Source organism: Salmo salar, chromosome 27 (assembly GCF_965601325.2).
Source record: "Salmo salar chromosome 27, fSalSal1, whole genome shotgun sequence".
NCBI lineage: Eukaryota > Metazoa > Chordata > Actinopteri > Salmoniformes > Salmonidae > Salmo > Salmo salar.
The window spans coordinates 25,719,804-25,791,892 of NC_138317.1; the positions used below are offsets into that span (position 1 = coordinate 25,719,804).

The 72,089-nt window shown below is 37.8% G+C and overlaps 1 protein-coding gene across 1 annotated transcript; it reads right to left on the reverse strand.

Annotated features, from left to right (window-relative positions):
• Nucleotides 1–1,465: 1,465 nt before the first annotated feature.
• trak1b (trafficking protein, kinesin binding 1b) lies at nt 1,466–33,772 on the reverse strand. Its single transcript, XM_045709615.2, has 16 exons — nt 33,622–33,772; nt 33,245–33,439; nt 17,170–17,363; nt 16,734–16,837; nt 10,775–10,956; nt 9,220–9,350; nt 9,045–9,119; nt 8,810–8,947; nt 8,590–8,666; nt 8,194–8,442; nt 7,725–7,999; nt 6,412–6,530; nt 6,142–6,337; nt 5,701–5,806; nt 4,352–4,483; nt 1,466–4,144 (listed from the first exon to the last, which is right to left on the reverse strand). Exons 3-16 carry the CDS (start codon nt 17,335–17,337, stop codon nt 3,445–3,447), a joined length of 2,652 nt encoding a protein of 883 aa, XP_045565571.1. The 5' UTR covers nt 17,338–17,363; nt 33,245–33,439; nt 33,622–33,772; the 3' UTR covers nt 1,466–3,444.
• Nucleotides 33,773–72,089: the final 38,317 nt, after the last annotated feature.

The following is a 72,089-nucleotide window of genomic DNA, read 5'->3' on the forward strand; positions in this document are numbered from 1 at the left end:
GTTATGCACGCTCAAGTTTTCAGTTTTTTAGTATTATTTCTTGTTTGTATCACAATAAAAAATATTTTGCATCTTCATAGTGGTAGGCATGTTGTGTAAATCAAATGATACAACCCCCCCCAAAATCTATTTTAATTCCAGGTTGTAAGGCAACAAAATTGGAAAAATGCCAAGGGGCGTGAATACTTTCGCAAGCCACTGTAACTGTAGAAACACAACTGTTTAAATATACACTGAATTAAAATATAAACACAACATGCAACAATTTCAAAGATTTTACTGAGTTTCATATAAGGAAATCAGTCAATTGAAATACATTCATTAGGCCCTAATCTATGGATTTCACATGATTGGGAATACAGATACGCATCTGTTGGTCACATATACGTAAAAAACAATGTAGAAGCGTGGATCAGAAAAATCAGTCAGTATCTGGTGTGACCACACATTTCCTTCCCATGGAGTTGATCAGGCTGTTGTGGCCTGTGGAATGTTGTCCCATTCCTCTTCAAAGGCTGTGCAGAAGTTTCTGGATATTGGTGGGAACTGGAACACGCTGTCATACGCATCCCAAACATGCTCAATGGGTGACATGTCGGGTGAGTATGCAGGCCATGGAAGAACTCTGACATGTTCAGCTTCCAGGATTTGTGTACAGATCCGTGCATTATTATGCTGATACATAAGGTGATGGCGGCGAATGAATGTCACAGCAATGGGCCTCAGGATCTCATCACAGTATCTCTGTGCATTGAAATTGCCATCGATACAACTTTGACATCAGCAAACCGCTCACCCACACAACGCCATACACTCTGTCTGCCATCTGCTTCCTACAGTTGAAACCGGGATGCATTCGTGAAGAGCACACTTCTCCAGTGTGCCAATGGCCATCGAAGGTGAACATTTTCCCACTGAAGTCAGTTACGACACCGAACTGCAGTCAGGTCAAGACCCCGGTGAGGACGACGAGCACACAGATCAGGTTCCCTGAGACAGTTTCTGAAATTCTTTGGTTGTGCAAAACCAGTTTCATCAGCTGTCCGAGTGGCTGGTCTCAGACGATCCCGCAGGTGAAGAAGCCGGATGTGGAGGTCCAGGACTGGCGTGGTCTGCGGTTGTGAGGCCGGTTGGACGTACTGCAAGATTCTCTAAACGATGTTGGAGGTGGCTTATGGTAGAGAAATTAACATTAAATGATCCCTGCAGTCAGCATGCAAATTGCATGCTCCCTCAAAACTTGAGACATGTCTGGCATTGTGTTGTGTGACAAAACTGCACATTTTAGAGTGGTCTAATATTGTCCCCAGCACAAGGTGCACCTGTGTAATGATCATGCTGTTTAATCAGCTTCTTGATATGCCACACTTGTTAGGTGGGTGGATTATCTTGGCAAAGGAGAAATGCTCAATAACAGGGAGGAAAACAAATTTGTGCACAAAATTTGAGAGAAATACAAAAAAAATGTGTGGACAATTTCTGGTATATTTTATTTCAGCTCATGAAACCAACACTTTACATGTTGCGTTTATATTTTTGTTTAGTATAGAACACCACCACTCTATTTCACCGGGATTGTTGTAAATGAGTGTTCCAGTACTAATGACAATGAATGAATATAGTGTTATATACCGTATATACCGCAAATGTGTTTTATGTGTTAAATCTTAACATGTAAAAAGCTTGTGAATAATAATAGTTTTGCATATTCAATCAAAAGACTGTTTAGTCAATAAATTACATAATTACACATATCAATGTAAGAGCTAACGAGCTAACGAGTGTGACTCAGTGGACAACTCTTTTGTTAGAATAAGAACATAAACATCCAGTATGAGCATAGTGATGTAGAAACCATATTGAGGCCTAATGCTTTTTTATTCATTTAAGCAATTGAAATTGTCTGAAGTAAGAAGCAGGAAAAGCTTCTGACCACAAAGACGGTTTAACCGCTATCCCTTCCCTCTGTTCCTCCTTCCCTGTCTCCATTCCAGCAGTGGGTATATTGATCCTTTCAGAATTCCCTCACTCACTGACCACTCTGAAACCACTATCCTTTTCCCTTTGTCTATAGTCATTTAGAAAAATAACACTAATGAAACTTTAACACACAGACAAAACATTAACAAGACTCTTAAAAGTGAACTATGACTTATTCTTCTCATTGAGAACAGGGTTGGGGGGGAGAGAAAGAGAGAGTGGAAGAGAAAAAGGAAGAAGGAGAAAGAGTTGAGCAAAAAAGTTGATCATCTATTTCATGAATTTGGTGGAAAATCTTTACCATTAGCAATGGTACATATTCAACATTATCTGACAATCCATTATTACTTAGGAAGAAAGGTTTAGACTATAGTTAATGGTGCTACATGATACTAGTCATCTAAATGCATGGTGATGAAGAAGCTCCAAATCCAGCTGACATGACAATCACATGACGTGTAAGTTTGATCTAACTTACTCAGCAAATTGTCAAAGACTCCAGCTACCCAAGTCATAGACTGTTCTCTCTGCTACCAAATGGTAAGGGGTCTGAAACAAAGTCTGAAACCAACAGGATCCTGAACAGATTCCACCCCAAAGCCATAAGACTGGTAAATAATTAGTTAAATAGTTAACCAATAGCTGCCCAGACTATCTGCATTGATTCTTTTTGCACTAACTTTAACTCATCACATACTCTGCTGCTACTGTTTACTATCTGTTACTTTATTCCTAGTTATATGTACATATCTACCTCAGTTACCTCGTACCCCTGCACATCGACTCGGTACTGGTAGCCCGTGTATAGAGCCAAATTATCGTTATTCATTGTGGATTTATTCCTTGTGTAATTATTACTTTTTTTTCTCTCTGCATTGTTGGGAAGGGCCCTTTAGTAAGCATTTCACTGTTAGTCTACACCTGTTGTTTACAAAGCATGTGACAAATACAATTTGGTTTGAACTACATACAGTACGCTTAGTCTACATGTGAGGAGCTTACCCCCCCACTGGGCGCAGACATCAATTCAATGTCTATTCCACATTGGTTCAATGTCATTTCATTGACTACAGCAGGGAGAAGTAGTTGTGTTCAAGGGCTAGAGAGGAACATTTTGAGCTATTATGGAAGATCATTGTTTATTGTTAGTACTAGTTTGGTAGCTGGTTAAACAGTAGCAGACAGCAGGGTAGCCATTTGGTTTTGGAGCTGGAAGGATAAGCATCGGATAGAACTAGAAGACCAATTCATTGTCAGTAGCTGATGACTGGTTGTCAGGTGACTGGTTGTCATTTGTCAATAGCTAGACCAGGAGTACCAATAGTTTGTAGGATTTTGAAAAACTAGCTATAGTACCAGAGGTCTAACAGGTAAGTAACAAGTAAGAAGTTCAGTCTCCTGGGGAAACTAGTTGGTTAGCGTTAATATTAGGGGTCAGGGGTTAGAGGCCAGAGGTCCCAGACTCTACTTGAGGCTCTTCTCTTTAGGCATTTTGTTAGGAGGCAGGAGTAGTTCTGAGTCCTCCTGGGGCCCCGGGCCCTTCATCGCCATACTGGCCCCTACCATAGCTGGATAACTCCTGTTCCTCCTCATCCCCTCTGGTCCAAAGGGCGACCCGGGCCTCCGTAGCCCACCCAGAGGCCCCAGGAGGGGGCTTGGTCCCCCGGTTACACCCCCTGATCCTGGAGGACACCCAGCCACACCCAGGCGCCTCACCTTGTCCACCAGGTTGAGGTTATGAACTGTGACGCTAACATCTGTCTGGCTCTCACAGTCTCTCCCCCTCTGCTGCCTCCTGCTCCGGCTGCTCCCCATCCCCCCCGCTACTTCCTTCAGAATGGACCGTGCCGGCTTGGAGGCCAGGAAGTTGTCATAGGAAGGAGACTTGAAGTCGAAGCCCGCGGGGGTGTTGGTCCCCGAGGATGGGGGATCGTGTCCTGTGGGGGAGTTGGGGGGAGTGGAGGGGCGGAGGGAGTTGGGGTGGGGGGCTGGGTGGAGGTTAGGGGTGATAGATGTACTGAATAGCACCCCTCCGCTCCCCACCCCGGGCCCGCCAGCCCTGTCCCAGCCCTGGGTCTGGTGGTGGTACATGGCTGCAGAGATGCCTCTCTCCTGCAGAAGGCGCACTAATCCCAGAGAGGTACTGGTGGTACGTGTGGCTTCCCTGATGAAGGGGAAATCATATACACACACGGGCAGGTGCACACACACACACACACACACAAAGTCCTGGGAATGAGACGTAGTAGCTAGAGTCAATCTATCAAGTTTTATATATTGGGTGTGTGTGTGTGTGTGTGTGTGTGTGTGTGTGTGTGTGTGTGTGTGTGTGTGTGTGTGTGTGTGTGTGTGTGTGTGTGTGTGTGTGTACCTGAGGTTGGTAGAGGACTCAGAGGGTCGTAGTAGACTCATCCTGCGGGGTGTGTGACAGGGCGTGGCAGCGGGAGTGGCCAGGATAGATGATGTCATCACACAGGATGACGAGGACATGCCGGGGTTAACACTGGAGAGGAGGGAAGGGAGAACAACACAATTTGAAAAAGACGGGCAGAGAAAGAACAGAGAACATTGAGACTGCACACTGCAACAATTTTGATCTATTAGATAACGTGTGGACAGTGAACAAGTGTACACTTTAGAGAGAAGAGGAGTATGGTGGTAGAGAATGAGGAGAGGTAGGTGTATGGTGGTAGAGAAGGAGGAGAGGTAGGTGTATGGTGGTAGAGAAGGAGGAGAGGTAGGTGTATGGTTGTAGAGAAGGAGGAGAGGTAGGTGTATGGTGGTGGAGAAGGAGGAGAGGTAGTTGTATGGTGGTACAGAAGGAGGAGAGGTAGGTGTATGGTGGTAGAGAAGGAGGAGAGGTAGGTGTATGGTGGTAGAGAAGGAGGAGAGGTAGGTGTATGGTTGTAGAGAAGGAGGAGAGGTAGGTGTATGGTGGTGGAGAAGGAGGAGAGGTAGGCGTATGGTGGTGGAGAAGGAGGAGAGGTAGTTGTATGGTGGTACAGAAGGAGGAGAGGTAGGTGTATGGTGGTAGAGAAGGAGGAGAGGGAGGAGTATGGTGGTAGAGAAGGAGGAGAGGTAGGTGTATGGTGGTAGAGAAGGAGGAGATGTAGGTGTATGGTGGTAGAGAAGGAGGAGAGGTAGGTGTATGGTGGTAGAGAAGGAGGAGAGGTAGGTGTATGGTGGTAGAGAAGGAGGAGAGGTAGGTGTATGGTGGTAGAGAAGGAGGAGAGGTAGGTGTATGGTGGTAGAGAAGGAGGAGAGGTAGGTGTATGGTGGTAGAGAAGGAGGAGAGGTAGGTGTATGGTGGTAGAGAAGGAGGAGAGGTAGGTGTATGGTGGTAGAGAAGGAGGAGAGGTAGGTGTATGGTGGTAGAGAAGGAGGAGAGAGGGGTGTATGGTGGTAGAGAAGGAGGAGAGGTAGGTGTATGGTGGTAGAGAAGGAGGAGAGGTAGGTGTATGGTGGTAGAGAAGGAGGAGAGGTAGGTGTATGGTGGTAGAGAAGGGGGAGAGGTAGGTGTATGATGGTAGAGGAGGAGAGGTAGGTGTATGGTGGTAGAGAAGGAGGAGAGGTAGGTGTATGGTGGTAGAGAAGGAGGAGAGGTAGGTGTATGGTTGTAGAGAAGGAGGAGAGGTAGGCGTATGGTGGTAGAGAAGGAGGAGAGGTAGGTGTATGGTGGTAGAGAAGGAGGAGAGGTAGGTGTATGGTGTGTCTCTGTACCTGGGTGTGACGCGGGTCAGCTCGTCAGTTGGGTGTAGGATACGACAGGTAGTGAAGGTGTAGGTAGAGCTGGTATGGGCCATGCATTTACCTGGGTAGTACACCGCTGAAAATACAAAGACACAAACACACAGAATAGTCTATCTGTTCTCCTCTACATTTCCTGGCTGGAAAAGTGGCAGTGAACCACTGAACCACTCAGTGAACCACTCAACCATTCAGTGAACCACTGAACCAGTGTGTATATGACTGAACCAGTCAACCACTCAGTTAACCACTAAACCACTTTCTCTTTCTGTTTCTCTATTTCTATCGCTCTCTCTGTCTTTTGAATCGCTCTCTCTCTATATCACTTTGAATATAAATGGTTAAGTATTCTTAGTATCTAACATGTTCTTGTAGCATCTATCATAGTATCTGTATGTACATATAGAAACATACCTGCAGGATCAGTGTTGCTTAGGTGAGGGGAGGGAGAGGGGGTTGAGGGTGAGGCGAGGTGGCTGGGGGGCGTAGAGGGGTGAGGAGGGTGAGGCTGAGGGGGGAGGGCGGGGGAGGCGGAGGCTGAGGAGGTGGGGAGACTCTGGAAGTACTGCTCTCCTGGTTCATCCTCCTCGAAACCACCCCATGGATACACCTGCAACACCCAAACGCACAGGTTATTCCATATACACACACACCCATGGGAGACACACACACACACACACGTACCTGTTCCAGCTCTAGTTCCAGAGGCCTAAAGCCTTTAGGTACAACCCCAGGTCTAGCATCCAGGATCACTCCTAAGTGGGGCTGAGCCAACTGCTGCCAGTGGTGAAGGGTCGCAGAGCCTGGAGAAGTCAGGACCAAGAGGGAAATGCAAAGGGTGAGAGAAAAATATTACACACACACACACACACACACACACACACACACACACACACACACACACACACACACACACACACACACACACACACACACACACACACACACACACACACACACACATACATTTTCACAATTTGCTCTACATGGTTAAACATTTGAGAGACGTGAGGAAAGTGGGTGTGTTTTATAGTACTGCATGAAAACATCTCAACTATAGACTATGGTTAAAGCCATAACAGTAAAGCCCAACACAAAGCTAGGGACGCTGCAGAGAAAATGAAAAAACACACAGCTAAAAACAGGCAACAGAAGTGAAAGAATAAAGAGAGCAAAAGAAGAGAATGAGGTCAGGTTTTTATTGAAGATGCAGAGTAAAAGTTGAGTTAAACAGAAGATGAAAAATGAACAAAGGATTTCATTAAAATGAGTAAATGAGATGACAGAAATGAAAGTATTATAACAAGATAGAAAGTAGCAGAGGAAAAAAAAGCACACCAAAACAGATGGAATGGTAAACTAAAGAGAAAATAAAGAGTTAGACTCAGATATCTAACATATTTAGGGGGTGGTAAAGTTGACTAAAACATTAACGTTACATCAAAATGTTATCATGTTGTATGTTTCTCCCCTCACCAGCAGAGGGTAGAAGCAGCACGACCAAACACCACACTGCTCATGATTAAACGTATATTTTTAGGTTATCCCCAGCCAGCCTCTAGGCTGAGGGTCTCTATAGTAGGAGTGTTGTGAGGTGGAGAGGCCTGACTTACGATGGTGATGCATCAGAGACCAGAAGGAGTTAAACAACATTAAAGATACAGGACGCTCTCCTCTTTCTATTCCTTCTTCTGTCTCTCTCCCCTGTTCTACCTCTCTAGCCCATCTCCTCCCTCGCTCCCTCTCTCTATCCAACCCCCTCTTCCTGCTCCAACTTCTTCTCCCTCTCTCCCTCTCTCCTCCACTCTTTTCCCCATCCCTTCCCTCTCCCTCTCCTTCTCTCTCTACCTCGCTCCCTCCTTCCACATCTCGCTGCCATTCCCTACCTCTCTCCCACGGCTTGGCCAGCCCCTCCCTCTCTTCCCTCTCCCTCTCTCTCCTCCACCCCACCTTTCTCTTCTCCTCTCCCCTCATCCCCCTCTCCTTCTCTCCCTCACCTTCCAGGGGTTTAACGATCTGTAGTTTGTCGGGGAGGTATGGTCGGGAGGCCCACAGGTGTAATGACCCCAGAGACATGATGCTATCTGAGGGGGTCATCCCACCCCCCTGCCCCCCCCCATCCTGCGCAACTCCTCCTCCACCTCTCCTCCTTCCTCTCTCCTCCTCGAAGAAGCGTCTCTCGCTCAGATTGTTCTGGCGACGCAGGGACAGGCGGCGTAACGCCAGCCTCAGGTCCTCAACACCAGCTGCTTTCTTAGCACGGGCGTCCACACTAAAGCCCAAACAGAAATACATAAATATTACTAGACTGATGCACAGAAATAGACAATTTAAAAAAATGTACCTGGTGAATATGAAAAGATTGCTCTAATTTCATTTTAATATGGGGAGATCTGGTAAACTGTACAACTATACTGTGTCAAAGACAGGCTGGAACAATCACAGCTTCAGGTATGCACGACTTACCTGTCCTGATTGTCTGCTGCTGACTCCATGAGCATGCTCTGTTGTCGGTTGTCAAGGGCGACGCCGTCACCTCTGGCATCCCAGCTAATGCTACCAGCCATGGGCGTGGTCCTGCCACTTGAGTGAGCGGAGCTAAGAGACGACGCCTGATTGGATCCCGGGATGTTGGCGTTGGACGGGATTGGAGAACGCTGTCGGACCATCTGGTTGATGTTCTTCACTGTCTCAAACACACGCTTGTGGTGCACCCTGTTCACACACATGAAATGAAATAGGCATGAGTGTAGGCATGTATGGTACCTATGAGTATATATTATGAGTATAGGTGAGTTTATGTTACTAGACAGTATTGAGAAAGATTAGAAGAGTGTTATAAACTAATAGAAGCGTGTGTACTTCTGTTCCTCGCACTCGGGGTCGTCCAGACTCATCTCCTTCCTCATCGTCCCCTCTATCTCTGCTGCCAGGGAGTCCTGCCGTACACACACAGCATACACACACACACACACACAGCATAGACACACACACCATCAGCTCTGTGATACGCACCTACACTCTCAAAAGGAGATCACTCTTTTGAGAGTGTATGTTGTGATAACCCCTACCACACACATACCATAGGGTAGAGACCCAGAGGGTGGAATCTACGTGGTGTTCCAGCAGGATGGTTTCTGTTCCTCAAGTACTTCAGCTCTTCCTGAGCCTCATGGAGCATCTCTATACACTCTGAATACTTATCATCCAATTCTGTTAGCTAGAGAGAAGGAACAAAAGAGAGCAGGCTTGATTACTTTTTCTCATTGGTAAAGTATTCATGAGGTGTAGGTTGGCAAAGGGGTAGGGTGTCTAACCTCGACTGTGAGTTGTCTCTGGGCATCTTTAGCTGCCCCTAGGTGCTGAGAGAGCTCCTCATTCTCCACTGCGTACTGAAGAAACACACACACACAAAGAGAGTATTGTACTGAGCATATACCACATTGCGTGCAGTGTAGTACTGAGGGTAAAGCATGCGTATGTGTCTCTCACCGACTTGGCTTTCTTCTGTAGGTCAACTATCTGAGAGAGCAGGTGTGTGATCTCCTCCTGCTGTCGCATGGCGTCCTCGGTCTTCCGAGCCAACTCCTCCGCTATGGTGTTTATCTGCAGACTGGACTGTCCTGGAGACAGGAGAGGGGAGAGGGGAGATTCATTAGGGGTTCATCTGCAGACTGGACTGTCCTGGAGACAGGAGAGGGGAGAGGGGGGATTCATTAGGGGTTCATCTGCAGACTGGACTGTCCTGGAGACAGGAGAGGGGAGAGGGGGGATTCATTAGGGGTTCATCTGCAGACTGGACTGTCCTGGAGACAGGAGAGGGGAGAGGGGGGATTCATTAGGGGTTCATCTGCAGACTGGACTGTCCTGGAGATAGGAGAGGGGAGAGGGGGGATTCATTAGGGGTTCATCTGCAGACTGGACTGTCCTGGAGACAGGAGAGGGGAGAGGGGGGATTCATTAGGGGTTCATCTGCAGACTGGACTGTCCTGGAGACGGGAGAGGGGGGATTCATTAGGGGTTCATCTGCAGACTGGACTGTCCTGGAGACGGGAGAGGGGAGATTCATTAGGGGTTCATCTGCAGACTGGACTGTCCTGGAGACAGGAGAGGGGAGAGGGGGGATTCATTAGGGGTTCATCTGCAGACTGGACTGTCCTGGAGACAGGAGAGGGGAGAGGGGGGATTCATTAGGGGTTCATCTGCAGACTGGACTGTCCTGGAGACAGGAGAGGGGAGATTCATTAGGGGTTCATCTGCAGACTGGACTGTCCTGGAGACGGGAGAGGGGAGATTCATTAGGGGTTCATCTGCAGACTGGACTGTCCTGGAGACAGGAGAGGGGAGAGGGGGGATTCATTAGGGGTTCATCTGCAGACTGGACTGTCCTGGAGACAGGAGAGGGGAGATTCATTAGGGGTTCATCTGCAGACTGGACTGTCCTGGAGACAGGAGAGGGGAGATTCATTAGGGGTTCATCTGCAAACTGGACTGTCCTGGAGACGGGAGAGGGGAGATTCATTAGGGGTTCATCTGCAGACTGGACTGTCCTGGAGACAGGAGAGGGGAGAGGGAGGATTCATTAGGGGTTCATCTGCAAACTGGACTGTCCTGGAGACAGGAGAGGGGAGAGGGAGGATTCATTAGGGGTTCATCTGCAAACTGGACTGTCCTGGAGACAGGAGAGGGGAGAGGGGGGATTCATTAGCTGCTCTGGCAACATTATTTTAAATCCATGCCAATAGAGGCATTCAATGCCAGTGAAGTATATTTTAATTGATAGAAAAGGAAGGAGAGCATAGAGAGAGTGAGAGGAAGAGAGAGAGAGGGAGAAAGAGAGAGAGGAAGAGAGCGAGAGGAAGAGAGAGAGAGAGGAAGAGAGAGAGAGGAAGAGAGAGAGAGAGAGAGAGAGAGAGAGAGAGAGAGAGAGAGGAAAGAGAGAGGAAAGAGAGAGGAGAGAGAGAGAGAGAGAGAGAGAGAGAGAAGCTCAGGAGGTATGGATCATGAGGAAAGAAAGAGTATAAGAGAATAATACTCCTCCACTCACTGAGTTCTTTAACACAGTCATTGACCAGCTGTTGTTCCTTCTCCTCGTAGGTCTCAGTCTCAGTCTTCAGATTACAGGCCTCTGAGCGAAGAGATAGGTTCTCTTCCTCCAGATCTCTGAGTTTCCTCTGCATAGAGTCAGCTCCAAACCCTGATACACCCAGCAGCTTACTCCGCTTACTCCTAGATGTAGAGAGAGCGGGAGAGAGGGAGAGAGAGAGAGAGAGAGAGAGAGAGACAGAGAGAGAAAGCGAGAGAGTGACAAAGAGAGAGAGCGAGAGAAAGAGGGAGAAAGAGAAGCTCAGGTGGTATGGATCATGAGCTCAAGGGCTCCTGAGTTCTTCTGAAAAAAATAGAATTATAGTTGGATAAATGTGGATAAACTTCAATTTTTTTGCAAGGACTTATACAGGATACTACCCTCTACATCAAAACCTTAAAATAAAAATTCCTTGATGTTGGACAAAATTACCTGAATGGATTCTTACTACCAAGGACTATCAACAACAAAAACGTCTAACAAACCAAAACCTGCAGAAGAAACACAGCAGAAACCTGGAAACACCATCCAACACAAAACTGAGTGAGTAATGTTCAGTCTGAACCTACTTCTAAAGTCAAAAAGTAAAAGACAATAATCTCTAGGTAATTGTGTTATATAAAGCTTAATAAATAAGGCTACTAAGCTACCAAGCTGCTAGGACAGAACTGACCTGGCTGCAACTTCAATTAGCACTGAAGTGTGAAATGAGAGGTGTGAAAACTCTTGGGCCTAACAATGGCAGCAGAGTTTCACAGCCTCCCCCACCCAAATGCAGAGGCCTTTGAAGTCCCTCTCTTAACAGACCCCGTCAGCTCTCCCGATAGCTCTCCTGACAACCCCCACGCATCCACTGAGGACACCCAAAAGCAAGAAATTGTGCTCCTCATTGACTCAAATGGCAAATACATTAAAGAGTATAAATGTTTTCAAAACACCAAGTGGCTAAACGCTGGTGTCCAAACACTAGGCATGCCCTGGAGTGTTGTCAGAGGACAGACTAGGGTCCCCCAGCCACGTCATAATTCACACTGGCACAAATGACCTGAAGGCCCAGCAGGAAAGGATGGCCACAGCACTCAAGGGAGTGATTGAAAAAACTTCTTCCACTTTGCCCAACGCACAAGTGGTCATCTCCACCCTGCTACAGGAAAAGACATTCACCTTGTCACCATACAGTGGGTGAATGCAAGCATTTCCAGGAACTGTGCCTCAAAACCTAACGTTTACCTGGCCCACCACTCCACCCTTGACTTGAACAGCCTTTATGACCAGGTCCACCTCTACAAGGCAGCAATCCCAACGTTTGCCAGGACCCTGGAGGACGTCACCCTCAACCGTAGCCCCAGCACCTCACACAGGAGCAACAGAGCAATGGACACCCTGCAACAGAGCAACGGACACCCTGCTCAGACCAGCGAGACACCCTCCCAGACCTGCAAGACCCTCTCCCAAAGGACCTGCATCGAGAGAACCCACGCCAAGAGAACCTACACCCAGACCACAGCTTCACCAGCTAAGACCACCCCAAACTAACCAAATTAGCTTAATTTGGTATAGAGCAGACCTAACTCACTCTATTAAATTAGTCAAAACAGGAACAGTTTACATCTGGCTCGAAATTAATAAGGAAATGATCTCAACAGAGAAAAATGTCCTCATGTGTGCTACCTACAGTATCTCTCCCCATACTTTAACGATGACAGCTTCTCCATCCTAGATGGGGAGATGAACCATTTCCAGGCCCAGGGACATGTACTAGTCTGTGGCGACCTAAATGCCAGAACTGGACAAAAACCTGACACTCTCAGCACATAGGGGGACAAACACCTACCCGGAGGTGACAATATTCCCCCCCAAACTATGACAAAACAAACAACAAAAACGGTTCACAACTCCTGCAGCTCTGTCGCACACTGGGTCTGTACATAATCAATGGTAGGCTTTGAGGAGACTCCTATGGTTGGTACACCTATAGCTCATCTTTTGGCAGGAGTACTGTAAGACTACTGTATCACTGACCTCAACCCAGAGTCTCTCAGAGCGTTCACAGTCAACCCACTGACACCCCATCAGATCACAGCAAAATCACAGTCTACCTGAACAGACCAATACTCAATCATGAGGCATCAAAGCCAACGGAACTGCACAATATTAAGAAATGCTATAGATGGAAGGAAAGCAGTATAGAAACCTATCAAAAAACAATTAGGCAACAACAAATTCAATCCCTTTTAGACAACTTTCTGGACAAAACACTTCACTGTAATAGTGAAGGTGTAAACTTGGCAGTAGAAAGCCTAAACAGTACATTTGACCTCTCAGCTTCCCTATAAAATCTAAACATTTTAAGCAGACTACCTAAGAAAATGAACAACAATGACAAATGGTTTGATGAAGAATGCAAAAACCTAAGAAATAAAATGAGAAACCCACCCATCCAACCAAAAACATAGAGACCCAGAAAACCTGAGCCTACGCCTTCACTATGGGGAATCACACAAACAATACAGAAATACCCTACGGAAAAAGAAGGAACAGCACGTCAGAAATGAGCTCAATGTCATTGAAGAATCCATAGAATCTAACCACTTGTCACGATTCCCACCGAAGGTGGCGCCCCCTCCTGCTCGGGTGGCGCTCGGCGGTCGTCGTCACCGGCCTACTAGCTGCCACTGATTCCCTTTTTGTTTTCCCCCCTTTTGTGATTGTTTGCACCTGTTCGTAGTGGGGGTGATTAGCGGGGCTATAATTATTAGCTGGCCCGCCTTCTCTTTGTGCGGGATTGTTTATTCTGTTGTTGCTTGTGTTTGCGCTTGTACGTTGGTTTTGCGCCGACTGTGTTTTCCCCTGTGTTTGGGGCACTTTGTTTTGTGTGCGCGCTTATCGCTGTTTGGGGTGGCTTGTGTTTGTTCGCCTCCTGGCCCATTAAAAGCCACTACCCTGTACTCGCTGCTTCCTGCGTTTGATTCCTCACCCACGACGCCCGAGCATTACACCACTTCTGAAAAAAATTGAAAACACTAAACAAACAACAACATGAAGAGTTATCTGTCCAAAACAGAGATGTATGGATAAACTACTTCTACAATATTTTTGGCTCTATAACAAAGTACAAACAGCAAAAACATCTATATATGATCAATTACAAATCTTAGAATCAGCTATTAATGACTACCAGAACTCACTATATTCTCAAATTACATTGAATGAGCTACAGTACAAAATACAAACCCTCCAACCCAAAAAGGCATGTGGTGTTGATGGTATCCTACATGAAATGATAAAATATACAGACCACAAATTCCAATTGGCTATACTTAAACTCTTTAACATCATCATCAGCATTTGGAACCAAGGACTGATAACCCTAATCCACAAAAGTGGAGACAAATTTGACCCCAATAACTACCGTGGGATATGCGTCAACAGCAACCTTGGGAAAATCCTCTGTATTATCAATAACAGCATACTTGTACATTTCCTAAGTGAAAACAATGTACTGAGCAAATGTCAAATTGGCTTATTACCAAATTACTGTACGACAGACCACGTATTCACCCTGCATACCCTAATTGACAAACAAACCAAAACAAAGGCAAAGTCTTCTCATGCTTTGTTGACTTCAAAAAAGCTTTTGACTCAATTTGGCATGAGGGCCTGCTATACAATTGATGGAAAGCGGTGTTGGAGGAAAAACATATAAAATCCATGTAGACAAACAACAAGTGTGTGGATAAAATTGGCAAAAAACACACACATTTCTTTCCACAGGGCCGTGGGGTGAGACAGGGATGCAGCTTAAGCCCCTCCCTCTTTAACATACATATCAACGAATTGGCGAGGACACTAGAACAGTCTGCAGCACCCGACCTCATCCTACTAGAATCTGAAGTAAAATGTTTACTGTTTGCTGATGATCTGGTGCTTCTGTCCCCATCCAAGGAGAGCATAGAGCAGCACCTAGATCTTCTGCACAGATTCTGTCAGACCTGGTCGCTGACAGTAAATCTCAGTAAGACAAAATGGTGTTCCAAAACAGGTCCAGTTGCCAGGACCACAAATATAAATTCCATCTAGACACCGTTGCTCAAAAGCACACAAAAAACTATACATACCTTGGCCTAAACATCAGCACCACAGGTAAGAGACAAGGCAAGAAGGGCCTTCTATGCCATCAAAAGGAACATAAAATTTGACATACCAATTAGGATCTGGCTAAAAATATTTTAATCACTTATAGAACCCTTTGCCCTTTATGGTTGTGAGGTCTGGGGTCCACTCACCAACCAAGAATTCACAAAATGGGAAAAACACCAAATTGAGACTCTGCATGCAGAATCCTGCAAAAATATCCTCTGTGTACAACGCAAAACACCAAAGAATGCATTCAGAGCAGAATTAGGCCGATACCCACTAATTATCAAAATCCAGAAAAGAGCCATTAAATTATACAACCATCTAAAAGGAATCGATTCCTGTCACGTCTGCTTCTGCTCCTCCTGCCGGCGTACGATGGACTCCATTACCTTCAAATTTCCTCCCCTTTATATGTCACTCTCCCATGTTCACTCACCAGTTGGTATTGTTCTTGTGTATCAGTGTACTGCCTTATGTTAGTGTCGTGTTCTTGGTTTTGTTGTTTTATTAAAACGTTTCACCTGCACCTACTTCTGACTCCCTGCCCATCATTACAATTCCCAAACCTTCCATAACAAAGCCATCACCTACAGAGAGATGAACCTGGAGAAGAGGCCCTAAGGAACACAATTAGACCCAACCAAATCATGAGAAAACAAAAAGATTATTACTCGACACATTGGACAGAGCAAATTGAAAACAGAGCAAACTAGAATGCTATTTGGCCCTAAACAGAGAGTACACAGTGGCAGAATACTTGACCATTGTGACTGACCCAAAATTAAGGAAAGCTTTGACTATTGTTAGATTATATTATTAGAGTAAGAACTCGACGGATACTCTGAAAGCTTAAACCAAGTTTATTCTTCCCAGAGGGTCAATATATTTAAGCTTTCAGTGTCCGTTGAGTTCTTCCTCCTACAGATAACAATTAACTTCTGGTGTAGACCCTCTAAACCTCAGCACCAAATATTTTAATAGGATACCTGATAATGAACCCTCTCCCAAGTTTAGGAGTTAGTACCCAGAATCCATCACTATGTACAGACTCAGTGAGCATAGCCTTGCTATTGAGAAAGGTCGGCATTGGCAGACCTGGCTCTCAAGGGAAGACAAAATGAGGTAGAAACTGAGCTGCACTTCCTAACCTCCTGCCAAATGTATGACCATATCAGAGACACATATATCCCTCAGATTAAACAGACCCACAAAGAATTTGAAAATAAATCCAATTTTGATAAACTCCCTTATCTATTGGGTGAAATACTACAGCGTGCAATCACAGCAGCAATATTTGTGACCTGTTGCCACAAGAAAAGGGCAACCAGTGAAGAACAAACACCATTGTAAATACAACCTATATCTATTTATTTTCCCTTTTGTACTTTAACTAATTGCATATCGCTAAAACACTATATAGACATAATATGACATTTGCAATGTCTTTATTCTTTTGGAACTTGTGTGAATGTAATATTTACTGTTAACTTTTTTGTGTTTATTTCACTTTTGTTTATCCATTTCACTTGCTTTGGCAATGTAAACATATGTTTCCCATGCCAATAAAGCCCATTGAATTGAATTGAAAGGGAGAAAGAGATAAAGCGAGAGAGAGGGAGAGAGAGAAAGAAAGAGGAGGGGTGAGAGCGAGAGAGGGGGGGGGAAGGGGGAGAGAGAGAAGGGGGTGAGAGAGTGAGACAGAGAGAGAGAGGAGGGGGTGAGAGAGTGAGACAGAGAGAGAAAGACAGTCAGGAATAGTAAGCACACAGACAATACTAACGTGGGTGAGCCAGTAGTAGAGTCCTCTTCACTCTCCTCTGATGCATTGGTGTAGAACTGCAGCAACTCATCCTTCAGGTTCAACTCATGATGCAGCTGGGCCACCTGAGAACACAGAGATCACTGAGCTGCTGATGCAGCACTAGCACTGTGTTGTTTACTGATATCAACAACTAAATACCTACAACAGTGGACCTTTAAAAAGTCACGTTTATACTACTGAAAAAAAATCTGTTTACTCTTTCATATACCCAAAATGTATTGAAAGAAAAAATGACCAATGACACCTAACTTTGCAACATTGGCAAAAACCAGAGCTGGGTGTATGCATGAGGAACTAGTGCCCTTGTAACTCAGTTATTATAAATGCATGTGTGTGTAAATGCATGTGTGTGTAAATGCACGTGTGCTCTTCTGTGACCCAATGTCTCTCTCACCTCCTCTGTGATGTGTCCCACTTGTACCTCCAGGTAGTCATTCTGCTCTGTGAGCGTTCTGTTCTTCTTGAGCAGGGATTGGCCGATCCGAGCAGCCAACTCCAGGTCCCTCTCTTTCTCCTCCAGCAGACGTGTGACAGCATCGATGTCATTGTAGGTCTTCGTCATCTGGCCCACTCTGTCTGCACATAGCACTGTGGATGGAGAGAGGAGCTAGAATACACACACCTGACTTGACACACACTGTTTATAGAGAAGAGTAAGAACACATTGAAATCTGATTTTAACCAATAGCCATAACCTCAACATATCCTTAACCATACCCCTAACCCAAACACTAAATTACACTAACTTACTTGCTAATCAATTCGAATGATATTGTCCATTTCATCATTTACAGCATGGCCATCTAGTGAGAACCGGGGAATAGTGGTGCGCGGGTCAGCTGTTTGTTTACCCGCACCCACCCGCAATTGTTAATAACCAATCCGCAAGCACCCAACTATCAGAGACTATATGTGATAAAGTGAAAATCTGATGCCCGATCTTGACACTAACCCGCTAATACAGAACAGTCAGACACGTAAGAATTTGTTTTTTAACAAGAGTGCAGGATATTTGTTTGCCTAATTTAGATATAGTGCCTTCAGAAAATATTCACACCCCTTGACTTTTTCCTCTTTTTGTTGTGTTACAGCCTGAATTTAAAATGGATTATATTGAGTTTTTGTGTCACGGATCTACACACAATACCACATAATGTAATAGTGGCATAATGTTTTTAGAAACGTTTACAAATTTATAAAAAATGAAAAGCTGAAATGTCTTTAGTCAATAAGTATTCAACCCCTTTGTTATGGCGTGCCTATTTAAGTTTAAGCATAAAGATTTGCTTTAAAAGTTACATAATAAGTTGCATGGGCTTACTCTGTGTGCAATAACAGTGTTTAACATGATTTTTTTAATGACTACCTCATCTCTGTACCCCACACATACAATTATCTTTAAGGTCCGTCAGACGAGCAGTGAATTTCAAACACAGATTCAACCACAAAGACCAGGGAGGTTTTACAATGCCTTGCAAAGAAGGGAATACTATTGGGGAACTGTGGGGGGGATCTTGGGGGGCTGGTGGCCTGGCGGTTGGGAGGTTGAGCCGGTGGCTGGTGGGTCGCTGGTTCGGGAGTCTGTTAGACTAATGACTAATGTGATGTAGACGTTGAGCGGCTTCATTGCAAGTAGATTGTATGTTTTAAATATTAAATAAAAATCTATTTTTTAAAAGGACAGGCAACGTCCTCCATGAAAACCTGGTTCAGTCTGCTTTCCACCAGACACTGGGAGATGAATTCACCCTTCAGCAGGACAATAACCTAAAAGACAAGGCCAAATCTACACAGGAGTTGCTTACCAAGTAGACAGTAAATGTTCCTGAGTGGTTGAGTAACAGTTTTGACTTAAATCTACTTGAAAATCTATGGCAAGACCTGAAAATGGTGATCAATGATCAACAACCAATTTGACAGAGCTTAAAGAATTTAGAAGATAATACTGGGGAAATGTTGCACAATCCAGGTGTGGAAAGCTCTTAGAGACTTACCCAGAAACACTCACAGCTGTAATCACTGCCAATGGTGATTCTAACATGTAATGACTCAATAGTGTGAATACTTCATTTTTAATAAATATGAAAACATTTCTACAAACATGTTTTCACTTTGTCATTATGGGGTATTGTGTGTAGATTGGTGAGAAAAAAACAACAATGTAATCCATCTTGAATTCAGGCTGTAACACAACCAAATGTGGAAAAGGTCAAGGGATATGAATACTTTCTGAAGGCTGTACATGTATGTTTCTGCTCATAATTTCCACCATTTTGGTAGACTATTTGATAGTCAACTTGTCTATAATTAGATACATACAGCTTCTCTTCTGTCATTATATGTTGCCCTAGAACACTAATAAACCCTTGCTCACCAGAATAATGTCAGAAATCAATAGAATGAATGCTTTAATCTAGTTGCCATGGGTAAAATGTTCTGTGTCATCTCTGCTTCTTTCGCAGAGCAAAGACGATTAGGGACCTGGGAGAAAAATTCAATAACAAAACAAAAAATTGAAAGATTTTCTGTGCAAAACTTCGAAATGACATCAGTTTGACCAGTTGTAAGGAAATAGAAAGCTGTGAAAACGACCCAACATGTTTCTGATAAGATTTCAGTTTGGATGTATATTTCATGTGGTTGAAATACTATCATCTTTTATGATGCTGATAAATATAGTACCTCTACAGATGGTATCTAATTGCATTCACATTCTCTTAAGATGCTGAATGAAATCATATTTCTCCACTCATGTTCCCAGTCTAAATGTTGCATATATTTGGTGTATAATTTTACTGAAAGAAATGCTTAATTCTGCAGGAATTAATATTTAGGCTATGTGAGAAGTTATAGACCTACAGTCAGTGTCCAGATTTCAGTTTCCATTTAACCCATCTGAACAAGTCCCCGTCTTGTGACTGTCAAATTTGTATTGCGCCTCACATTCATCACACATAACATAAACACCAAATCTTCCTCAAACATTACTTTTCTAGCCCTCCCTTGTCTTTATTTTCAACTCTCCATTGTGCAGCTTTTCTCTTATTGAATTAAACTTAACACCTCAGACACATTGTCCTTTTTGCCTTCATGGCTCGACGTTAACTTTTTTTGCCCATTACCAAAAATATTTTCCTATTTTGCGCGTGTAAGTTTAGGCTTACGCACTAATGCCAGATAGCCTAAAATAATAAGAACAAAAACTCAATGTGTAGCCTATAGATATATTATTGCGCAACAATGATTCTTTTATGGATTTAAGGTATTGTTTTCTCTTTATTCAGACCGCCTGCAAGCCACCCGCCCTTCATCCACACAATATTTCATTACCCTAAACCTGCCTCAGATTATGAGTCAACCCGTGCATCACTACTGGGGAATGCTTTTCCTGGAACACACTGAGGGTTCAGATATGGGGACTATTTTCCATGTCGCACACGGCTGATGCGCTCAATAGGCCTGAAACTGATATTGATCAGAACTGTAATAATCAATTTAATTAGTTTTGACCTAGAAACTCACTAAACCATAGCCTCTTCTAAATCAACCAGCTTTACAATAAACTTCTAACTAAATTACAGTTAGAGAGAGTTAGAGCATCCATAAAATACAATGCTTCTTTAGCTTCCTCAACCTCCAATAGACAGACACTTCCTAAAACCTGACATTCTGTCATTAAACCAAGTACCAAAACAAAAACAAACATGAATGGAGACGCTGAGAAACTGAGACATATGATGTACGGGAGTGTTTGTGAGCCTGAGGGTAGACAGGTCACACTGAACCAGCTCAACTTCACACAGCTCCATCAGTTCCTCTTTAAACCTATTATAACACATTATTAAACATTATTTTAAACTGGGTGGTTCGAGCCCTGAATGCTGATTGGCTGAAAGCCGTGGTATATCAGTCCGTATTCCACGGGTATGACAAAACATTTATTTTTACTGTTCTCATTATGTTGGTAACCAGTTTATAATAGCAATAAGGCACCTCAGGGGTTTGTGGTATACGGCCAATATATCACGGCTAAGGGCTGTATCCAGGCACTTAGCGTTGCGTCCTGCGTAAGAATAGGCCTTAGCCGTGGTATACTGGCCATATACGACATATACCTTGGGCCTCAATGCTTAATTATACACTTACTAACCTTTACTTCTCTGGAGCCACAACATGAGAGTCAACTATAAGCGGAAAACAAGCTACACTAAAACAAATTACAGACAAATCTCAAATATGAGCCTGAAGCACCATTCTCTGTACACAATACAGAACTGAATCCCTTAATGATAGGGTCTTACAATCTCTCTACAACAAACTGAAAAACAGGTTTACACTTAACACAACTCTCACCCTCTTTCTCTCTCTCTGAAAAACAAAGACACACACACACACACACACACACACACACACACACACACACACACACACACACACACACACACACACACACACACACACACACACACACACACACACACACACACACACACACACACACACACACACACACACCAGTGTTACCCTCAGTTCCCTCCTCATAGCACCAGTCCTCCAGCTCACATCCATCCCCTGTTATTCTCTCCATCCTCCTCATCCTTCTTTCCACTCATTCCCTCCCTCTTCTCCTTTCCACAGTGACAGTACTTAGGTAAGGAAGTCACATACACACACTCTAGTGTACTGCTGAGTGAGAGCTGTAGCTGAGATAGCATCCTGATTGGAGGGGAGGAAGACAGAGGGAACCAATCAGAGATTGCAAAATCAGGGACAGACCCTCCTCCCTTCCCAGTCACACCCACAGTCATGCCCAAAGGCCATCTCAATACAGTAAACACAAACACACACACACGTATTCCCTCTCTGTCCAAGGACAAAGAGCATCCATCCACCTATATAATCACGGTTAAGTTTCCATCCACACTCTGAACACACACACATCTCATCCCACACGACCAAAACAAGGCTGGGAATGATTGATTGGACTTCCCCCTGATGGTGTAGACCATGCCTGGGCAATTATTTCCCATGGAGGGCCACATTAGGATATATTTTTTCCATCGTGGGCCAGAATCATATTACAGGATTATACATCATGTGTATGACCGTGTTGACAGATATATCTACTGTAAATCACATCCAGATATGCTACTTATTTAACATGCACAGAAATAAACCACTTCCATGTTCTCCTTTTGGTAGGTATTTTCATTATTAAACATGCAATGAACTACACGGAGAGAAAAGTACACTGTGCATTCAGCACCACGGAGAGAACTCTTGTTAACGGGTATGCACAAAAACACAAGAAACAGAGAGAACTCAACATTACATTTAAACATCTCAATCAGTGTGAGGAGAGAAGTCTCTGATGGGCATTGACTAGAGCAGTGAAGTCAGGTAGTTTCTGACGTCGCTATGCGTAGGACTGCTGAGAGGTGAGAGTCAGTAAGAGATGATCTGTGTCTTGACTTGTTATATTTCATCACTGAAAATGTCTGTTCACATACATAGGTTGACCCAAACAGTACAAACATCTTCTGAGCATGAGTCCAAATCTTTGGAAAGTTTTGTTCATCGAGAGATGCATAGAACCTCGTCAGTGACATTGTTTTGAATAGTTCTCCAATCACTGCATCAGACTGAAGATGGATAAGCTCAAGTTGCAGGTCAGTGGGAGCGTTATCCACATTGAAGGTGAAAGGAGAGGAAACCAACAGCATGTCATTTTCCAACACTCTGAAATACTCAAAACGACGAGAAAACTCAACGTTCAAAGTACGCAGCAGCGATGTATACTTCTCCCACTGGTCATCTGATAGGGAACAGACTAATAGTGTCAGAAGGTGGGTCAGATTGTTGGCTTCTACTTGCCGGGTCAGGAGGAGTAATTTTCACTTGAAGGATTTGACAAGGCTGTACATCTGATGTACAAAAAGGCCCTTCCCTTGTAGTTTGGAATTCAGTTCATTCATGAGGTCCATGATGTCTATGGTGAAAGCAAAATCAGCCAACCATTCTTTATCTTGCAGTTGAGGGAAATCCACATATTTTCCTTTCATTTGCAAAAACTCAGCAATCTCCGACTTCAGGTCCCACACCCTTTTATGCACCTTCCCCAAACTCAGCCATCTCACGTTTGTGTGGTACGGGAGATCTGCATGACCAGACTCTGTCTCTTCCAACAGTGAGACAAACTACCTGTGGTTTAAAGATGTTGCTCTTAGGAAGTTTACCACTTTAGTGACTGTATCCACAACATGGCTCATTTTCAGAACACATTTACAGAGCACCTCCTGATGAATAATGCAATGCAGGAAAATCATTTTCTGATCTGGGTTCAGCTCAGCTACTTGATCTTGTATCCTTTTCAAAATGCCAACTTTTTTCCTGTCAAGTTTGAGCACCCATCAATGGTCACACTGGATACCTTTCCAAAACACAATCCCAGCTTTTACACACACTTATTAACCTTCTCCAATAAATCTTTCCCTGTGGTTGTGCTCTTCATTGACTGCACTGAAGCAAGCTCCTCTGTAATTTCAAAGTATGGGGTTCATGGGGTTCTGGGGTTCATGGGGTTATGCCTCGCAAGAATATCAACAACTGCGCCGTGTCACGTGCATCACTGCTCTCATCCAGAACCAAGGAGAAAAAGGTAACATCCTTTACCTTGTCTTTCAACTGTTGTTCCATATTCTCTGTGATGTCCTCAACACACCGCGTCACTGTTTGTCTTGATAGGGAAACATTTTCAAACAGCTCTTTCTTGTCGGGGCAAAGTATTGCTGCAGAGTCAATAAAAAATTATTTACTGAATTCGCCCTCAGCGAATGGCTTGCTATGTTTAGCAATTTTGTGGGACAGTACATAGCTAGCTCTCGCAATTCGGTTGTTTGTTGAATGCAGTTTTGTGAAAAGTTCTTGCTGCTTTTGCAACTGAGAAAGAAATTATTTTGATGCACTTGCCCTCTGCTCTGAAGACATATTCCTATAATTCTCTGCATGCTTCATCTGGAAGTGTCGGGGCAAGTTGTAGTCTTTCAAGACAGCGATGCTCTCTTTGCAAACTAAGCACACAGCTTTCCCTGATATCTCAATAAATACATATTTAGATGTCCACTCTTGCTGGACTACCCTACATTCATTGTCTACTTTCCTTTTATTTGAAATCTTTGATTTTCTTATTTTTTTGTGCAATTTCTAGCTAGCTACTATTTGTAACTGTGACGTGTTTGACAGCCTGTCAGTCACTGTCTGTCCTCGTGCAGTTGTTATTTATACACACCTTCAAAATAAATGTCCCACAAGCGGTGGGAGTTAAATTAAATCATTACACAAAGGCGAGTATTTATTGGGCTTTTAATTTGAATAACAAATACGTTTTTCAAAACTTTACAATCGCAAATTCTTTATGTGATCTGAGCAAGATTCCGCGGGCCGTACAAAATCAGTTGCGGGCCGCATACGGCCCCCGGTCAGGCCTTGGCCCAGGCCTGGTGTAGACCCATTTGATATCTATTCAGGAATACACTATACACCAGGGATGGGAAACTTTGATGAGGGTGGAGCAACAAAAAAACTGAACTTATCATGAGGGGCTGCAGAGGCTACCATACCCACTACCATATCCCATATATATATATTATTATACCATATTATTATACCATATATATATATATTATTATACCATATTATTATACCATATATATCATTATACCATATATATATATATATATATATATATATACCATATTATTATACCATATATATATTATTATACCATATTATTATACCATATATATTATTATACCATATTATTATATCATATTATTATACCATATATATATATATAATTATACCATATTATTATACCATATATATATTATTATTATTATACCATGTTATTATACCATATATATTATTATACCATATTATTAAACCATATTATTATACCATATTATTATACCATATATATTATTATACCATATATATTATATCATACCATTATACTATATATATCATACTATATATACCATATATATATATATATATATATATTATTATTATACCATATTATTATACCATATATATATTATTATTATTATACCATGTTATTATACCATATATATTATTATACCATATTATTATACCATATATATATTATTATTATTATACCATGTTATTATACCATGTATATTATTATTATACCATATTATTAAACCATATTATTATACCATATTATTATACCATATATATTATTATACCATATTATTATATCATATTATTATACCATATATATATACATATATATATATATATATATATATATATATACTATATATATATATATATATCATATTATTATACCATATATATATTATTATTATTATACCATGTTATTATACCATATATATTATTATACCATATTATTAAACCATATATATATATATATATATATTATTATACCATATTATTATACCATATATATATATTATTATACCATATTATTATACCATATATATATATTATTATTATACCATATATTATTACTATTATTATATATATATATATATATTATACCACTATTACTATTATTATTAATTTTTTTAATGATTGGTCCGCCGGTCTACAAAAGGGCCGGCCAGTTGCCCATCCCTGTTATACACTATACATTGAGTAAACAACATATTAAGAACACCTGCTCTTTCCATGACATAGACTAGCCAGGTGAATCCAGGTGAAAGAAGCTATGATCCCTTATTGATGTCACTTGTTAAATCCACTTCAACTAGCGTAGATGAACGGGAAAGAAAGGAAAGGAAAGGGGGGGTACCTAGTCAGTTGTACAACTGAATGCATTCAACTGAAATGTGTCTTCCGCATTTAACCCAACCCCTCTGAATCAGAGAGGTGCGGGGGGCTGCCAAAATTAGGAGACCGGTTAAAGAAAAATGTTTAAGCAGTGAGACAATTGAGACATGGCTTGTGTATGTGTGCCATTCAGAGGGTGAATGGGTAAGACAAAAGATTTAAGTGCCTTTGAATGGGGTATGGTAGTAGGTGCCAGGCGCACCGGTTTGTGTCAAGAACTTCAACACTGATGGGTTTTTACACTCAACACCTTCCTGTGTGTATCAAGAGTTGTCCATCTGCGGCCCATCTTGCGGACCCTTTAATACCTGGATACCAACAACCGAGCCAGGCTACCAAGAGCTCAACTTATACAACGCTCTCTATAGAACTACTAAAGGAAAGTCACACAGCGTGTAAGTGTGACTCCACTTGTTGGCCAGTACATGCTGTAACTGTATATTTTGTATTCCCCACGACTACAGACACCGGAGACAAGCCCGACCCAGCTCTGAGAGACTACACCAAACGCTAACACACAGCCGGACCGGTGCGCACCAAGAAACAGCAGGCGGCCTGCCACTGACAACCGACCCAGCCATCACCCTCCCCCCTACACTTCTCTCTCGCTCTTCACATTCAACGAGAGACAGACAACAACACAGTTGCGCGAGGCACTGGTGGGGGGCGTCCACAGCCATGGAGGGAGCATATAAGTCCCCAGCGCAGCCAGGAAATGTTTGTTCTCTTGGACTGTTGGCGTTCAACAGTGAAAACTCCATTGAATTTGCTGGGGACTCGCATGCTATTAAGTGTATTATCTGCAACATGTTCATAGCTGTCACAGGGAAAGGTCCGATGGATACCTTCATTTGTAAAGAAAAGATTATTACTCTTCATGAAGAAATAAAACATTTGACCAAGTGCCTTGAACTGAATAAGGATTCCATGTGACTATCTGCATCTTTAAATGCTTCCAATCAAAACATCCATGAGGAGCATAATGAGAACTTCCTGGACTATGATACATTTCCACCACTGCACCCCTCTACTAGCTTGAACCAGAAAATGGCTGCTCATTGTTCGACTCCAGGTGAACGTAAATGGATGCGTGTCAGAACCAGAATGAAGGAGAATAATTGTTCTCAGCGCGTCTTCCTTCTTCCCACACCTTCGGACTTAAGATTTTCAAATTGCTTTGATCCCTTGTACCAGCTGTCTTCTGCCGGGGACTTGGGTGCTCCCTCCATGGCTGTTGATGTCCCTCCAGCTACCTCTCCTTGTCCTAGAATCAACTGCCTGGGCACAGCCTGGCCATGCTCTCTGGATCAGAGCTCTGTCCCTTTGGCTGTTGTTGCCAGCACGCAGCCGGTGTCTCAGCAGCCCTCTTCTCAGGTGAGTTCTGTGGCTTTGAGACACGGCAGAGGCCAGATCATTCCGGCTATTGTGATAGGGAGTTCGATGGTGAGGCATATATCTGTACCTGGGGCAAAGACTTTGTGTTTTCCTGGGGCAAAAGTTCAGGATATCACCAGGTTGCTGCCCGGGCTGTGCGTCAGTCACCAGGGGTTGATACTGTCATGGTTCATGTGGGGTCAAATTACATTATGAAGGGCAGCTCAGAACAGCTGAAGATGGATTTCAACAAACAGCCCATAATATCTGGCCCTCTGCCCTCCCTAAATCGTGGCATTAAATGGTTCAGACTTTTAGCCCTCCATAACTGGCTACGAAATTGTTGCAGCTCTGTGGGTGTAACATTTATTGACAATTTTGATACCTTCTGGAAACAAAGCTTGTATTATAATCATTTGGGTTCCTCAACCCAGCCTTATAAGGCTGCGTTGAGACATTGTGTCCCTGAGTTGTCATGCTTCGGCAAATGTACAGTCGTGGCCAAAAGTTTTGAGAATGACACAAATATTAATTTCCACAAAGTTTGCTGCTTCAGTGTCTTTAGATATTTTTGTCAGATGTTACTACAGAATACTGAAGTATAATTACAAGCCTTTCATAAGTGTCAAAGGCTTTTATTGACAATTACATGAAGTTGATGCAAAGAGTCAATATTTGCAGTGTTGACCCTTCTTTTTCAAGACCTCTGCAATCCGCCCTGGCATGCTGTCAATTAACTTCTGGGCCACATCCTGACTGATGGCAGCCCCTTCTTGCATAATCAATGCTTGGAATTTGTCAGAATTTGTGGGTTTTTGTTTGTCCACCCACCTCTTGAGGATTGACCACAAGTTCTCAATGGGATTAAGGTCTGGGGAGTTTCCTGGCCATGGACCCAAAATATCGATGTTTTGTTCCCCGAGCCACTTAGTTATCACTTTTGCCTTATGGCAAGGTGCCCCATCATGCTGGAAAGGCATTGTTCGTCACCAAACTGTTCCTGGATGGTTGGGAGAAGTTGCTCTCGGAGGATGTGTTGGTACCATTCTTTATTCATGGCTGTGTTCTTAGGCAAAATTGTGAGTGAGCCCACTCCCTTGGCTGAGAAGCAACCCCACACATGAATGGTCTCAGGATGCATGACACAGGACTGATGGTAGTGCTCACCTTGTCTTCTCCGGACAAGCTTTTTTCCGGATGCCCCAAACAATCGGAAAGGGGACTCATCAGAGAAAATGACTACCCCAGTCCTCAGCAGTCCAATCTGTCCCTGAAGTTTTTCCTGGAGAGAAGTGGCTTCTTTGCTGCCCTTCTTGACACCAGGCCATCCTCCAAAACTCTTCGCCTCACTGTGCATGCAGATGCACTCACACCTGCCTGCTGCCATTCCTGAGCAAGCTCTGTACTGGTGGTGCCCCGATCCCGCAGCTGAATCAACTTTAGGAGACAGTCCTGGCGCTTGCTGGACTTTCTTGGGCGCCCTAAAGCCTTCTTCACAACAATTGAACCGCTCTCCTTGAAGTTCTTGATGATCCGATAAATGGTTGATTTAGGTGCAATCTTACTGGCAGCAATATCCTTGCCTGTGAAGCCCTTTTTATGCAAAGAAATGATGACGGCACGTGTTTCCTTGCAGGTAACCATGATTGACAGAGGAAGAACAATGATTCCAAGCACCATCCTCCTTTTGAAGCTTCCAGTCTGTTTTTCGAACTCAATCAGCATGACAGATTGATCTCCAGCCTTGTCCTCGTCAACACTCACACCTGTGTTAACAAGAGAATCACTGACATGATGTCACCTGGTCCTTTTGTGGCAGGGCTGAAATGCAGTGGAAATGTTTTGGGGGGATTCAGTTCATTTGCATGGCAAAGAGGGACTTTGCAATTAATTGCAATTCATCTGATCAATCTTCATAACATTCTGGAGTATATGCAAATTGCCATCATACAAACTGAGGCAGCAGACTTTGTGAAAATTAATATTTGTGTCATTCTCAAAACTTTTGGCCACGACTGTACATTATCCCAGGGGCATTGGAAGACACAATGTAAGTAACCTAATTTATGTCCCTCTAACTGCCCTGAATGCCTCTGCTGATCTTACAGCTATTGTATGCAGTAATCATATGCCTATGAACCAGAGATATACTGTGAGCACTGAGGTGGAGTGCCCTAGCAGGAAGGCCACTGCACTAACATAAATAACCCAAGCATGTCTACCTCAGCTAAGCTTCCCAGTAAAGCAAGGAAAACAATCAAGAATACCAGAAAAGTGTAAAAAATAGCCCATGTTAACATATGTAGCTTAAGAAACAAGGTTCATGAAATCAATAATTTGCTAGTAACAGATGACATTCATATTCTGACAATCTCTGAAACTCACTTAGATAATACCTTTGATGATACAGTGGTAGCAATACATGGTTATAAGATCTACAGAAAAGACAGAAATGCCAAAGGTGGAGATGTGGCTGTTTATATTCAGAAACACATTCCTGTAAAGCTAAGAGAGGATCTCATGTTAAATACTGTTGAAGTAATATGGCTACAGGTTCATCTGCCTCACCTAAAGCCCCCTCAGGTGGGAAGCTGTTATAGACTACCAAGTGTCAACAGTCAGTATCTGGATAACATGTGTGAAATGCTTAATAATGTATGTAATATCAAGAGAGAGTATATTTATTTTCTGGGTGATTTAAATATTGACTGGCTTTCATCAGGCTGCCCACTGAAGAGAAAGCTTCAAACTGTAACTAGTGCCTGCAACCTGGTTCAGGTTATCAATCAACCTACCAGGGTAGTTACAAACAGCACAGGAATGAAATCATCAACATGTATTGATCACATCTTTACTAATGCTGCAGAAATTTGTTTTAAAGCAGTATTCAAATCCATTGGATGTAGTGATCACAATATAATAGCCATATCTAGGAAAACCAAAGTTCCAAAGGCTGGGCCTAATATAGTGTATAAGAGGTCATACAATAAGTTTTGTAGCGATTCCTATGTTGTTGATAATAGTGATTCCTATGTTGTTGATAATAGTGATTCCTATGTTGTTGATAATAGTGATTCCTATGTTGTTGATAATAGTGATTCCTATGTTGTTGATAATAGTGATTCCTATGTTGTTGATAATAGTGATTTCTATGTTGTTGACAATAGTGATTCCTATGTTGTTGATAATAGTGATTCCTATGTTGTTGATAATAGTGATTCCTATGTTGTTGATAATAGTGATTCCTATGTTGTTGATAATAGTGATTTCTATGTTGTAAATAATATGTGTTGGTCTGTGGTGTATAATGAGGAGCAAACAGACATTGCACTTGACACATTTATGAAAGTGCTTATCCCAGTTGCTAATAAGCATGCACCCATTAAGAAAATGACTGTAAAAACTGTTAAATCCCCATGGATTGATGAGGAATTGAAAAATTGTATGGTTGAGAGGGATGAGGCAAAATAAATGTCAAAAAGGTCTGACTGTACAACCGATATCCAAACGTACTGCAAATTGAGAAATCATGTGACTAAACTGAATAAAAAGAAAAAGTAACTACACTATGAAACAAAGATGAATGATAGCAAAAAAGCTTTGGAGCACCTTAAATCAAATTTTGGGCAAAAAGGCAAACTCCGCTCCATCATTCATTGAATCAGATGACTCATTCATCACAAAACCCACTGATATTGCCAACTACTTTAATGATTTTTTAATTGGCAAGATTAGCAAATTTAGGCATGACATGCCAGCAACAAACGCTGACACTACACATCCAAGTATATCTGACCAAATTATGAAAGACAAGCATTGTAATTTAGAATTCCATAAAGTAAGTGTGGAAGAGGTAAAAAAAGAAATGTTTGTCTATCAACAATGACAAGCCACTGGGGTCTGACAACTTGGATGATAGCGTATGATATTGCCACCCCTATTTGCCATATCTTCAATTTAAGCCTACTAGAAAGTGTGTGCCCTCAGGCCTGGAGGGAAGCAAAAGTTATTTTATAGTAAATAAATTGACAACAGACTTTCAGCACGCTTATAGAGAAGGACATTCAACAAGCACAGCACTTGCACAAATGACTGATGATTGGCTAAGAGAAATTGATGCTGAAAAAATTGTTGGGGCTGTTTTGTTAGACTTCAGTGCGGCGATTGACATTATCGATCATAGTCTGTTGCTGGAAAAACGTATGTGTTATGGCTTTACACCCCCTGCTATATTGTGGATAAAGAGTTGCCTGTCTAACAGAACACAGAGGGTGTTCTTTAATGGAAGCCTCTCCAACGAAATTCAGATAGAATCAGGAATTCCTCAGGGCAACTGTCTTGGCCCCTTACTTTTTTCAATCTTTACTAATGACATTCCACTAGCTTTGATTAAAGGAAGTGTACTATGTCTATGTATGCGGATGACTCAACACTATACACATCAGCTACCACAGCGACTGAAATAACTACAACACTTAACAAAGTGCTGCAGTTAGTTACAGAATGGGTGGCAAGGAATAAGTTAGTCGTAAATATTTCAAAAACTAAAAGCATTGTATTTGGGACAAGTCATTCACTAAACCCTATACCAACTAAAACGTGTAATGAATAATGTGGTAATTGAGCAAGTTGAGGAGACTAAACTGCTTGGTGTAACACTGGATTGTAAACTGTCATGGTCAAAACATATTGATACAACAGTAGCTAGGATGGGAAGAAGTCTGTCCATAATAAAGTGCTGTTCTGCATTCTTAACAGCACTATCAACAAGGCAGGTCGTACAGGCCATAGTTTTGTCGCACCTGGACTACTGTTCAGTCGTGTGGTCAGGTGACACAAAGAGGGACAAAGGAAAATTGCAATTGGCTCAGAAAAAGGCAGCACGGCAGGCCCTTGGATGTACACAGAGAGCTAACATTAAGAACATGCATGTCAATCTCTCCTGGCTCAAAGTGGAGGAGAGATTGACTTCATCAGTACTTGCATTTGTGAGAGGTATTGACATGTTGAATACACCGAGCTGTCTGTTTGAACTACTGGAACACAGATCGGACACCCATGCATACCCCACAAGACATGCCACCAGAGGTCTCTTCACAGTCCCCAAGTCCAGAACAGACTATGGGAGGCACACATTACTACATAGAGCCATGACTACATGGAACTCTACACCACATGTAAGAATATTTTAAGATAATACACAACGCAGAGGACTAGAGGTCAATAGGGAATTAACAATCAATGGAAATAGTTGTTTTCCAGTTCAACATCTGGTTAGAATCTGTGTAGGGGGTTCAGTCCTGGACTCATAGCTACATGTGGCAAGATCTCATTGGTCTGAATGATCTCTACATTGAGCCTGAAACAGGACACTTGTTATTTGGCAATTGGCCCAATTTTACTGCAAGGAATTCTAATTGGTCAACCACAGGCTAGGGTTGGGGGTTATAAATTATATCCTGTCACTTTGTTCTGTGGAGAATCACTGAGGACAGGGAAGAATGAACATCTACTTCTCAGCATAATAGCTATGATCCGTTCTCTTTGAATAAACCTATTTTTCTCCCCCTGATTTGCTTTGGGGTCTGTGTTAAGAATAACATCAACTGCTAACACACCAACTCTTGCAAGCAGTAAAATTCGATTAAAAAAACGGATAAAAATGCACCTTAAGGAACAGCGGGGACTGTGAAGCAACACAAACATAGGCACAGACATATGCATACAAACGCACGATAGCATACGCACTATACACACACGTACACATGGATTTTGGGTTGTAGATATGTGGTAGTAGAGTAGGGGCCTGAGAGAACACACTTAATATGTTGTGAAATCTGTTGTGCAAAACTGAAAGCACAAACCACAGCATTTAACCATGGCAAGGTGGCAGATGCACAATTGAGAGCCTCCTGTCAGGCTGTATCACTGCCTAGTACGGCAACTGCACCACCCGCAACCACAGGGCTCTCCAGAGGGTGGTGTGGTCTGCCCAACCCATCCCCGGGGGCAAACTACCTGCCCTCCAGGACATCAACCACCCGAGCCACGGCCTATACACTATACATTATACACACAGAGATCTAATATACTTGCTGAGTTATGCAACAGAGAAGATCTAGAACCTGTGTGGAAACTGTCTGTCATCTCCCCAAGCATTAGCACAGCAAAAACCCTACACTATACTGCACACATAACCGCCCTCACACACAAACACTTACAGAAGTATTTGAGCGTCTCCTCGATCTGTTCTGTGGTCAGGTCGATACGTGCATCTGGTGACAGTAGCGGTGTGTGTAGCCAGTCGTCATGGTCGTAACCGAAGACGGTGTCGGCACGTAACCGATACACCGGCAGCTGCTCCTCCAACAGACTGATGATCTCAACTTCCGGCAGGTTAGCAGTGTTACACACATCTGGGGGGGGGGGGGGGGGTCAAATCTGTATACTTATTTATGAATACAAAAAGTATCACAGCCAGAAACAGGAGACACATCACATCCTATAACTATTTTCTCATTCATGTTAGTAGATGAGCACACACATTCATACACACTCACACAGACTTACAAACATACTCACACACACACACACCTACCAGTGAGGGTCTCAGCATCCCTGCATGGTGGTGGTGGGGTGGGTGGTTCAGGCAGGCTTACATACTGCTCCTCCTCTCGGCTGGCCGGGCTGGGCTCTGGCTCTGGCTCTGGGTCAGGGGGCAGGGCGGGGGCTGGGGAGGCCAGCGTGGCTCACCGCTCACTGGGGGAGAGAATGGAGGGCCATGGGCCTACAGACCTGGAGTTCTATCTGGGTTACCAGGTACCTGCGGAGGAAGGCGCGGTGCAGAGGTCTGAACCTGAGAAGGAGAGAGGGGGCTGAGAGAGAGAGGGGGTTGAGAGAGAGAGGGGGCTGAGAGAGAGAGGGGGCTGAGAGGGGGGGGGTGTGAGAGAGAGAGAGAGAGAGAGAGAGAGAGAGAGAGAGAGAGAGAGAAGGGGGTTGGAAAGTGAAAGGGTGAAGAAGAGAGATTAGATAAATGTTGGGGAAAGAGACAGACAGAAGACACTTTATAAATCAGTAGACCACTAGAATATGCTGACAGTGCACCAAACATGCAATGGACAGACCATGGGCACATAGTAACTCACAACAACTACTGCAGTGACACTGCTTCTACTCTGGATACTATTTACTTCTATTTGTACTTTCATCCCCTGGTCCATGAATCTGTTTGTGCTGTCTTGTCAACTCCTATGGTCATTGTCACACAGCGTGAGGAGTTGGCAAGACAGCACAAACAGATCTGGGACCAGGTTAGTACAGTACTTTGCTGATGTACTAGAATATCCATGTTTGCCTACCACTCTATTTTAGACTGCAGATGGAGAGAGTAGAGAGGTGAGCAGAGGTTTCATCTGAACAGCTGGCTGCAGTCACACCACACACACACACACACACACACACACACACACACACACACACACACACACACTCACTCACACACCTCGCAGCATCTAACATTCTCATTAAAAACTACATCACATCCCTCAAGTCATATCATTCAACTAACTAACAATCAATCAATTCAGAAGTCAATCACTCAGTACATTTCAGACAATGTCATTCCAAACATGAAACATTTCATCTATTATTCACTGGTTCCTATTTACTCCAGGTGACATATGTTCTAATGTAATTAATGCAGCAGCTGGCTGTGACGTCGTCACTATAAAGTCTCTGTAATGTTGTTACTATAAAGAGCTCTGTAATGTTGTTACTATAAAGTCTCTGTAATGTTGTTACTATAAAGGGCTCTGTAATCTTGTTACTATAAAGGCAATGAAATGTTGTTACTATAAAGTCTCTGTAATGTTGTTACTATAAAGTCTCTGTAATGTTGTTACTATAAAGTCTCTGTAATGTTGTTACTATGAAGGGCTCTGTAATGGTGTTACTATAAAGTCCCTGTAATGTTGTTACTATAAAGTCCCTGTAATGTTGTTACTATAAAGTCTCTGTAATGTTGTTACTATGAAGGGCTCTGTAACGTTGTTACTATAAAGGCTCTGTAATGTTGTTACTATAAAGGCTCTGTAATGTTGTTATTATAAAGGGCTCTGTAATGTTGTTATTATAAAGGCTCTGTAACGTTGTTACTATGAAGGGCTCTGTAATGTTGTTACTATAAAGTGCTCTGTAATGTTGTTACTATAAGGTCTCTGTAATTTTGTTACTATAAAGGCTCTGTAATGTTGTTATTATGAAGAGCTCTGTAACGATGTTACTATAAAGGCTCTGTAATGTTACTATGAAGGCTCTGTAACGTTGTTACTATAAAGGCTCTGTAATGTTGTTACTATAAAGGCTCTGTAATGTTGTTACTATAAAGGCTCTGTAATGTTGTTACTATAAAGGCTCTGTAATGTTGTTACTATAAAGGCTCTGTAATGTTGTCACTATAAAGGCTCTGTAATGTTGTTACTATAAAGGCTCTGTAATGTTGTTACTATAAAGGGCTCTGTAATGTTGTTACTATAAAGGCTCTGCACTCTTGTTACTATAAAGTCTCTGTAATGTTGTTACTATAAAGGCTCTGTAATGTTGTTACTATAAAGGCTCTGTAATTATGTTACTATAAAGGCTCTGTAATGTTGTTACTATAAAGTCCCTGTAATGTTGTTACTATAAAGGCTCTGTAATGTTGTTACTATAAAGGCTCTGTAATGTTGTTACGATAAAGGCTCTGTAATTATGTTACTATAAAGGCTCTGTAATGTTGTTAATATAAAGGGCTCTGTAATTATGTTACTATAAAGGCTCTGTACTGTTGTTATTATAAGTGCTCTGTAATGTTGTTACTATAAAGGCTCTGTAATGTTGTTAATATAAAGGGCTCTGTAACGTTGTTACTATAAAGGCTCTGTAATGTTGTTACTATAAAGTGCTCTGTAATGTTGTTACTATAAAGTCTCTGTAATGTTGTTACTATAAAGGCTCTGTAATGTTGTTACTATAAAGGGCTCTGTAATCTTGTTACTATAAAGGCTCTGTAATGTTGTCACTATAAAGTCCCTGTAATGTTGTTAATATAAAGGGATCTGTAACGTTGTTACTATAAAGGCTCTGTAATGTTGTTACTATAAAGTCTCTGTAATGTTGTTACTATAAAGTGCTCTGTAATGTTGTTACTATGAAGGGCTCTGTAACGTTGTTACTATAAAGGCTCTGTAATGTTGTTACTATAAAGGCTCTGTAATGTTGTTATTATAAAGGGCACTGTAATGTTGTTATTATAAAGGCTCTGTAACGTTGTTACTATAAAGGCTCTGTAATGTTGTTACTATAAAGGGCTCTGTAATGTTGTTACTATAAAGTCTCTGTAATGTTGTTACTATAAAGGCTCTGTAATGTTGTTACTATAAAGTGCTCTGTAATGTTGTTACTATAAGGTCTCTGTAATTTTGTTACTATAAAGGCTCTGTAATGTTGTTATTATGAAGGGCTCTGTAACGTTGTTACTATAAAGGCTCTGTAATGTTACTATGAAGGCTCTGTAACGTTGTTACTATAAAGGCTCTGTAATGTTGTTACTATAAAGGCTCTGTAATGTTGTTACTATAAAGTCACTGTAATGTTGTCACTATAAAGTCTCTGTAATGTTGTTACTATAAAGGGCTCTGTAATGTTGTTACTATGAAGGGCTCTGTAACGTTGTGACTATAAAGGGCTCTGTACTGTTGTTACTATAAACGCTCGGTAATGTTGTTACTATAAAGGCTCTGAAATGTTGTTACTTACTATAAAGGGCTCTGTAATGTTGTTACTATAAAGGCTCTGTAATGTTGTTACTATAAAGGGCTCTGTAATGTTGTTACTATAAAGGGCTCTGTAATGTTGTTACTATAAAGGCTCTGTAATGCTGTTATTATAAAGGGCTCTGTAATGTTGTCACTATAAAGTCTCTGTAATGTTGTTACTTACTATAAAGGGCTCTGTAATGTTGTTACTATAAAGGCTCTGTAATGTTGTCACTGTAAAGGCCATGTAATGTTGTTACTATAAAGGCTCTGTAATGTTGTTACTATAAAGGGCTCTGTGCTGTTGTTACTATAAAGGGCTCTGTAATGTTGTTACTATAAAGGGCTCTGTAATGTTGTTACTATAAAGGCTCTGTAATGTTGTTATTATAAAGGCTCTGTAACGTTGTTACTATAAAGGCTCTGTAATGTTGTTACTATAAAGGGCTCTGTAATGTTGTTACTATAAAGTCTCTGTAATGTTGTTACTATAAAGGCTCTGTAATGTTGTTACTATAAAGTGCTCTGTAATGTTGTTACTATAAGGTCTCTGTAATTTTGTTACTATAAAGGCTCTGTAATGTTGTTATTATGAAGGGCTCTGTAACGTTGTTACTATAAAGGCTCTGTAATGTTGTTACTATAAAGGCTCTGTAATGTTGTTACTATAAAGTCTCTGTAATGTTGTTACTATAAAGTGCTCTGTAATGTTGTTACTATGAAGGGCTCTGTAACGTTGTTACTATAAAGGCTCTGTAATGTTGTTACTATAAAGGGCTCTGTAATTATGTTACTATAAAGGTTCTGTAATGTTGTTACTATAAAGGCTCTGTAATGTTGTTACTATAAAGGCTCTGTAATGTTGTTAATATAAAGGGCTCTGTAATTATGTTACTATAAAGGCTCTGTACTGTTGTTATTATAAGTGCTCTGTAATGTTGTTACTATAAAGGCTCTGTAATGTTGTTAATATAAAGGGCTCTGTAACGTTGTTACTATAAAGGCTCTGTAATGTTGTTACTATAAAGGCTCTGTAATGTTGTTACTATAAAGGGCTCTGTAATCTTGTTACTATAAAGGCTCTGTAATGTTGTCACTATAAAGTCCCTGTAATGTTGTTAATATAAAGGGCTCTGTAACGTTGTTACTATAAAGGCTCTGTAATGTTGTTACTATAAAGTCTCTGTAATGTTGTTACTATAAAGTGCTCTGTAATGTTGTTACTATGAAGGGCTCTGTAACGTTGTTACTATAAAGGCTCTGTAATGTTGTTACTATAAAGGCTCTGTAATGTTGTTATTATAAAGGGCTCTGTAATGTTGTTATTATAAAGGCTCTGTAACGTTGTTACTATAAAGGCTCTGTAATGTTGTTACTATAAAGGGCTCTGTAATGTTGTTACTATAAAGTCTCTGTAATGTTGTTACTATAAAGGCTCTGTAATGTTGTTACTATAAAGTGCTCTGTAATGTTGTTACTATAAGGTCTCTGTAATTTTGTTACTATAAAGGCTCTGTAATGTTGTTATTATGAAGGGCTCTGTAACGTTGTTACTATAAAGGCTCTGTAATGTTGTTACTATAAAGGCTCTGTAATGTTGTTACTATAAAGTCTCTGTAATGTTGTTACTATAAAGTGATCTGTAATGTTGTTACTATGAAGGGCTCTGTAACGTTGTTACTATAAAGGCTCTGTAATGTTGTTACTATAAAGGCTCTGTAATGTTGTTATTATAAAGGGCTCTGTAATGTTGTTATTATAAAGGCTCTGTAACGTTGTTACTATGAAGGGCTCTGTAATGTTGTTACTATAAAGTGCTCTGTAATGTTGTTACTATAAGGTCTCTGTAATTTTGTTACTATAAAGGCTCTGTAATATTGTTATTATGAAGGGCTCTGTAACGATGTTACTATAAAGGCTCTGTAATGTTACTATGAAGGCTCTGTAACATTGTTACTAAAAAGGCTCTGTAATGTTGTTACTATAAAGGCTCTGTAATGTTGTTACTATAAAGTCTCTGTAATGTTGTTACTATAAAGGCTCTGTAATGTTGTTACTATAAAGGCTCTGTAATGTTGTCACTATAAAGGCTCTGTAATGTTGTTACTATAAAGTCTCTGTAATGTTGTTACTATAAAGGCTCTGTAATGTTGTTACTATAAAGTCTCTGTAATGTTGTTACTATAAAGGCTCTGTAATGTTGTTACTATAAAGTCCCTGTAATGTTGTTACTATAAAGGCTCTGTAATGTTATTACTATAAAGGCTCTGTAATGTTGTTAATATAAAGGCTCTGTAATGTTGTTAATATAAAGGGCTCTGTAATTATGTTACTATAAAGGCTCTGTAATGTTGTTACTATAAAGTCCCTGTAATGTTGTTACTATAAAGGCTCTGTAATGTTGTTACTATAAAGGGCTCTGTAATGTTGTTACTATAAGGTCTCTGTAATTTTGTTACTATAAAGGCTCTGTAATGTTGTTATTATGAAGGGCTCTGTAACGTTGTTACTATAAAGGCTCTGTAATGTTACTATGAAGGCTCTGTAACGTTGTTACTATAAAGGCTCTGTAATGTTGTTACTATAAAGGCTCTGTAATGTTGTTACTATAAAGTCCCTGTAATGTTGTCACTATAAAGTCTCTGTAATGTTGTTACTATAAAGGGCTCTGTAATGTTGTTACTATGAAGGGCTCTGTAACGTTGTGACTATAAAGGGCTCTGTACTGTTGTTACTATAAACGCTCGGTAATGTTGTTACTATAAAGGGCTCTGTAATGTTGTTACTATAAAGGCTCTGAAATGTTGTTACTTACTATAAAGGGCTCTGTAATGTTGTTACTATAAAGGCTCTGTAATGTTGTTACTATAAAGGGCTCTGTAATGTTGTTACTATAAAGGGCTCTGTAATGTTGTTACTATAAAGGCTCTGTAATGCTGTTATTATAAAGGGCTCTGTAATGTTGTCACTATAAAGTCTCTGTAATGTTGTTACTTACTATAAAGGGCTCTGTAATGTTGTTACTATGAAGGGCTCTGTAACGTTGTTACTATAAAGGCTCTGTAATGTTGTTACTATAAAGGCTCTGTAATGTTGTTATTATAAAGGGCTCTGTAATGTTGTTATTATAAAGGCTCTGTAACGTTGTTACTATGAAGGGCTCTGTAATGTTGTTACTATAAAGTGCTCTGTAATGTTGTTACTATAAGGTCTCTGTAATTTTGTTACTATAAAGGCTCTGTAATGTTGTTATTATGAAGAGCTCTGTAACGATGTTACTATAAAGGCTCTGTAATGTTACTATGAAGGCTCTGTAACGTTGTTACTATAAAGGCTCTGTAATGTTGTTACTATAAAGGCTCTGTAATGTTGTTACTATAAAGGCTCTGTAATGTTGTTACTATAAAGGCTCTGTAATGTTGTTACTATAAAGGCTCTGTAATGTTGTCACTATAAAGGCTCTGTAATGTTGTTACTATAAAGGCTCTGTAATGTTGTTACTATAAAGGGCTCTGTAATGTTGTTACTATAAAGGCTCTGCACTCTTGTTACTATAAAGTCTCTGTAATGTTGTTACTATAAAGGCTCTGTAATGTTGTTACTATAAAGGCTCTGTAATTATGTTACTATAAAGGCTCTGTAATGTTGTTACTATAAAGTCCCTGTAATGTTGTTACTATAAAGGCTCTGTAATGTTGTTACTATAAAGGCTCTGTAATGTTGTTACGATAAAGGCTCTGTAATTATGTTACTATAAAGGCTCTGTAATGTTGTTAATATAAAGGGCTCTGTAATTATGTTACTATAAAGGCTCTGTACTGTTGTTATTATAAGTGCTCTGTAATGTTGTTACTATAAAGGCTCTGTAATGTTGTTAATATAAAGGGCTCTGTAACGTTGTTACTATAAAGGCTCTGTAATGTTGTTACTATAAAGTGCTCTGTAATGTTGTTACTATAAAGTCTCTGTAATGTTGTTACTATAAAGGCTCTGTAATGTTGTTACTATAAAGGGCTCTGTAATCTTGTTACTATAAAGGCTCTGTAATGTTGTCACTATAAAGTCCCTGTAATGTTGTTAATATAAAGGGATCTGTAACGTTGTTACTATAAAGGCTCTGTAATGTTGTTACTATAAAGTCTCTGTAATGTTGTTACTATAAAGTGCTCTGTAATGTTGTTACTATGAAGGGCTCTGTAACGTTGTTACTATAAAGGCTCTGTAATGTTGTTACTATAAAGGCTCTGTAATGTTGTTATTATAAAGGGCACTGTAATGTTGTTATTATAAAGGCTCTGTAACGTTGTTACTATAAAGGCTCTGTAATGTTGTTACTATAAAGGGCTCTGTAATGTTGTTACTATAAAGTCTCTGTAATGTTGTTACTATAAAGGCTCTGTAATGTTGTTACTATAAAGTGCTCTGTAATGTTGTTACTATAAGGTCTCTGTAATTTTGTTACTATAAAGGCTCTGTAATGTTGTTATTATGAAGGGCTCTGTAACGTTGTTACTATAAAGGCTCTGTAATGTTACTATGAAGGCTCTGTAACGTTGTTACTATAAAGGCTCAGTAATGTTGTTACTATAAAGGCTCTGTAATGTTGTTACTATAAAGTCACTGTAATGTTGTCACTATAAAGTCTCTGTAATGTTGTTACTATAAAGGGCTCTGTAATGTTGTTACTATGAAGGGCTCTGTAACGTTGTGACTATAAAGGGCTCTGTACTGTTGTTACTATAAACGCTCGGTAATGTTGTTACTATAAAGGCTCTGAAATGTTGTTACTTACTATAAAGGGCTCTGTAATGTTGTTACTATAAAGGCTCTGTAATGTTGTTACTATAAAGGGCTCTGTAATGTTGTTACTATAAAGGGCTCTGTAATGTTGTTACTATAAAGGCTCTGTAATGCTGTTATTATAAAGGGCTCTGTAATGTTGTCACTATAAAGTCTCTGTAATGTTGTTACTTACTATAAAGGGCTCTGTAATGTTGTTACTATAAAGGCTCTGTAATGTTGTCACTGTAAAGGCCATGTAATGTTGTTACTATAAAGGCTCTGTAATGTTGTTACTATAAAGGGCTCTGTGCTGTTGTTACTATAAAGGGCTCTGTAATGTTGTTACTATAAAGGGCTCTGTAATGTTGTTACTATAAAGGCTCTGTAATGTTGTTATTATAAAGGCTCTGTAACGTTGTTACTATAAAGGCTCTGTAATGTTGTTACTATAAAGGGCTCTGTAATGTTGTTACTATAAAGTCTCTGTAATGTTGTTACTATAAAGGCTCTGTAATGTTGTTACTATAAAGTGCTCTGTAATGTTGTTACTATAAGGTCTCTGTAATTTTGTTACTATAAAGGCTCTGTAATGTTGTTATTATGAAGGGCTCTGTAACGTTGTTACTATAAAGGCTCTGTAATGTTGTTACTATAAAGGCTCTGTAATGTTGTTACTATAAAGTCTCTGTAATGTTGTTACTATAAAGTGCTCTGTAATGTTGTTACTATGAAGGGCTCTGTAACGTTGTTACTATAAAGGCTCTGTAATGTTGTTACTATAAAGGGCTCTGTAATTATGTTACTATAAAGGTTCTGTAATGTTGTTACTATAAAGGCTCTGTAATGTTGTTACTATAAAGGCTCTGTAATGTTGTTAATATAAAGGGCTCTGTAATTATGTTACTATAAAGGCTCTGTACTGTTGTTATTATAAGTGCTCTGTAATGTTGTTACTATAAAGGCTCTGTAATGTTGTTAATATAAAGGGCTCTGTAACGTTGTTACTATAAAGGCTCTGTAATGTTGTTACTATAAAGGCTCTGTAATGTTGTTACTATAAAGGGCTCTGTAATCTTGTTACTATAAAGGCTCTGTAATGTTGTCACTATAAAGTCCCTGTAATGTTGTTAATATAAAGGGCTCTGTAACGTTGTTACTATAAAGGCTCTGTAATGTTGTTACTATAAAGTCTCTGTAATGTTGTTACTATAAAGTGCTCTGTAATGTTGTTACTATGAAGGGCTCTGTAACGTTGTTACTATAAAGGCTCTGTAATGTTGTTACTATAAAGGCTCTGTAATGTTGTTATTATAAAGGGCTCTGTAATGTTGTTATTATAAAGGCTCTGTAACGTTGTTACTATAAAGGCTCTGTAATGTTGTTACTATAAAGGGCTCTGTAATGTTGTTACTATAAAGTCTCTGTAATGTTGTTACTATAAAGGCTCTGTAATGTTGTTACTATAAAGTGCTCTGTAATGTTGTTACTATAAGGTCTCTGTAATTTTGTTACTATAAAGGCTCTGTAATGTTGTTATTATGAAGGGCTCTGTAACGTTGTTACTATAAAGGCTCTGTAATGTTGTTACTATAAAGGCTCTGTAATGTTGTTACTATAAAGTCTCTGTAATGTTGTTACTATAAAGTGATCTGTAATGTTGTTACTATGAAGGGCTCTGTAACGTTGTTACTATAAAGGCTCTGTAATGTTGTTACTATAAAGGCTCTGTAATGTTGTTATTATAAAGGGCTCTGTAATGTTGTTATTATAAAGGCTCTGTAACGTTGTTACTATGAAGGGCTCTGTAATGTTGTTACTATAAAGTGCTCTGTAATGTTGTTACTATAAGGTCTCTGTAATTTTGTTACTATAAAGGCTCTGTAATATTGTTATTATGAAGGGCTCTGTAACGATGTTACTATAAAGGCTCTGTAATGTTACTATGAAGGCTCTGTAACATTGTTACTAAAAAGGCTCTGTAATGTTGTTACTATAAAGGCTCTGTAATGTTGTTACTATAAAGTCTCTGTAATGTTGTTACTATAAAGGCTCTGTAATGTTGTTACTATAAAGGCTCTGTAATGTTGTCACTATAAAGGCTCTGTAATGTTGTTACTATAAAGTCTCTGTAATGTTGTTACTATAAAGGCTCTGTAATGTTGTTACTATAAAGTCTCTGTAATGTTGTTACTATAAAGGCTCTGTAATGTTGTTACTATAAAGTCCCTGTAATGTTGTTACTATAAAGGCTCTGTAATGTTATTACTATAAAGGCTCTGTAATGTTGTTAATATAAAGGCTCTGTAATGTTGTTAATATAAAGGGCTCTGTAATTATGTTACTATAAAGGCTCTGTAATGTTGTTACTATAAAGTCCCTGTAATGTTGTTACTATAAAGGCTCTGTAATGTTGTTACTATAAAGGGCTCTGTAATGTTGTTACTATAAGGTCTCTGTAATTTTGTTACTATAAAGGCTCTGTAATGTTGTTATTATGAAGGGCTCTGTAACGTTGTTACTATAAAGGCTCTGTAATGTTACTATGAAGGCTCTGTAACGTTGTTACTATAAAGGCTCTGTAATGTTGTTACTATAAAGGCTCTGTAATGTTGTTACTATAAAGTCCCTGTAATGTTGTCACTATAAAGTCTCTGTAATGTTGTTACTATAAAGGGCTCTGTAATGTTGTTACTATGAAGGGCTCTGTAACGTTGTGACTATAAAGGGCTCTGTACTGTTGTTACTATAAACGCTCGGTAATGTTGTTACTATAAAGGGCTCTGTAATGTTGTTACTATAAAGGCTCTGAAATGTTGTTACTTACTATAAAGGGCTCTGTAATGTTGTTACTATAAAGGCTCTGTAATGTTGTTACTATAAAGGGCTCTGTAATGTTGTTACTATAAAGGGCTCTGTAATGTTGTTACTATAAAGGCTCTGTAATGCTGTTATTATAAAGGGCTCTGTAATGTTGTCACTATAAAGTCTCTGTAATGTTGTTACTTACTATAAAGGGCTCTGTAATGTTGTTACTATGAAGGGCTCTGTAACGTTGTTACTATAAAGGCTCTGTAATGTTGTTACTATAAAGGCTCTGTAATGTTGTTATTATAAAGGGCTCTGTAATGTTGTTATTATAAAGGCTCTGTAACGTTGTTACTATGAAGGGCTCTGTAATGTTGTTACTATAAAGTGCTCTGTAATGTTGTTACTATAAGGTCTCTGTAATTTTGTTACTATAAAGGCTCTGTAATATTGTTATTATGAAGGGCTCTGTAACGATGTTACTATAAAGGCTCTGTAATGTTACTATGAAGGCTCTGTAACGTTGTTACTATAAAGGCTCTGTAATGTTGTTACTATAAAGGCTCTGTAATGTTGTTACTATAAAGTCTCTGTAATGTTGTTACTACAAAGGCTCTGTAATGTTGTTACTATAAAGGCTCTGTAATGTTGTCACTATAAAGGCTCTGTAATGTTGTTACTATAAAGTCTCTGTAATGTTGTTACTATAAAGGCTCTGTAATGTTGTTACTATAAAGTCTCTGTAATGTTGTTACTATAAAGTCCCTGTAATGTTGTTACTATAAAGGCTCTGTAATGTTATTACTATAAAGGCTCTGTAATGTTGTTAATATAAAGGCTCTGTAATGTTGTTAATATAAAGGGCTCTGTAATTATGTTACTATAAAGGCTCTGTAATGTTGTTACTATAAAGTCCCTGTAATGTTGTTACTATAAAGGATCTGTAATGTTGTTACTATAAAGGGCTCTGTAATGTTGTTACTATAAGGTCTCTGTAATTTTGTTACTATAAAGGCTCTGTAATGTTGTTATTATGAAGGGCTCTGTAACGTTGTTACTATAAAGGCTCTGTAATGTTAATATGAAGGCTCTGTAACGTTGTTACTATAAAGGCTCTGTAATGTTGTTACTATAAAGGCTCTGTAATGTTGTTACTATAAAGTCCCTGTAATGTTGTCACTATAAAGTCTCTGTAATGTTGTTACTATAAAGGGCTCTGTAATGTTGTTACTATGAAGGGCTCTGTAACGTTGTGACTATAAAGGGCTCTGTACTGTTGTTACTATAAACGCTCGGTAATGTTGTTACTATAAAGGCTCTGAAATGTTGTTACTTACTATAAAGGGCTCTGTAATGTTGTTACTATAAAGGCTCTGTAATGTTGTTACTATAAAGGGCTCTGTAATGTTGTTACTATAAAGGGCTCTGTAATGTTGTTACTATAAAGGCTCTGTAATGCTGTTATTATAAAGGGCTCTGTAATGTTGTCACTATAAAGTCTCTGTAATGTTGTTACTTACTATAAAGGGCTCTGTAATGTTGTTACTATAAAGGCTCTGTAATGTTGTCACTGTAAAGGCTCTGTAATGTTGTTACTATAAAGGCTCTGTAATGTTGTTACTATAAAGGGCTCTGTGCTGTTGTTACTATAAAGGGCTCTGTAATGTTGTTACTATAAAGGGCTCTGTAATGTTGTTACTATAAAGGCTCTGTAATGTTGTTACTATAAAGGCTCTGTAACATTGTTACATAAGGGCTCTGTAATGTTGTTACTATAAAGGCTCTGTAATGTTGTTACTATAAAGTGCTCTGTAATGTTGTTACTATGAAGGGCTCTGTAACGTTGTTACTATAAAGGCTCTGTAATGTTGTTACTATAAAGGCTCTGTAATGTTGTTATTATAAAGGGCTCTGTAATGTTGTTATTATAAAGGCTCTGTAACGTTGTTACTATAAAGGCTCTGTAATGTTGTTACTATAAAGGGCTCTGTAATGTTGTTACTATAAAGTCTCTGTAATGTTGTTACTATAAAGGCTCTGTAATGTTGTTACTATAAAGTGCTCTGTAATGTTGTTACTATAAGGTCTCTGTAATTTTGTTACTATAAAGGCTCTGTAATGTTGTTATTATGAAGGGCTCTGTAACGTTGTTACTATAAAGGCTCTGTAATGTTGTTACTATAAAGGCTCTGTAATGTTGTTACTATAAAGTCTCTGTAATGTTGTTACTATAAAGTGCTCTGTAATGTTGTTACTATGAAGGGCTCTGTAACGTTGTTACTATAAAGGCTCTGTAATGTTGTTACTACAAAGGCTCTGTAATGTTGTTATTATAAAGGGCACTGTAATGTTGTTATTATAAAGGCTCTGTAACGTTGTTACTATGAAGGGCTCTGTAATGTTGTTACTATAAAGTGCTCTGTAATGTTGTTACAATAAGGTCTCTGTAATTTTGTTACTATAAAGGCTCTGTAATATTGTTATTATGAAGGGCTCTGTAACGATGTTACTATAAAGGCTCTGTAATGTTACTATGAAGGCTCTGTAACGTTGTTACTATAAAGGCTCTGTAATGTTGTTACTATAAAGGCTCTGTAATGTTGTTACTATAAAGGCTCTGTAATGTTGTTACTATAAAGGCTCTGTAATGTTGTCACTATAAAGGCTCTGTAATGTTGTTACTATAAAGTCTCTGTAATGTTGTTACTATAAAGGCTCTGTAATGTTGTTACTATAAAGTCTCTGTAATGTTGTTACTATAAAGTCTCTGTAATGTTGTTACTATAAAGGCTCTGTAATGTTGTTACTATAAAGTCCCTGTAATGTTGTTACTATAAAGGCTCTGTAATGTTATTACTATAAAGGCTCTGTAATGTTGCTAATATAAAGGCTCTGTAATGTTGTTAATATAAAGGGCTCTGTAATTATGTTACTATAAAGGCTCTGTAATGTTGTTACTATAAAGTCCCTGTAATGTTGTTACTATAAAGGCTCTGTAATGTTGTTACTATAAAGGGCTCTGTAATGTTGTTACTATAAAGGGCTCTGTAATTATGTTACTATAAAGGCTCTGTAATGTTGTTACTATAAAGGCTCTGTAATGTTGTTACTATAAAGGCTCTGTAATGTTGTTAATATAAAGGGCTCTGTAATTATGTTACTATAAAGGCTCTGTACTGTTGTTATTATAAGTGCTCTGTAATGTTGTTACTATAAAGGCTCTGTAATGTTGTTAATATAAAGGGCTCTGTAACGTTGTTACTATAAAGGCTCTGTAATGTTGTTACTATAAAGGCTCTGTAATGTTGTTACTATAAAGGGCTCTGTAATCTTGTTACTATAAAGGCTCTGTAATGTTGTCACTATAAAGTCCCTGTAATGTTGTTAATATAAAGGGCTCTGTAACGTTGTTACTATAAAGGCTCTGTAATGTTGTTACTCTAAAGTCTCTGTAATGTTGTTACTATAAAGGCTCTGTAATGTTGTTACTATAAAGGGCTCTGTAATGTTGTTACTATAAAGGGCTCTGTAATTATGTTACTATAAAGGCTCTGTAATGTTGTTACTATAAAGGCTCTGTAATGTTGTTACTATAAAGTCTCTGTAATGTTGTTACTACAAAAGTGCTCTGTAATGTTGTTACTATGAAGGGCTCTGTAACGTTGTTACTATAAAGGCTCTGTAATGTTGTTACTATAAAGGCTCTGTAATGTTGTTACTATAAAGTCTCTGTAATGTTGTTACTATAAAGGCTCTGTAATGTTGTTACTATAAAGGCTCTGTAATGTTGTTATTATAAAGGGCTCTGTAATGTTGTTATTATAAAGGGCTCTGTAATGTTGTTACTACAAAGGGCTCTGTAATGTTGTCACTATAAAGTCTCTGTAATGTTGTTACTTACTATAAAGGGCTCTGTAATGTTGTTACTATGAAGGGCTCTGTAACGTTGTTACTATAAAGGCTCTGTAATGTTGTTACTATAAAGGCTCTGTAATGTTGTTATTATAAAGGGCTCTGTAATGTTGTTATTATAAAGGCTCTGTAACGTTATTACTATGAAGGGCTCTGTAATGTTGTTACTATAAAGTGCTCTGTAATGTTGTTACTATAAGGTCTCTGTAATTTTGTTACTATAAAGGCTCTGTAATATTGTTATTATGAAGGGCTCTGTAACGATGTTACTATAAAGGCTCTGTAATGTTACTATGAAGGCTCTGTAACGTTGTTACTATAAAGGCTCTGTAATGTTGTTACTATAAAGGCTCTGTAATGTTGTTACTATAAAGTCTCTGTAATGTTGTTACTACAAAGGCTCTGTAATGTTGTTACTATAAAGGCTCTGTAATGTTGTCACTATAAAGGCTCTGTAATGTTGTTACTATAAAGTCTCTGTAATGTTGTTACTATAAAGGCTCTGTAATGTTGTTACTATAAAGTCTCTGTAATGTTGTTACTATAAAGTCCCTGTAATGTTGTTACTATAAAGGCTCTGTAATGTTATTACTATAAAGGCTCTGTAATGTTGTTAATATAAAGGCTCTGTAATGTTGTTAATATAAAGGGCTCTGTAATTATGTTACTATAAAGGCTCTGTAATGTTGTTACTATAAAGTCCCTGTAATGTTGTTACTATAAAGGCTCTGTAATGTTGTTACTATAAAGGGCTCTGTAATGTTGTTACTATAAGGTCTCTGTAATTTTGTTACTATAAAGGCTCTGTAATGTTGTTATTATGAAGGGCTCTGTAACGTTGTTACTATAAAGGCTCTGTAATGTTAATATGAAGGCTCTGTAACGTTGTTACTATAAAGGCTCTGTAATGTTGTTACTATAAAGGCTCTGTAATGTTGTTACTATAAAGTCCCTGTAATGTTGTCACTATAAAGTCTCTGTAATGTTGTTACTATAAAGGGCTCTGTAATGTTGTTACTATGAAGGGCTCTGTAACGTTGTGACTATAAAGGGCTCTGTACTGTTGTTACTATAAACGCTCGGTAATGTTGTTACTATAAAGGCTCTGAAATGTTGTTACTTACTATAAAGGGCTCTGTAATGTTGTTACTATAAAGGCTCTGTAATGTTGTTACTATAAAGGGCTCTGTAATGTTGTTACTATAAAGGGCTCTGTAATGTTGTTACTATAAAGGCTCTGTAATGCTGTTATTATAAAGGGATTTGTAATGTTGTCACTATAAAGTCTCTGTAATGTTGTTACTTACTATAAAGGGCTCTGTAATGTTGTTACTATAAAGGCTCTGTAATGTTGTCACTGTAAAGGCTCTGTAATGTTGTTACTATAAAGGCTCTGTAATGTTGTTACTATAAAGGGCTCTGTGCTGTTGTTACTATAAAGGGCTCTGTAATGTTGTTACTATAAAGGGCTCTGTAATGTTGTTACTATAAAGGCTCTGTAATGTTGTTACTATAAAGGCTCTGTAACATTGTTACATAAGGGCTCTGTAATGTTGTTACTATAAAGGCTCTGTAATGTTGTTACTATAAAGTGCTCTGTAATGTTGTTACTATGAAGGGCTCTGTAACGTTGTTACTATAAAGGCTCTGTAATGTTGTTACTATAAAGGCTCTGTAATGTTGTTATTATAAAGGGCTCTGTAATGTTGTTATTATAAAGGCTCTGTAACGTTGTTACTATAAAGGCTCTGTAATGTTGTTACTATAAAGGGCTCTGTAATGTTGTTACTATAAAGTCTCTGTAATGTTGTTACTATAAAGGCTCTGTAATGTTGTTACTATAAAGTGCTCTGTAATGTTGTTACTATAAGGTCTCTGTAATTTTGTTACTATAAAGGCTCTGTAATGTTGTTATTATGAAGGGCTCTGTAACGTTGTTACTATAAAGGCTCTGTAATGTTGTTACTATAAAGGCTCTGTAATGTTGTTACTATAAAGTCTCTGTAATGTTGTTACTATAAAGTGCTCTGTAATGTTGTTACTATGAAGGGCTCTGTAACGTTGTTACTATAAAGGCTCTGTAATGTTGTTACTATAAAGGCTCTGTAATGTTGTTATTATAAAGGGCACTGTAATGTTGTTATTATAAAGGCTCTGTAACGTTGTTACTATGAAGGGCTCTGTAATGTTGTTACTATAAAGTGCTCTGTAATGTTGTTACAATAAGGTCTCTGTAATTTTGTTACTATAAAGGCTCTGTAATATTGTTATTATGAAGGGCTCTGTAACGATGTTACTATAAAGGCTCTGTAATGTTACTATGAAGGCTCTGTAACGTTGTTACTATAAAGGCTCTGTAATGTTGTTACTATAAAGGCTCTGTAATGTTGTTACTATAAAGGCTCTGTAATGTTGTTACTATAAAGGCTCTGTAATGTTGTCACTATAAAGGCTCTGTAATGTTGTTACTATAAAGTCTCTGTAATGTTGTTACTATAAAGGCTCTGTAATGTTGTTACTATAAAGTCTCTGTAATGTTGTTACTATAAAGTCTCTGTAATGTTGTTACTATAAAGGCTCTGTAATGTTGTTACTATAAAGTCCCTGTAATGTTGTTACTATAAAGGCTCTGTAATGTTATTACTATAAAGGCTCTGTAATGTTGCTAATATAAAGGCTCTGTAATGTTGTTAATATAAAGGGCTCTGTAATTATGTTACTATAAAGGCTCTGTAATGTTGTTACTATAAAGTCCCTGTAATGTTGTTACTATAAAGGCTCTGTAATGTTGTTACTATAAAGGGCTCTGTAATGTTGTTACTATAAAGGGCTCTGTAATTATGTTACTATAAAGGCTCTGTAATGTTGTTACTATAAAGGCTCTGTAATGTTGTTACTATAAAGGCTCTGTAATGTTGTTAATATAAAGGGCTCTGTAATTATGTTACTATAAAGGCTCTGTACTGTTGTTATTATAAGTGCTCTGTAATGTTGTTACTATAAAGGCTCTGTAATGTTGTTAATATAAAGGGCTCTGTAACGTTGTTACTATAAAGGCTCTGTAATGTTGTTACTATAAAGGCTCTGTAATGTTGTTACTATAAAGGGCTCTGTAATCTTGTTACTATAAAGGCTCTGTAATGTTGTCACTATAAAGTCCCTGTAATGTTGTTAATATAAAGGGCTCTGTAACGTTGTTACTATAAAGGCTCTGTAATGTTGTTACTCTAAAGTCTCTGTAATGTTGTTACTATAAAGGCTCTGTAATGTTGTTACTATAAAGGGCTCTGTAATGTTGTTACTATAAAGGGCTCTGTAATTATGTTACTATAAAGGCTCTGTAATGTTGTTACTATAAAGGCTCTGTAATGTTGTTACTATAAAGTCTCTGTAATGTTGTTACTACAAAAGTGCTCTGTAATGTTGTTACTATGAAGGGCTCTGTAACGTTGTTACTATAAAGGCTCTGTAATGTTGTTACTATAAAGGCTCTGTAATGTTGTTATTATAAAGGGCTCTGTAATGTTGTTATTATAAAGGCTCTGTAACGTTGTTACTATAAAGGCTCTGTAATGTTGTTACTATAAAGGGCTCTGTAATGTTGTTACTATAAAGTCTCTGTAATGTTGTTACTATAAAGGCTCTGTAATGTTGTTACTATAAAGTGCTCTGTAATGTTGTTACTATAAGGTCTCTGTAATTTTGTTACTATAAAGGCTCTGTAATGTTGTTATTATGAAGGGCTCTGTAACGTTGTTACTATAAAGGCTCTGTAATGTTGTTACTATAAAGGCTCTGTAATGTTGTTACTATAAAGTCTCTGTAATGTTGTTACTATAAAGGCTCTGTAATGTTGTTACTATAAAGGCTCTGTAATGTTGTTATTATAAAGGGCTCTGTAATGTTGTTATTATAAAGGCTCTGTAACATTGTTACTATGAAGGGCTCTGTAATGTTGTTACTATAAAGTGCTCTGTAATGTTGATACTATAAGGTCTCTGTAATTTTGTTACTATAAAGGCTCTGTAATATTGTTATTATGAAGGGCTCTGTAACGATGTTACTATAAAGGCTCTGTAATGTTACTATGAAGGCTCTGTAACGTTGTTACTATAAAGGCTCTGTAATGTTGTTACTATAAAGGCTCTGTAATGTTGTTACTATAAAGTCTCTGTAATGTTGTTACTATAAAGGCTCTGTAATGTTGTTACTATAAAGGCTCTGTAATGTTGTCACTATAAAGGCTCTGTAATGTTGTTACTATAAAGTCTCTGTAATGTTGTTACTATAAAGGCTCTGTAATGTTGTTACTATAAAGTCTCTGTAATGTTGTTACTATAAAGGCTCTGTAATGTTGTTACTATAAAGTCCCTGTAATGTTGTTACTATAAAGGCTCTGTAATGTTATTACTATAAAGGCTCTGTAATGTTGTTAATAAAAAGGCTCTGTAATGTTGTTAATATAAAGGGCTCTGTAATTATGTTACTATAAAGGCTCTGTAATGTTGTTACTATAAAGTCCCTGTAATGTTGTTACTATAAAGGCTCTGTAATGTTGTTACTATAAAGGGCTCTGTAATGTTGTTACTATAAGGTCTCTGTAATTTTGTTACTATAAAGGCTCTGTAATGTTGTTATTATGAAGGGCTCTGTAACGTTGTTACTATAAAGGCTCTGTAATGTTACTATGAAGGCTCTGTAACGTTGTTACTATAAAGGCTCTGTAATGTTGTTACTATAAAGGCTCTGTAATGTTGTTACTATAAAGTCCCTGTAATGTTGTCACTATAAAGTCTCTGTAATGTTGTTACTATAAAGGGCTCTGTAATGTTGTTACTATGAAGGGCTCTGTAACGTTGTGACTATAAAGGGCTCTGTACTGTTGTTACTATAAACGCTCGGTAATGTTGTTACTATAAAAGCTCTGAAATGTTGTTACTTACTATAAAGGGCTCTGTAATGTTGTTACTATAAAGGCTCTGTAATGTTGTTACTATAAAGGGCTCTGTAATGTTGTTACTATAAAGGGCTCTGTAATGTTGTTACTATAAAGGCTCTGTAATGCTGTTATTATAAAGGGCTCTGTAATGTTGTCACTATAAAGTCTCTGTAATGTTGTTACTTACTATAAAGGGCTCTGTAATGTTGTTACTATGAAGGGCTCTGTAACGTTGTTACTATAAAGGCTCTGTAATGTTGTTACTATAAAGGCTCTGTAATGTTGTTACTATAAAGTCCCTGTAATGTTGTCACTATAAAGTCTCTGTAATGTTGTTACTATAAAGGGCTCTGTAATGTTGTTACTATGAAGGGCTCTGTAACGTTGTGACTATAAAGGGCTCTGTACTGTTGTTACTATAAACGCTCGGTAATGTTGTTACTATAAAGGCTCTGAAATGTTGTTACTTACTATAAAGGGCTCTGTAATGTTGTTACTATAAAGGCTCTGTAATGTTGTTACTATAAAGGGCTCTGTAATGTTGTTACTATAAAGGGCTCTGTAATGTTGTTACTATAAAGGCTCTGTAATGCTGTTATTATAAAGGGCTCTGTAATGTTGTCACTATAAAGTCTCTGTAATGTTGTTACTTACTATAAAGGGCTCTGTAATGTTGTTACTATAAAGGCTCTGTAATGTTGTCACTGTAAAGGCTCTGTAATGTTGTTACTATAAAGGCTCTGTAATGTTGTTACTATAAAGGGCTCTGTGCTGTTGTTACTATAAAGGGCTCTGTAATGTTGTTACTATAAAGGGCTCTGTAATGTTGTTACTATAAAGGCTCTGTAATGTTGTTACTATAAAGGCTCTGTAACATTGTTACATAAGGGCTCTGTAATGTTGTTACTATAAAGGCTCTGTAATGTTGTTACTATAAAGTGCTCTGTAATGTTGTTACTATGAAGGGCTCTGTAACGTTGTTACTATAAAGGCTCTGTAATGTTGTTACTATAAAGGCTCTGTAATGTTGTTATTATAAAGGGCTCTGTAATGTTGTTATTATAAAGGCTCTGTAACGTTGTTACTATAAAGGCTCTGTAATGTTGTTACTATAAAGGGCTCTGTAATGTTGTTACTATAAAGTCTCTGTAATGTTGTTACTATAAAGGCTCTGTAATGTTGTTACTATAAAGTGCTCTGTAATGTTGTTACTATAAGGTCTCTGTAATTTTGTTACTATAAAGGCTCTGTAATGTTGTTATTATGAAGGGCTCTGTAACGTTGTTACTATAAAGGCTCTGTAATGTTGTTACTATAAAGGCTCTGTAATGTTGTTACTATAAAGTCTCTGTAATGTTGTTACTATAAAGTGCTCTGTAATGTTGTTACTATGAAGGGCTCTGTAACGTTGTTACTATAAAGGCTCTGTAATGTTGTTACTATAAAGGCTCTGTAATGTTGTTATTATAAAGGGCACTGTAATGTTGTTATTATAAAGGCTCTGTAACGTTGTTACTATGAAGGGCTCTGTAATGTTGTTACTATAAAGTGCTCTGTAATGTTGTTACAATAAGGTCTCTGTAATTTTGTTACTATAAAGGCTCTGTAATATTGTTATTATGAAGGGCTCTGTAACGATGTTACTATAAAGGCTCTGTAATGTTACTATGAAGGCTCTGTAACGTTGTTACTATAAAGGCTCTGTAATGTTGTTACTATAAAGGCTCTGTAATGTTGTTACTATAAAGGCTCTGTAATGTTGTTACTATAAAGGCTCTGTAATGTTGTCACTATAAAGGCTCTGTAATGTTGTTACTATAAAGTCTCTGTAATGTTGTTACTATAAAGGCTCTGTAATGTTGTTACTATAAAGTCTCTGTAATGTTGTTACTATAAAGTCTCTGTAATGTTGTTACTATAAAGGCTCTGTAATGTTGTTACTATAAAGTCCCTGTAATGTTGTTACTATAAAGGCTCTGTAATGTTATTACTATAAAGGCTCTGTAATGTTGTTAATATAAAGGCTCTGTAATGTTGTTAATATAAAGGGCTCTGTAATTATGTTACTATAAAGGCTCTGTAATGTTGTTACTATAAAGTCCCTGTAATGTTGTTACTATAAAGGCTCTGTAATGTTGTTACTATAAAGGGCTCTGTAATGTTGTTACTATAAAGGGCTCTGTAATTATGTTACTATAAAGGCTCTTTAATGTTGTTACTATAAAGGCTCTGTAATGTTGTTACTATAAAGGCTCTGTAATGTTGTTAATATAAAGGGCTCTGTAATTATGTTACTATAAAGGCTCTGTACTGTTGTTATTATAAGTGCTCTGTAATGTTGTTACTATAAAGGCTCTGTAATGTTGTTAATATAAAGGGCTCTGTAACGTTGTTACTATAAAGGCTCTGTAATGTTGTTACTATAAAGGCTCTGTAATGTTGTTACTATAAAGGGCTCTGTAATCTTGTTACTATAAAGGCTCTGTAATGTTGTCACTATAAAGTCCCTGTAATGTTGTTAATATAAAGGGCTCTGTAACGTTGTTACTATAAAGGCTCTGTAATGTTGTTACTCTAAAGTCTCTGTAATGTTGTTACTATAAAGGCTCTGTAATGTTGTTACTATAAAGGGCTCTGTAATGTTGTTACTATAAAGGGCTCTGTAATTATGTTACTATAAAGGCTCTGTAATGTTGTTACTATAAAGGCTCTGTAATGTTGTTACTATAAAGTCTCTGTAATGTTGTTACTACAAAAGTGCTCTGTAATGTTGTTACTATGAAGGGCTCTGTAACGTTGTTACTATAAAGGCTCTGTAATGTTGTTACTATAAAGGCTCTGTAATGTTGTTATTATAAAGGGCTCTGTAATGTTGTTATTATAAAGGCTCTGTAACGTTGTTACTATAAAGGCTCTGTAATGTTGTTACTATAAAGGGCTCTGTAATGTTGTTACTATAAAGTCTCTGTAATGTTGTTACTATAAAGGCTCTGTAATGTTGTTACTATAAAGTGCTCTGTAATGTTGTTACTATAAGGTCTCTGTAATTTTGTTACTATAAAGGCTCTGTAATGTTGTTATTATGAAGGGCTCTGTAACGTTGTTACTATAAAGGCTCTGTAATGTTGTTACTATAAAGGCTCTGTAATGTTGTTACTATAAAGTCTCTGTAATGTTGTTACTATAAAGGCTCTGTAATGTTGTTACTATAAAGGCTCTGTAATGTTGTTATTATAAAGGGCTCTGTAATGTTGTTATTATAAAGGCTCTGTAACGTTGTTACTATGAAGGGCTCTGTAATGTTGTTACTATAAAGTGCTCTGTAATGTTGTTACTATAAGGTCTCTGTAATTTTGTTACTATAAAGGCTCTGTAATATTGTTATTATGAAGGGCTCTGTAACGATGTTACTATAAAGGCTCTGTAATGTTACTATGAAGGCTCTGTAACGTTGTTACTATAAAGGCTCTGTAATGTTGTTACTATAAAGGCTCTGTAATGTTGTTACTATAAAGTCTCTGTAATGTTGTTACTATAAAGGCTCTGTAATGTTGTTACTATAAAGGCTCTGTAATGTTGTCACTATAAAGGCTCTGTAATGTTGTTACTATAAAGTCTCTGTAATGTTGTTACTATAAAGGCTCTGTAATGTTGTTACTATAAAGTCTCTGTAATGTTGTTACTATAAAGGCTCTGTAATGTTGTTACTATAAAGTCCCTGTAATGTTGTTACTATAAAGGGCTCTGTAATGTTGTTACTATAAGGTCTCTGTAATTTTGTTACTATAAAGGCTCTGTAATGTTGTTATTATGAAGGGCTCTGTAACGTTGTTACTATAAAGGCTCTGTAATGTTACTATGAAGGCTCTGTAACGTTGTTACTATAAAGGCTCTGTAATGTTGTTACTATAAAGGCTCTGTAATGTTGTTACTATAAAGTCCCTGTAATGTTGTCACTATAAAGTCTCTGTAATGTTGTTACTATAAAGGACTCTGTAATGTTGTTACTATGAAGGGCTCTGTAACGTTGTGACTATAAAGGGCTCTGTACTGTTGTTACTATAAACGCTCGGTAATGTTGTTACTATAAAGGCTCTGAAATGTTGTTACTTACTATAAAGGGCTCTGTAATGTTGTTACTATAAAGGCTCTGTAATGTTGTTACTATAAAGGGCTCTGTAATGTTGTTACTATAAAGGGCTCTGTAATGTTGTTACTATAAAGGCTCTGTAATGCTGTTATTATAAAGGGCTCTGTAATGTTGTCACTATAAAGTCTCTGTAATGTTGTTACTTACTATAAAGGGCTCTGTAATGTTGTTACTATGAAGGGCTCTGTAACGTTGTTACTATAAAGGCTCTGTAATGTTGTTACTATAAAGGCTCTGTAATGTTGTTATTATAAAGGGCTCTGTAATGTTGTTATTATAAAGGCTCTGTAACGTTGTTACTATGAAGGGCTCTGTAATGTTGTTACTATAAAGTGCTCTGTAATGTTGTTACTATAAGGTCTCTGTAATTTTGTTACTATAAAGGCTCTGTAATATTGTTATTATGAAGGGCTCTGTAACGATGTTACTATAAAGGCTCTGTAATGTTACTATGAAGGCTCTGTAACGTTGTTACTATAAAGGCTCTGTAATGTTGTTACAATAAAGGCTCTGTAATGTTGTTACTATAAAGTCTCTGTAATGTTGTTACTATAAAGGCTCTGTAATGTTGTTACTATAAAGGCTCTGTAATGTTGTCTCTATAAAGGCTCTGTAATGTTGTTACTATAAAGGCTCTGTAATGTTGTTACTATAAAGTCTCTGTAATGTTGTTACTATAAAGGCTCTGTAATGTTGTTACTATAAAGTCCCTGTAATGTTGTTACTATAAAGGCTCTGTAATGTTATTACTATAAAGGCTCTGTAATGTTGTTAATATAAAGGCTCTGTAATGTTGTTAATATAAAGGGCTCTGTAATTATGTTACTATAAAGGCTCTGTAACGTTGTTACTATAAAGTCCCTGTAATGTTGTTACTATAAAGGCTCTGTAATGTTGTTACTATAAAGGGCTCTTTAATGTTGTTACTATAAGGTCTCTGTAATTTTGTTACTATAAAGGCTCTGTAATGTTGTTATTATGAAGGGCTCTGTAACGTTGTTACTATAAAGGCTCTGTAATGTTACTATGAAGGCTCTGTAACGTTGTTACTATAAAGGCTCTGTAATGTTGTTACTATAAAGGCTCTGTAATGTTGTTACTATAAAGTCCCTGTAATGTTGTCACTATAAAGTCTCTGTAATGTTGTTACTATAAAGGGCTCTGTAATGTTGTTACTATGAAGGGCTCTGTAACGTTGTGACTATAAAGGGCTCTGTACTGTTGTTACTATAAACGCTCGGTAATGTTGTTACTATAAAGGCTCTGAAATGTTGTTACTTACTATAAAGGGCTCTGTAATGTTGTTACTATAAAGGCTCTGTAATGTTGTTACTATAAAGGGCTCTGTAATGTTGTTACTATAAAGGGCTCTGTAATGTTGTTACTATAAAGGCTCTGTAATGTTGTTACTATAAAGGCTCTGTAACATTGTTACATAAGGGCTCTGTAATGTTGTTACTATAAAGGCTCTGTAATGTTGTTACTATAAAGTGCTCTGTAATGTTGTTACTATGAAGGGCTCTGTAACGTTGTTACTATAAAGGCTCTGTAATGTTGTTACTATAAAGGCTCTGTAATGTTGTTATTATAAAGGGCTCTGTAATGTTGTTATTATAAAGGCTCTGTAACGTTGTTACTATAAAGGCTCTGTAATGTTGTTACTATAAAGGGCTCTGTAATGTTGTTACTATAAAGTCTCTGTAATGTTGTTACTATAAAGGCTCTGTAATGTTGTTACTATAAAGTGCTCTGTAATGTTGTTACTATAAGGTCTCTGTAATTTTGTTACTATAAAGGCTCTGTAATGTTGTTATTATGAAGGGCTCTGTAACGTTGTTACTATAAAGGCTCTGTAATGTTGTTACTATAAAGGCTCTGTAATGTTGTTACTATAAAGTCTCTGTAATGTTGTTACTATAAAGTGCTCTGTAATGTTGTTACTATGAAGGGCTCTGTAACGTTGTTACTATAAAGGCTCTGTAATGTTGTTACTATAAAGGCTCTGTAATGTTGTTATTATAAAGGGCACTGTAATGTTGTTATTATAAAGGCTCTGTAACGTTGTTACTATGAAGGGCTCTGTAATGTTGTTACTATAAAGTGCTCTGTAATGTTGTTACAATAAGGTCTCTGTAATTTTGTTACTATAAAGGCTCTGTAATATTGTTATTATGAAGGGCTCTGTAACGATGTTACTATAAAGGCTCTGTAATGTTACTATGAAGGCTCTGTAACGTTGTTACTATAAAGGCTCTGTAATGTTGTTACTATAAAGGCTCTGTAATGTTGTTACTATAAAGGCTCTGTAATGTTGTTACTATAAAGGCTCTGTAATGTTGTCACTATAAAGGCTCTGTAATGTTGTTACTATAAAGTCTCTGTAATGTTGTTACTATAAAGGCTCTGTAATGTTATTACTATAAAGGCTCTGTAATGTTGCTAATATAAAGGCTCTGTAATGTTGTTAATATAAAGGGCTCTGTAATTATGTTACTATAAAGGCTCTGTAATGTTGTTACTATAAAGTCCCTGTAATGTTGTTACTATAAAGGCTCTGTAATGTTGTTACTATAAAGGGCTCTGTAATGTTGTTACTATAAAGGGCTCTGTAATTATGTTACTATAAAGGCTCTGTAATGTTGTTACTATAAAGGCTCTGTAATGTTGTTACTATAAAGGCTCTGTAATGTTGTTAATATAAAGGGCTCTGTAATTATGTTACTATAAAGGCTCTGTACTGTTGTTATTATAAGTGCTCTGTAATGTTGTTACTATAAAGGCTCTGTAATGTTGTTAATATAAAGGGCTCTGTAACGTTGTTACTATAAAGGCTCTGTAATGTTGTTACTATAAAGGCTCTGTAATGTTGTTACTATAAAGGGCTCTGTAATCTTGTTACTATAAAGGCTCTGTAATGTTGTCACTATAAAGTCCCTGTAATGTTGTTAATATAAAGGGCTCTGTAATGTTGTTACTATAAAGGCTCTGTAATGTTGTTACTCTAAAGTCTCTGTAATGTTGTTACTATAAAGGCTCTGTAATGTTGTTACTATAAAGGGCTCTGTAATGTTGTTACTATAAAGGGCTCTGTAATTATGTTACTATAAAGGCTCTGTAATGTTGTTACTATAAAGGCTCTGTAATGTTGTTACTATAAAGTCTCTGTAATGTTGTTACTACAAAAGTGCTCTGTAATGTTGTTACTATGAAGGGCTCTGTAACGTTGTTACTATAAAGGCTCTGTAATGTTGTTACTATAAAGGCTCTGTAATGTTGTTATTATAAAGGGCTCTGTAATGTTGTTATTATAAAGGCTCAGTAACGTTGTTACTATAAAGGCTCTGTAATGTTGTTACTATAAAGGGCTCTGTAATGTTGTTACTATAAAGTCTCTGTAATGTTGTTACTATAAAGGCTCTGTAATGTTGTTACTATAAAGTGCTCTGTAATGTTGTTACTATAAGGTCTCTGTAATTTTGTTACTATAAAGGCTCTGTAATGTTGTTATTATGAAGGGCTCTGTAACGTTGTTACTATAAAGGCTCTGTAATGTTGTTACTATAAAGGCTCTGTAATGTTGTTACTATAAAGTCTCTGTAATGTTGTTACTATAAAGGCTCTGTAATGTTGTTACTATAAAGGCTCTGTAATGTTGTTATTATAAAGGGCTCTGTAATGTTGTTATTATAAAGGCTCTGTAACATTGTTACTATGAAGGGCTCTGTAATGTTGTTACTATAAAGTGCTCTGTAATGTTGATACTATAAGGTCTCTGTAATTTTGTTACTATAAAGGCTCTGTAATATTGTTATTATGAAGGGCTCTGTAACGATGTTACTATAAAGGCTCTGTAATGTTACTATGAAGGCTCTGTAACGTTGTTACTATAAAGGCTCTGTAATGTTGTTACTATAAAGGCTCTGTAATGTTGTTACTATAAAGTCTCTGTAATGTTGTTACTATAAAGGCTCTGTAATGTTGTTACTATAAAGGCTCTGTAATGTTGTCACTATAAAGGCTCTGTAATGTTGTTACTATAAAGTCTCTGTAATGTTGTTACTATAAAGGCTCTGTAATGTTGTTACTATAAAGTCTCTGTAATGTTGTTACTATAAAGGCTCTGTAATGTTGTTACTATAAAGTCCCTGTAATGTTGTTACTATAAAGGCTCTGTAATGTTATTACTATAAAGGCTCTGTAATGTTGTTAATATAAAGGCTCTGTAATGTTGTTAATATAAAGGGCTCTGTAATTATGTTACTATAAAGGCTCTGTAATGTTGTTACTATAAAGTCCCTGTAATGTTGTTACTATAAAGGCTCTGTAATGTTGTTACTATAAAGGGCTCTGTAATGTTGTTACTATAAGGTCTCTGTAATTTTGTTACTATAAAGGCTCTGTAATGTTGTTATTATGAAGGGCTCTGTAACGTTGTTACTATAAAGGCTCTGTAATGTTACTATGAAGGCTCTGTAACGTTGTTACTATAAAGGCTCTGTAATGTTGTTACTATAAAGGCTCTGTAATGTTGTTACTATAAAGTCCCTGTAATGTTGTCACTATAAAGTCTCTGTAATGTTGTTACTATAAAGGGCTCTGTAATGTTGTTACTATGAAGGGCTCTGTAACGTTGTGACTATAAAGGGCTCTGTACTGTTGTTACTATAAACGCTCGGTAATGTTGTTACTATAAAGGCTCTGAAATGTTGTTACTTACTATAAAGGGCTCTGTAATGTTGTTACTATAAAGGCTCTGTAATGTTGTTACTATAAAGGGCTCTGTAATGTTGTTACTATAAAGGGCTCTGTAATGTTGTTACTATAAAGGCTCTGTAATGCTGTTATTATAAAGGGCTCTGTAATGTTGTCACTATAAAGTCTCTGTAATGTTGTTACTTACTATAAAGGGCTCTGTAATGTTGTTACTATGAAGGGCTCTGTAACGTTGTTACTATAAAGGCTCTGTAATGTTGTTACTATAAAGGCTCTGTAATGTTGTTACTATAAAGTCCCTGTAATGTTGTCACTATAAAGTCTCTGTAATGTTGTTACTATAAAGGGCTCTGTAATGTTGTTACTATGAAGGGCTCTGTAACGTTGTGACTATAAAGGGCTCTGTACTGTTGTTACTATAAACGCTCGGTAATGTTGTTACTATAAAGGCTCTGAAATGTTGTTACTTACTATAAAGGGCTCTGTAATGTTGTTACTATAAAGGCTCTGTAATGTTGTTACTATAAAGGGCTCTGTAATGTTGTTACTATAAAGGGCTCTGTAATGTTGTTACTATAAAGGCTCTGTAATGCTGTTATTATAAAGGGCTCTGTAATGTTGTCACTATAAAGTCTCTGTAATGTTGTTACTTACTATAAAGGGCTCTGTAATGTTGTTACTATAAAGGCTCTGTAATGTTGTCACTGTAAAGGCTCTGTAATGTTGTTACTATAAAGGCTCTGTAATGTTGTTACTATAAAGGGCTCTGTGCTGTTGTTACTATAAAGGGCTCTGTAATGTTGTTACTATAAAGGGCTCTGTAATGTTGTTACTATAAAGGCTCTGTAATGTTGTTACTATAAAGGCTCTGTAACATTGTTACATAAGGGCTCTGTAATGTTGTTACTATAAAGGCTCTGTAATGTTGTTACTATAAAGTGCTCTGTAATGTTGTTACTATGAAGGGCTCTGTAACGTTGTTACTATAAAGGCTCTGTAATGTTGTTACTATAAAGGCTCTGTAATGTTGTTATTATAAAGGGCTCTGTAATGTTGTTATTATAAAGGCTCTGTAACGTTGTTACTATAAAGGCTCTGTAATGTTGTTACTATAAAGGGCTCTGTAATGTTGTTACTATAAAGTCTCTGTAATGTTGTTACTATAAAGGCTCTGTAATGTTGTTACTATAAAGTGCTCTGTAATGTTGTTACTATAAGGTCTCTGTAATTTTGTTACTATAAAGGCTCTGTAATGTTGTTATTATGAAGGGCTCTGTAACGTTGTTACTATAAAGGCTCTGTAATGTTGTTACTATAAAGGCTCTGTAATGTTGTTACTATAAAGTCTCTGTAATGTTGTTACTATAAAGTGCTCTGTAATGTTGTTACTATGAAGGGCTCTGTAACGTTGTTACTATAAAGGCTCTGTAATGTTGTTACTATAAAGGCTCTGTAATGTTGTTATTATAAAGGGCACTGTAATGTTGTTATTATAAAGGCTCTGTAACGTTGTTACTATGAAGGGCTCTGTAATGTTGTTACTATAAAGTGCTCTGTAATGTTGTTACAATAAGGTCTCTGTAATTTTGTTACTATAAAGGCTCTGTAATATTGTTATTATGAAGGGCTCTGTAACGATGTTACTATAAAGGCTCTGTAATGTTACTATGAAGGCTCTGTAACGTTGTTACTATAAAGGCTCTGTAATGTTGTTACTATAAAGGCTCTGTAATGTTGTTACTATAAAGGCTCTGTAATGTTGTTACTATAAAGGCTCTGTAATGTTGTCACTATAAAGGCTCTGTAATGTTGTTACTATAAAGTCTCTGTAATGTTGTTACTATAAAGGCTCTGTAATGTTGTTACTATAAAGTCTCTGTAATGTTGTTACTATAAAGTCTCTGTAATGTTGTTACTATAAAGGCTCTGTAATGTTGTTACTATAAAGTCCCTGTAATGTTGTTACTATAAAGGCTCTGTAATGTTATTACTATAAAGGCTCTGTAATGTTGTTAATATAAAGGCTCTGTAATGTTGTTAATATAAAGGGCTCTGTAATTATGTTACTATAAAGGCTCTGTAATGTTGTTACTATAAAGTCCCTGTAATGTTGTTACTATAAAGGCTCTGTAATGTTGTTACTATAAAGGGCTCTGTAATGTTGTTACTATAAAGGGCTCTGTAATTATGTTACTATAAAGGCTCTGTAATGTTGTTACTATAAAGGCTCTGTAATGTTGTTACTATAAAGGCTCTGTAATGTTGTTACTATAAAGGGCTCTGTAATTATGTTACTATAAAGGCTCTGTACTGTTGTTATTATAAGTGCTCTGTAATGTTGTTACTATAAAGGCTCTGTAATGTTGTTAATATAAAGGGCTCTGTAACGTTGTTACTATAAAGGCTCTGTAATGTTGTTACTATAAAGCCTCTGTAATGTTGTTACTATAAAGGGCTCTGTAATCTTGTTACTATAAAGGCTCTGTAATGTTGTCACTATAAAGTCCCTGTAATGTTGTTAATATAAAGGGCTCTGTAACGTTGTTACTATAAAGGCTCTGTAATGTTGTTACTCTAAAGTCTCTGTAATGTTGTTACTATAAAGGCTCTGTAATGTTGTTACTATAAAGGGCTCTGTAATGTTGTTACTATAAAGGGCTCTGTAATTATGTTACTATAAAGGCTCTGTAATGTTGTTACTATAAAGGCTCTGTAATGTTGTTACTATAAAGTCTCTGTAATGTTGTTACTACAAAAGTGCTCTGTAATGTTGTTACTATGAAGGGCTCTGTAACGTTGTTACTATAAAGGCTCTGTAATGTTGTTACTATAAAGGCTCTGTAATGTTGTTATTATGAAGGGCTCTGTAACGTTGTTACTATAAAGGCTCTGTAATGTTACTATGAAGGCTCTGTAACGTTGTTACTATAAAGGCTCTGTAATGTTGTTACTATAAAGGCTCTGTAATGTTGTTACTATAAAGTCCCTGTAATGTTGTCACTATAAAGTCTCTGTAATGTTGTTACTATAAAGGACTCTGTAATGTTGTTACTATGAAGGGCTCTGTAACGTTGTGACTATAAAGGGCTCTGTACTGTTGTTACTATAAACGCTCGGTAATGTTGTTACTATAAAGGCTCTGAAATGTTGTTACTTACTATAAAGGGCTCTGTAATGTTGTTACTATAAAGGCTCTGTAATGTTGTTACTATAAAGGGCTCTGTAATGTTGTTACTATAAAGGGCTCTGTAATGTTGTTACTATAAAGGCTCTGTAATGCTGTTATTATAAAGGGCTCTGTAATGTTGTCACTATAAAGTCTCTGTAATGTTGTTACTTACTATAAAGGGCTCTGTAATGTTGTTACTATGAAGGGCTCTGTAACGTTGTTACTATAAAGGCTCTGTAATGTTGTTACTATAAAGGCTCTGTAATGTTGTTATTATAAAGGGCTCTGTAATGTTGTTATTATAAAGGCTCTGTAACGTTGTTACTATGAAGGGCTCTGTAATGTTGTTACTATAAAGTGCTCTGTAATGTTGTTACTATAAGGTCTCTGTAATTTTGTTACTATAAAGGCTCTGTAATATTGTTATTATGAAGGGCTCTGTAACGATGTTACTATAAAGGCTCTGTAATGTTACTATGAAGGCTCTGTAACGTTGTTACTATAAAGGCTCTGTAATGTTGTTACAATAAAGGCTCTGTAATGTTGTTACTATAAAGTCTCTGTAATGTTGTTACTATAAAGGCTCTGTAATGTTGTTACTATAAAGGCTCTGTAATGTTGTCTCTATAAAGGCTCTGTAATGTTGTTACTATAAAGGCTCTGTAATGTTGTTACTATAAAGTCTCTGTAATGTTGTTACTATAAAGGCTCTGTAATGTTGTTACTATAAAGTCCCTGTAATGTTGTTACTATAGAGGCTCTGTAATGTTATTACTATAAAGGCTCTGTAATGTTGTTAATATAAAGGCTCTGTAATGTTGTTAATATAAAGGGCTCTGTAATTATGTTACTATAAAGGCTCTGTAACGTTGTTACTATAAAGTCCCTGTAATGTTGTTACTATAAAGGCTCTGTAATGTTGTTACTATAAAGGGCTCTTTAATGTTGTTACTATAAGGTCTCTGTAATTTTGTTACTATAAAGGCTCTGTAATGTTGTTATTATGAAGGGCTCTGTAACGTTGTTACTATAAAGGCTCTGTAATGTTACTATGAAGGCTCTGTAACGTTGTTACTATAAAGGCTCTGTAATGTTGTTACTATAAAGGCTCTGTAATGTTGTTACTATAAAGTCCCTGTAATGTTGTCACTATAAAGTCTCTGTAATGTTGTTACTATAAAGGGCTCTGTAATGTTGTTACTATGAAGGGCTCTGTAACGTTGTGACTATAAAGGGCTCTGTACTGTTGTTACTATAAACGCTCGGTAATGTTGTTACTATAAAGGCTCTGAAATGTTGTTACTTACTATAAAGGGCTCTGTAATGTTGTTACTATAAAGGCTCTGTAATGTTGTTACTATAAAGGGCTCTGTAATGTTGTTACTATAAAGGGCTCTGTAATGTTGTTACTATAAAGGCTCTGTAATGTTGTTACTATAAAGGCTCTGTAACATTGTTACATAAGGGCTCTGTAATGTTGTTACTATAAAGGCTCTGTAATGTTGTTATTATGAAGGGCTCTGTAACGTTGTTACTATAAAGGCTCTGTAATGTTGTTACTATAAAGGCTCTGTAATGTTGTTACTATAAAGTCTCTGTAATGTTGTTACTATAAAGTGCTCTGTAATGTTGTTACTATGAAGGGCTCTGTAACGTTGTTACTATAAAGGCTCTGTAATGTTGTTACTATAAAGGCTCTGTAATGTTGTTATTATAAAGGGCACTGTAATGTTGTTATTATAAAGGCTCTGTAACGTTGTTACTATGAAGGGCTCTGTAATGTTGTTACTATAAAGTGCTCTGTAATGTTGTTACAATAAGGTCTCTGTAATTTTGTTACTATAAAGGCTCTGTAATATTGTTATTATGAAGGGCTCTGTAACGATGTTACTATAAAGGCTCTGTAATGTTACTATGAAGGCTCTGTAACGTTGTTACTATAAAGGCTCTGTAATGTTGTTACTATAAAGGCTCTGTAATGTTGTTACTATAAAGGCTCTGTAATGTTGTTACTATAAAGGCTCTGTAATGTTGTCACTATAAAGGCTCTGTAATGTTGTTACTATAAAGTCTCTGTAATGTTGTTACTATAAAGGCTCTGTAATGTTATTACTATAAAGGCTCTGTAATGTTGCTAATATAAAGGCTCTGTAATGTTGTTAATATAAAGGGCTCTGTAATTATGTTACTATAAAGGCTCTGTAATGTTGTTACTATAAAGTCCCTGTAATGTTGTTACTATAAAGGCTCTGTAATGTTGTTACTATAAAGGGCTCTGTAATGTTGTTACTATAAAGGGCTCTGTAATTATGTTACTATAAAGGCTCTGTAATGTTGTTACTATAAAGGCTCTGTAATGTTGTTACTATAAAGGCTCTGTAATGTTGTTAATATAAAGGGCTCTGTAATTATGTTACTATAAAGGCTCTGTACTGTTGTTATTATAAGTGCTCTGTAATGTTGTTACTATAAAGGCTCTGTAATGTTGTTAATATAAAGGGCTCTGTAACGTTGTTACTATAAAGGCTCTGTAATGTTGTTACTATAAAGGCTCTGTAATGTTGTTACTATAAAGGGCTCTGTAATCTTGTTACTATAAAGGCTCTGTAATGTTGTCACTATAAAGTCCCTGTAATGTTGTTAATATAAAGGGCTCTGTAACGTTGTTACTATAAAGGCTCTGTAATGTTGTTACTCTAAAGTCTCTGTAATGTTGTTACTATAAAGGCTCTGTAATGTTGTTACTATAAAGGGCTCTGTAATGTTGTTACTATAAAGGGCTCTGTAATTATGTTACTATAAAGGCTCTGTAATGTTGTTACTATAAAGGCTCTGTAATGTTGTTACTATAAAGTCTCTGTAATGTTGTTACTACAAAAGTGCTCTGTAATGTTGTTACTATGAAGGGCTCTGTAACGTTGTTACTATAAAGGCTCTGTAATGTTGTTACTATAAAGGCTCTGTAATGTTGTTATTATAAAGGGCTCTGTAATGTTGTTATTATAAAGGCTCAGTAACGTTGTTACTATAAAGGCTCTGTAATGTTGTTACTATAAAGGGCTCTGTAATGTTGTTACTATAAAGTCTCTGTAATGTTGTTACTATAAAGGCTCTGTAATGTTGTTACTATAAAGTGCTCTGTAATGTTGTTACTATAAGGTCTCTGTAATTTTGTTACTATAAAGGCTCTGTAATGTTGTTATTATGAAGGGCTCTGTAACGTTGTTACTATAAAGGCTCTGTAATGTTGTTACTATAAAGGCTCTGTAATGTTGTTACTATAAAGTCTCTGTAATGTTGTTACTATAAAGGCTCTGTAATGTTGTTACTATAAAGGCTCTGTAATGTTGTTATTATAAAGGGCTCTGTAATGTTGTTATTATAAAGGCTCTGTAACATTGTTACTATGAAGGGCTCTGTAATGTTGTTACTATAAAGTGCTCTGTAATGTTGATACTATAAGGTCTCTGTAATTTTGTTACTATAAAGGCTCTGTAATATTGTTATTATGAAGGGCTCTGTAACGATGTTACTATAAAGGCTCTGTAATGTTACTATGAAGGCTCTGTAACGTTGTTACTATAAAGGCTCTGTAATGTTGTTACTATAAAGGCTCTGTAATGTTGTTACTATAAAGTCTCTGTAATGTTGTTACTATAAAGGCTCTGTAATGTTGTTACTATAAAGGCTCTGTAATGTTGTCACTATAAAGGCTCTGTAATGTTGTTACTATAAAGTCTCTGTAATGTTGTTACTATAAAGGCTCTGTAATGTTGTTACTATAAAGTCTCTGTAATGTTGTTACTATAAAGGCTCTGTAATGTTGTTACTATAAAGTCCCTGTAATGTTGTTACTATAAAGGCTCTGTAATGTTATTACTATAAAGGCTCTGTAATGTTGTTAATATAAAGGCTCTGTAATGTTGTTAATATAAAGGGCTCTGTAATTATGTTACTATAAAGGCTCTGTAATGTTGTTACTATAAAGTCCCTGTAATGTTGTTACTATAAAGGCTCTGTAATGTTGTTACTATAAAGGGCTCTGTAATGTTGTTACTATAAGGTCTCTGTAATTTTGTTACTATAAAGGCTCTGTAATGTTGTTATTATGAAGGGCTCTGTAACGTTGTTACTATAAAGGCTCTGTAATGTTACTATGAAGGCTCTGTAACGTTGTTACTATAAAGGCTCTGTAATGTTGTTACTATAAAGGCTCTGAAATGTTGTTACTTACTATAAAGGGCTCTGTAATGTTGTTACTATAAAGGCTCTGTAATGTTGTTACTATAAAGGGCTCTGTAATGTTGTTACTATAAAGGGCTCTGTAATGTTGTTACTATAAAGGCTCTGTAATGCTGTTATTATAAAGGGCTCTGTAATGTTGTCACTATAAAGTCTCTGTAATGTTGTTACTTACTATAAAGGGCTCTGTAATGTTGTTACTATGAAGGGCTCTGTAACGTTGTTACTATAAAGGCTCTGTAATGTTGTTACTATAAAGGCTCTGTAATGTTGTTACTATAAAGTCCCTGTAATGTTGTCACTATAAAGTCTCTGTAATGTTGTTACTATAAAGGGCTCTGTAATGTTGTTACTATGAAGGGCTCTGTAACGTTGTGACTATAAAGGGCTCTGTACTGTTGTTACTATAAACGCTCGGTAATGTTGTTACTATAAAGGCTCTGAAATGTTGTTACTTACTATAAAGGGCTCTGTAATGTTGTTACTATAAAGGCTCTGTAATGTTGTTACTATAAAGGGCTCTGTAATGTTGTTACTATAAAGGGCTCTGTAATGTTGTTACTATAAAGGCTCTGTAATGCTGTTATTATAAAGGGCTCTGTAATGTTGTCACTATAAAGTCTCTGTAATGTTGTTACTTACTATAAAGGGCTCTGTAATGTTGTTACTATAAAGGCTCTGTAATGTTGTCACTGTAAAGGCTCTGTAATGTTGTTACTATAAAGGCTCTGTAATGTTGTTACTATAAAGGGCTCTGTGCTGTTGTTACTATAAAGGGCTCTGTAATGTTGTTACTATAAAGGGCTCTGTAATGTTGTTACTATAAAGGCTCTGTAATGTTGTTACTATAAAGGCTCTGTAACATTGTTACATAAGGGCTCTGTAATGTTGTTACTATAAAGGCTCTGTAATGTTGTTACTATAAAGTGCTCTGTAATGTTGTTACTATGAAGGGCTCTGTAACGTTGTTACTATAAAGGCTCTGTAATGTTGTTACTATAAAGGCTCTGTAATGTTGTTATTATAAAGGGCTCTGTAATGTTGTTATTATAAAGGCTCTGTAACGTTGTTACTATAAAGGCTCTGTAATGTTGTTACTATAAAGGGCTCTGTAATGTTGTTACTATAAAGTCTCTGTAATGTTGTTACTATAAAGGCTCTGTAATGTTGTTACTATAAAGTGCTCTGTAATGTTGTTACTATAAGGTCTCTGTAATTTTGTTACTATAAAGGCTCTGTAATGTTGTTATTATGAAGGGCTCTGTAACGTTGTTACTATAAAGGCTCTGTAATGTTGTTACTATAAAGGCTCTGTAATGTTGTTACTATAAAGTCTCTGTAATGTTGTTACTATAAAGTGCTCTGTAATGTTGTTACTATGAAGGGCTCTGTAACGTTGTTACTATAAAGGCTCTGTAATGTTGTTACTATAAAGGCTCTGTAATGTTGTTATTATAAAGGGCACTGTAATGTTGTTATTATAAAGGCTCTGTAACGTTGTTACTATGAAGGGCTCTGTAATGTTGTTACTATAAAGTGCTCTGTAATGTTGTTACAATAAGGTCTCTGTAATTTTGTTACTATAAAGGCTCTGTAATATTGTTATTATGAAGGGCTCTGTAACGATGTTACTATAAAGGCTCTGTAATGTTACTATGAAGGCTCTGTAACGTTGTTACTATAAAGGCTCTGTAATGTTGTTACTATAAAGGCTCTGTAATGTTGTTACTATAAAGGCTCTGTAATGTTGTTACTATAAAGGCTCTGTAATGTTGTCACTATAAAGGCTCTGTAATGTTGTTACTATAAAGTCTCTGTAATGTTGTTACTATAAAGGCTCTGTAATGTTGTTACTATAAAGTCTCTGTAATGTTGTTACTATAAAGTCTCTGTAATGTTGTTACTATAAAGGCTCTGTAATGTTGTTACTATAAAGTCCCTGTAATGTTGTTACTATAAAGGCTCTGTAATGTTATTACTATAAAGGCTCTGTAATGTTGTTAATATAAAGGCTCTGTAATGTTGTTAATATAAAGGGCTCTGTAATTATGTTACTATAAAGGCTCTGTAATGTTGTTACTATAAAGTCCCTGTAATGTTGTTACTATAAAGGCTCTGTAATGTTGTTACTATAAAGGGCTCTGTAATGTTGTTACTATAAAGGGCTCTGTAATTATGTTACTATAAAGGCTCTGTAATGTTGTTACTATAAAGGCTCTGTAATGTTGTTACTATAAAGGCTCTGTAATGTTGTTAATATAAAGGGCTCTGTAATTATGTTACTATAAAGGCTCTGTACTGTTGTTATTATAAGTGCTCTGTAATGTTGTTACTATAAAGGCTCTGTAATGTTGTTAATATAAAGGGCTCTGTAACGTTGTTACTATAAAGGCTCTGTAATGTTGTTACTATAAAGCCTCTGTAATGTTGTTACTATAAAGGGCTCTGTAATCTTGTTACTATAAAGGCTCTGTAATGTTGTCACTATAAAGTCCCTGTAATGTTGTTAATATAAAGGGCTCTGTAACGTTGTTACTATAAAGGCTCTGTAATGTTGTTA

What these genes read in the sequence shown, in the direction of transcription:
- trak1b (XM_045709615.2), bottom strand. Translation starts at nt 17,337, where the DNA reads ATGACGAAGACCTACAATGACATCGATGCTGTCACACGTCTGCTGGAG. An exon ending in TACAGAAGAAAGCCAAGTCG is followed by an intron (nt 9,120 to 9,219) that starts GTGAGAGACACA and finishes GTGTTTCTTCAG; the next exon opens with TACGCAGTGGAGAATGAGGA. An exon ending in AAGCAACACTGATCCTGCAG is followed by an intron (nt 5,807 to 6,141) that starts GTATGTTTCTAT and finishes TTGTATTTTCAG; the next exon opens with CGGTGTACTACCCAGGTAAA.